We start from the raw sequence: 70,745 nt of genomic DNA on the forward strand, positions 1-70,745 counted from the left end.
CCTGCATGGCAGAGTAACTTCACTTTTGCCTTTTCCTGTCTATTACTCTGGGCAAGCAGTTTCTTCCAGCTAGACAGATAACAGTCCTTCCATCAAGAATCTTACCCCCAGGGTTAGCTTTAATTAAGAGCATCCATCATTTGAAACAAATGTCTGCACAAATCATTCACAGTGCACTTTGATATATATTGTTTTCTAAATTTCAGAACCATAAAAACCCCTCTAAGACAAATCCTCAAGTTGATCATGAAAAGTACCAGGGAAGGGACACTGAGAGGACAAGGTAGGTGGAAGGAGAGAATTTCCTCTTCCCAGTTTGTTCCTTTGTCTCCACATGAGCAGAATGACAGAATAGTATGGCATGTATTGTTTGTCACCTGTCTGTCTATCTATCTATCTATCTATCTATCTATCTATCTATCTATCTATCATCTTCCCCTTCTCTCTAAATAAATACATTGTTTTTAAAGTACCCATCAGTAGATTTCCATATATTCATCATATGAATGTTTATTTTTAAAATGACTGAATAAACAAATACTGTTTAAAATCATGGGAAAATCACCTTTGCTAGGAGATAATAGTTTTTAACCATAGCCAAAACAGAATCTGCCCCTTAACTTTGTGGATATGAAACTCTCAATCCTTCCCTCATAAAAGGTGTGAATTTCTACTTTATTTTAAAGGATCTATCATTTAATTTTCCCAGGTCCATCTGTTAGTTTGGTAGAACCATTGGCTTTGTGCTAGTGGTGGTTTGGATCTGCTGTGCCTGTGAGAAGAAGATAGCACTGTGGTGTGAGGCTAGTGTTTGTACTCATGTCATAAAGATGTTGACAGTTTGACTTAGATGGAAAATCACTCCAGGCTCAAAATTGTTGTAAATAGAGAGGGAGGAGGGAACTAATGGGAGAAAAGTGGCAAATTTTCATATCCCTTTCTCCTAGTTTGTTTGTCTTCTGTTTCTGGAGAAATAAAAGTGGTGTTGTCTTATTGGGTAGGACGGTTTCCCAATGCTTACACCAATCCTATCAATCTCGGTAGGCACACCTGCAAACCCAGAACTAAGAAGCAAGGGAAGAAGTATCTTGAGTTGATGGAACCCTTACCTGTCCCCCATTACTCCATTTTCTCAGCACAAGAGATGATTATATACACACTCTCATTGGTCAATGCCAAGACATGCTAAGCATGTGTCAGTTAATGGCATCAGCTAAAAGAAATGTTTTCATCACAGTGATTTAACTACTTAGTAAAGAAGTAGCATTCCCTCTTCATTATGCAATTTGTGTTTCCTATATCCTCACAGGTCTAAATTTGAAGTTTCCTATCTTGGATCATCCACCTGATGAGTACTGTAATGATGATTCTCTTTATTGGAAGGTAATGTACAGGATTCTAAAAAGTGGAGTAAATCATGGTTCTATGAAGGTTCAGATGGCCAAGGACCCATTTTCTATAACAGACCAAAACCATAGGTAGACAAGGAGAAACTCTTCAAATGCTGTTCTTTGGCAACTTCTGCTGTTTTACCTGTTGGGGAGCATCGGTAGGGACAGTGACTAGGCAAGGACAATGACAAGTGGTTTCTTCTAGTGTTATATTTCTCCTGAGGCCCATTGGATCAGGAATTTTATGGGATTTATCACACACATGTGCCCATACTCAGTGTTACTGATTTCATCCTGGGTTATAAGACTCTTGCTCTAGGAGACATGATCATGCATTTGAACTCTTATGATACCCAGAGTTTTAGGTCCCCTTCTCTGTCTGCTCATAGACTTCTTTTTCTTTAGTCTTACCCCTGTTTTCTGTTCATTTCTTTCCATTTCTGATGGCTGCCACCTTCTTTTTGCCCTTGCTGTTCTTGAAAGATTCAAGGGTTTTTGCAGCTGAGATCCTCTCTCAACCCTATTACTGCCATTGGGAGTAATACCCAGAATGCTCTCCTCAGTCATTTTATTTCTGGTATCAGCTTGGGACATTCAGTACACCAGGAACAAAGTAGGCCTCTTGGAAGTATTTCATATGTGGGGAACCAAGTGCTTGTTTTCCAAACACTGCACAGGAATGTCTCATTCCTTCATTAAAAACCCCCTTTTCATCATATTGAGAAGTAAAATACTACTGGGAAATGACATCGTTTGAATGGGAAGGAGGGAGGATCTCCTGCCTCAAATACAGGAGCATGGAAACACACCCGGGAAGATCCTGCAGGGCTGGTTACAATGTTGGAATTGGGTTGGGGGTACACTCAGAGAAGCCACATGCCTAGCTGTTGAAAACTTCCTCAGAGGTGCCTCAGCAGATAGACAATATACCTGTGAGGATGCTGTAATGAACTGCTGGCAGAGGTAACTTGAACAGTGCAACCCCCAGGAGAAAAATCCCTCAGGTTGAGTGTGGTTCCCCACATTCTGCACTTAAGAGACCAAAACGAGATAGATTGCATGCCTCTGTGAGATACACATTGAGATTAACTGTTGAAAAAAGAAAAAGCAGTCAGGCAGTGGTGGTGCATGCCATTAATCCCAGCATGTAGGAAGCAGAGGCAGGTGGATTTCTGTAAGTTCGAGGTTAGCTTGGTCTGCAAAGCAAGTTCCAGAACAGCCATAGCTGTTACACAGAGAAACTCTGTCTCAAAAAAAATCAAAAAAAAAAAAGAAAAGAAAAGGCAAAGGGGGAAAAGACAATAGCTGTGGACATGACTCAGTTGGCAGAATGATTCCTACCATGTAGGAAGCTCGGGGTTCAATCACCACCCACACTCGGCAAGTTCCCACTTCTTTAGTCCACACAGAAGGGACTGGAGAGTCCAGAGTTTGTTCACCCAGGATATTTCTTCTAATCATAGAGCAGTTTCTATGCCTAGAGAGGTGAGGAGGTTTGGGTGCATCCTCTGGTACACTGTGATTTTCAATAATTACTTGATGTCTCACAAAGCAAGTTTACATTTTTGTTGAGTTCCTGTCTCTGTCTATGAACAAGGAAGGATGTGGGGCTTTTCATTTCACCAGCATCCTGACAGTCTAGAGTTCAAGCCCAAGCTTTTGTTCCTCATTTGTTTTTGAATTCACTTCCTAAGTGTTTAAGGCTCTGTCATTTCAGTATTAGAGGAAGTTGAGGTTCCCAGCAGCAGCCATGCTCACAGAGTCCACACAGAAGTGTCTCTGTGAGAAACATGACCTCCTCCTGAATATCACTACTTCTTGAGTATACTGAACAAACTGCCTGATAGGGCTGAACACAATCAAAGCAGAAGAATATAAAATATACTTCTATTCTACCTGGTAAGATAGAAAACCAAGTCTGAACTTAGGTTAATGTACAGGAATCTCTGGGATACTTGTGGAAATGAGGGATTACTTCCCTGTCACTCTGAGAGTCTGAATTGGGAACTGGAATCTACATAACAGTTCATATGAAAATAGAAGGTTTAACTACATTAAGTCCATAGTACTGAAATTCTTTCCTATGAATGTATTCTTTCTCCTCCATATATTAAAAACACATCAAAAATCATGCCATACATGCTAATTTGTGCCTTAAATTCCAGGACTCAGAAAGCATAGACAGGTAGACCTCTGTGAGTTCAAAGTCATCCTAGTCTGCAGAGTGCAATTTAGGATAGTCTTGGCTGTAGAGTGAGATCCTGTCTCAAAAGACAAAACGAAAACAATAAAAAGAAGTTACCCAAAAAAAGGTGGGGCATAGTGATGTACACTTGTAATCCCAACAGAATGGATGCAGAGGCATTTGGATGTCTGTAGGCCAGCACAGGCTACATGATGAGTTTCAGGACTACATACAGAGACCCTGTCTCAAACATCATCAACAATAAGAATGTTACCAGAAACTGCATAACACATGAACCTACACATGAGAATAGTTTGTGAATGTTTCAGTAAGGATCTAAGATCCAGGACACTAAAAATCTCCCTTCATTTTCATTTTATGTGTATGGGTGTTTTGCCTGAATGTATGTCTCTGCAGCACATCATTGCACTGCCCAAAGAGGTTGGAAGAGGGCAAAATGTCTTCTGGAACTAGAGTTAGAGAGGGCTGTGAACTACCTTTAGTGATGGACTGCAACCTGGGTACTCTACAAGAGCAATCATACAGTGAAATTTGTATTAATGCATCTGAGTAGTAGGTCCCTGTAATTCATACTTTGAATTACAACTTGCAGAATATTCCAAGGTCAGTATTTGTTGCTTTGTACATCAGCAGAGGTTACCATTTCTTTTTATTTATTTATTTTTTATTTTTTTGGTCTTTCGAGACAGGGTTTCTCTGTGTAGCTTTGTGCCTTTCCTGGATGAGGTTACCATTTCTAATGGGAGCAGTGCATTCAGTAACTACTTGATAAATTAACATGTACATTTTGTGCACATGCACTTTCCAGGTATTTCTGGTTCCTACCTATGTGGAAAGATGCTGATGTCTATGTACCATCATTAATACAAGGCTAACATTTTTATTTTAAATATTGTGTTAATTTAGTTTTATATTCATATTTTTATTTTAAGTTCTTTGAGACAATTCTATTCCTGGAAGTGTGTCCTAAGTTCAGCCCAAGGCAAGGGCTGCAAGCATCAAGCATGAATAATTTGCACAGACTTAATGGTAAATAGTCATAGATCCCTTAAGGACCCATCTGTTAGAATATCTGTAAGTAAGATCTCTGAAATCTTTTTAGAATATAAATGTGAAGGTAACATAAAGGGCTGTAGTTGTTAGGGCACATCACTCAATAATGTTAAAGCAAAGGGATGATGGCTGCATTAGCCCATTCTCTGATGATTTAGCCAAATTCCCAATGGTGTGTACTATACAAAGAAGGGAAATGTTAAGCAATAGAAGACACAAGTTGCATTTTACTAAAGAGTACACACTTAGAAAAAAACTATGTTAGAGCCAGAGACATCAGAAGTCATTATGTTTTGGGTACATCAGTTTTCTTTTCTAGGAAAATGTCTAAGCAGAGATAATACATTTACATACCTCACAATATTAAGGGCTTTAAGAGGCAATGAACAAAAACAGAACCTGGGTCTTTCCTGCAAGCTTTGAATGTCCCGGGATGATATTAGAGAAGATGGCTTGCTTAGTATGGTGGCTATGTGCTGTCCCTGCATCTCACTTCCAGCATCAGCAAGGTTCTAGAGTGATCAGGCAGATGACCTGGGCATCTCCATCCACATGAGTGTTTGTGAACTGTGCCAATTTTCTCTTGGCTTCTGAGGTCAGACTTGAGGGTTGTGAAACTAAGCTGTATCCTGTGCCACTCTAAATGAGCTTGAGGAGGCTGTCCCCTGGTTACCTGAAGGATGTAAAAGGAAGAAAAAAAGCTAGCTGACCAATGAGACTCTCTTTTCTGTAGAGTGATGGGTTAGGGTTGTCATCCAGGGACTGATAGTCTCAAGACTACATTTTGAGAATCTGCGAGGCAAAGTCTTATCTCCCTAAAAGCAAGGCAGAAATAGTATGTTCAAGACTTTCCTGGGTAAGCTCAGAAGCAGCATTCCTGGGAGAAGGCATAAATGATTCATAAGGAATTTTCCATCAACCCAATATCCTCAAATTGTACAAATATTAAAAGTGCCCCAAGTATGTAACAGGTGGAGATGTAAACCAAAGGTGGCATGGCAGCCATGATGTGCCTCCGTTTTGCTGGATCTTTGTCAAGCAGCTGTGCTGGCTTTATAACTTCTGCCATTCCATTTAGATATGGTTGTGCCAGCTAATCACATCTTCACTCACAGCCTCATAGCTTGAGTGAGCTCTGTTTACTCTCAAGGGGAAATGTTTATTACTACCTATGTGACTTCTCTTTGTTTTGAACTCAGGAATCTCTAAAAGTCTGAGGATCTTCCCCCATGATGTTTACTTCAGAGGACTCATCGCTCCTACTCCCCATCATCCTGACCCAATTTCTTAGCATCATTTATTTCTCATCATACTGAGTATGGATCTGAAGCAGGGGAAGAGCCATTCCTGTACAGTGTTTTGAAAGTGAGCCTTCAACTCCCCATAGATAGTTTCTAATGAAGCAGAGAGCTAGATCTCTGACTTTGGAAGGAGCGTGTGCCACAGAAGTTTCTGTGTGACCTCCCAGGGAGGTTTCTGATCTGGCACCTTGGTTTCAGATTAGTTTGGAGTGAAGTAGTTATCAGGGAAATAAAAGCTGTACTATGGACATCAGCTGACTCCTCCCTGGACATTCTACTGTATCCTGGAGAGCCCTGGCATTCTATGTGATGTCACCAGTGTTGTGGTAACACCAACTGCCATTGGGGCATCTGTTCATTGCCTAAAGGTTTCACTTGCAGCCATGTTGGCAAGACTGAGCAGGCTCCTTGGGAGACGGAAGGGAGAACATAATGAGACTAGAGAGAGGCAGAAGGAAGCTGGCCTTCATTCTCAGTGCCACACATCAAGGAATAAATGGTTCCGGGGAAAGCACAGTGAGTCCTGAACAAGGGATGGGGAGCTTCCTGAAGGAGGAAGGCTTCAGCTGGGTTTTTCAGATGGGACTCAAGATCTTGGAGCATTTTGGAAGAAATGGACCTATTATGCTTCTCTGAGTTCCTAAAAAGCAGACCTGGAGTTGAGGATTTCTGGTGGATAGTTTGGCAGAGAGCCAGGAATGGTCATGCCTGCAGCTGCTCTGCTCAGGGCCCTCTGCTTTCACTCCGAGTGGGAAGGAAGCATAGAAGGGAGAATGAGGCTTCAGTTACAGCACTGAACTTCACCCTCAGTGGACATCGTTTGGTTGAGTAATACTTATAACAGGCAGAGTAAAGTCCCTTGGCCAAAGTTGGAGGTTCTCACATTTTACCTCATAGCCACTTGCACCAAGCATTGTTGCATTTCAGTGACCCCTAAGGTTCCTGAGTTCCTGCCCGCTCACTAGCCAGTCATCTTTTCTCTACCTTGGGCGCAGGAATGGGCCATCACTCGTCCTGCAAGTGTTTGTTCTTGGTGTCTGAGTGCTCACCTGAGGATGTGCAGTCCTTAGGTATCTCCAGCCTGTCCTGTCACTAGGTGGTCACACCTTTGCTAACATCATGATGGATGGACTGTATTCTGCTGAAGTTTTGGAGAAATTTTCATCATTACCTATGTGACTTATTTTTGGTCTGACAAGACACTCATAATCTCCCACCACTCACCCACAGTGTAACATCCCTGTTCATCTTTCCTGATATATTCATTCACTTCATGGAACTTATCTTCCTCCCCCATCATCCTGAGCTGATTTCTTAGTATCCTTTACTTCTCATCTTATTAATTAGAGATCTTAAGGAAGGGAAGAGCCCATTCCTGGAGAGTGTTTGGAAAGAGAGTCTTCACCTCCACAGGTTGAACTAGAGAAAAGTTTCTAATGAATCAGAGATCTCTTGATGCTGAAGGTGCTGAAGGCCTTCCCCTGTGTCTCAAGGAAGGTTATTGGAAAGGGAAGCTTGGCTTTTTAGTGAATTGAGGAAGAGATAGTTATCAAACAAGTGATGACAGTTGGCAGTGACTCTAACAGTCCCTCCTCTGAACATTCTATTGTCTCCTGGAGAGCCCTTGACAAGATCTGTGAATTCACCATGGTTGTGATAACACCAACTGTCCTAGGGGCATACATTAAGTGCTTATAGGGTTCACCAGAAGACATGTTGGCAAGATTGAGCACACTGATTGACAGAGAGACCTGGCTTTCTAAGGAGGAGGTGAGGCTTGGGGTGGAACTTCCAAAAATAGGGTTCAGTAGCTGGGGTCTTAAAAAGAGATAGGTCTATGCTGCTTCTCTGGATTCCTGAAAGGGTAGACTCAGAGTCAAGGATTTCTGATGGTTAGTTGGCAGAGAGCCAGGAGTTGTCAAGGCTGCAGCTGCTGTTCTGGGAGTTCCTTAATTTCATTTTGAGTGGCAAAGAAGGCCAGCAGGAGTCACAGACTAAGGAGGTGTCAGGGTAGGGTGTTCCTACAGTTCATTGTCAGTGGATTCCTTTAGGTTCCATGGATATTTGATGTTACTACCAAGGAGGGAAACTCCCCATCCGTGCACCAAGGTCTTAGACATTCAGTTACTTTTAGTCCTGGACACAGGTGAAGAGGGATTGGTGGTGCTAAGCACTAGGGACTTCAGGACTTTCCTGTCTCACATCAGATATGAGCTGATATTTCCAGAGCTGTATGGCTGGGTAACATATGCCTTCCAGGGACAGTGGAGCTGCAGTAGGGGCTGGTGCACATATCTAGCCATAGTGACTGGGGACAGATTCATGGCTTATGAGCCCCAACTTGAGGACAGCTGTCCTGCTCTTTGGGTCTTCACTGGGTTCCATGCATTCCCTCTTTCTCAGGCCTCTTCTTGGGACTCAACATGATCTCTCCTGGCCCTGTGCCATACAACCATACAAATTCACTTATGTTTATCTTTATACAGGGACTGCTGGAAAGGCATCAACTCCAACCTCCCTCACTGAGCAAGAACAGCAGATGAACAAGGTGGATAAACTGACCCTTCAGCTACAGATGATGACCAATGAAAGGAATGAACTCTCTATAATCCTGGCCAATTTCACCAACAATGATTTGAACAACAGGTAGTCATTATGTCCAGTTTTATGGTGACTATCTTGATCCTACTGAGTCAATCCCAGCAATCCTCAGGTCATTGGAGGCTGTGCCTTCAGGGTATCCTCATGCCCAAGCTAATTTTTCTGAGTGCATCTGAGAGGCAGAACAGAAGCCTAGTTGGGAGTGAGATAGGGATACAGGCTGCACTGCTTCCTCCAAATGAAAAGCAGAGCTTGTGGCCTGAATTACAGCCTGGGGATAAGGGCAGTAGTGTGTGAGCTCTCACATGCATTTCAAGAGTCTTTGACAGGTGTTGGCTTATGGGAGATGCTATGTGCTGTGAGTTTATGGTGATTCTTTGTTCTGACCAGCAGGTGCTTGGGTGCTGGTGGCTTTTGGAAGCAGCAGGAGGGGCCAGGTGCCACTTGGTCCATCTCAGTGTGTGCTTAAAGGCTGAACTTCATCACTGCTCCTCTCTGGTCTTGATCCTTATACTCTGAGACAATGCTACCTCCCTACATTTATTTGGCACCCTCAGTGTGTGTGTGTGTGTGTGTGTGTGTGTGTGTGTGTGTGTGTGTGTGTTTGTGTATGCACGTGCATGCTCGCCCGCATGAGCACACAGTCCTGGTAGTTGGAGGTTTCTGGCAGGGCATGTGGTTCTTCCTGTGTCAGGAAGTTTCCAGGCAATGTCAGGAACTCACGGTGAGCAACAGTGTTCTTGGCCAGTGTGCTCATGTTGGCAGCCCATTGGAATCCACTGGAGACTTATAAATGTATCCTTAAGTTGGGTCTACTCCCTGAAAATACTGATTATGTGATCTGAGCATCCATGTAGCAATAGGAACCTGGGATCAAAAATTCCCATTCTGAAGACACGAACAACATTATCATAGATTTCTGGTGGGCCCAGACTTGTGACACACACTCCTGAGGACTTCTTAGAGAGCTAATCAATTCCTCCAGTCCCAGTGGTGGCACTCATGCAGCCCTGGCTCACTCTCTTAGCACCACCTGACTGCTGGTCTGAGGCCAGGACAGTGAGTTTAATAAGCACCACATTGTCCTACTTCATAGGTACCATAATGTGACATCAACTGTGCTGGGGTAGTTGAGGGCACTGCCTGAATTCATATGGGTCCTGTGTTCATGGGGTTCTTTGTTCCTGGGCCATGCCCTACCACAGGCTGAATTTTGAGCTGGAGATGCTGAATATGGAGCATAAAAAAGTGATGTTGGACCTGGAGAAATTCCCTAAAGAGATTAGTGAGGCCTTGAACAAGTGCAAGGAGTTGACCGAGGAAACTCTCTCCTGCAGGTGAGTAACTGACTTCACTGCATCCCCATTACTTGGGAATGACTGCTTTTAGCATGTTTTTGTCTTTGAACCAAAGTGAGGCCTTTTGTTCTAGCCTGTGTGCCCCATAGCAAGCAGTCTGCCTTGTACTCTTGACTTGGGCCTCTTGGACCAGTTTTGCTAAGAGTGAAGTGTCTGTGAGCCACTCCCATCATTGTCTGGCCAGCCTCAGAGGCCTCTAGATAGAAAAACTATTAGCACCATGATGGGGTATCAGGCATTTGTGTGTCTCTGGGGCTCTGGCAGGGGCTTACAGAGCTGGTTCCCATGGGACCCATAGATGGAATATATTCCCATTGGATCTTCTGTCCTCCATCAAGAATGTTTACCCTCTACCTGCTGTTGTTTTCCCAATACCATGAACAGTTAAGCACATGTTGGGGGAGGCAAACCCTGCTCTCAGAAGTACATGGATCCCTTTCAGTTTCAGGGTTTTCAGAAACAGTCTGAGTCTTTCTGGAATTTGGCTCTTCTCTGGCTTTTGCCAGCTACTAGCTTATGCATGGCTACAGTGGTCTCTAGTCTGGGCATGGAACCTTGCATGGATGATGTGGGAGTGGGATATGGAGGCTGGATGGGGCTCACCTTTGTTCTTTGTGGTGCTTCAGCATCCTTCACAGCCAGCTCCTGAGTGAGTGGACTCATCTGAAGGAAAAAGTGAGCATCTTGAGAGAGGAGAACCGAAAGCTGAGGGGGGAGCAGATTTCACTACAAGAGTCCTGTGAGGAGCTGAGGAGGCTCTGTGGGGAGGCCCATGAGAAGATCTATGACCTCTGGGCCAAGGAAAAGCAGGTAGGCTGAGGTATTGTGTGCAGGCTGCCCACCATCTTTAATCATACAGATGTGCATTCACACACACACACACACACACACACACACACACACACACACACACACACGAGACCATCCACCCACTTATCCATCAGATTGCCAACATCTCATCCAATTGTTGGTTTCTGTGATCATTCCTAAGTCTTTCTGGAGAGTTAGCTTCTTGTGAGATCACAAGTTGGAAACAGCTTGAAGGAACAGTGCCCTGTGAAAATGCCAAAGGAGTGGTTCTCATTGTCACCCTTTCTGTCTTCTCTCATATGTTACATCTCAACATCAGTTCCCCCTCCACCCCTCCTCCCACTCCTTCACCCCCAGATCCCTCCTACCCCAGGTCCACTCCTCCTTAATTTCCCTTCAAAAAGTAGCAGGCCTCCCATGCTTTTATTTAATTATTAAAATAACATTGAACCCTGGGCTTTGCAAATGCTTGTTACATATTCTAACAATGGGCTATATCCCCAGTCTTTTAAAATCTTGATTAATGATCACACCAAGTTTCACAGATTAACTTTGAACTCACAGTATAGTTCAGACTAGCCTTTAACATTCAGTTCTTCTGTCTCAGCCTCTGAGTAGCTAAGATGACGGGTGTGCATCACAAGCTCAAACCTAGTCTAAATACTTTAATTAAAATTAATAGTTAAACCAAATATCAAAGGTCAATGGATTACAAATATGTATTTTTAAGACATAGGTGCTAAATTATTAGTGATCTCAAAAACATCAGTGAAAATATAATTTAGATGTGTCATCATTAGTAGACAGGTATCTTTAAAAGGAATAACATAATGGTTGCTTTTCAGGAATATTTCTTGGGAGTCACATAAATGCTAGAAAGTAAGCTTTGCCTGGAACAAACAGATAAGATGTCTGTCCTGAAGGAACTGAGGAAGTTATTACCTTTTATCCGTCTCGTACATTACAGCTGCTCTTTGCTCTGGGCAACCAACCCTCCAGCTCTTCTTGTGTCTGAGACCTCCAATAGAAGAGGATTTTCCTGCAGGAGGCAGCATCCAAACCCTCCTATTGATTTGTCCCCGAAATTCAGTCTCCACAGGAAAGGCAATCTTACCTCCTGCCCATTATTCACAGCCTGCAACTCACTGCTATATATGAAAATGATTATATGCCATCAAATCATAGGAATTTTGGCTCCTTGTTAATATTTTAGTGGAAGGAAATTTTAAGCTTTCCCTTGGGTAGATACTACATACTTAATATCTCTTTTAGAGTTTTATAACTATTAAACAATTTATTTTTATTTTTATTGAGTGAATATTTTATTTCTTTTTTACTGAAAATAGATCATTCTCTCATACAATAGTTCCCAACCATAGTTTCCTCACTCTCCACTCCTCCCAGTGCCCACAAACCTCCCCTCTTCCTCAGATCTGCTCCCCCTTGGCTTCTTTTCAGAAAAGAACAGGCCTTCAAGAGATAACAGCCAAACATGACAAAACAAGATAAGACCAAACAAAAATAAGACAAGACAAAAGCCATCATATAGAGACTGGACAAAGCAATCAAATAGGAGGAAAGATGTCAGAGAGGAGGCAAAAGAGTCAGAGACAAACCCATTCCTACTTTTAGGTGTCCCATCAAAACTCCAACATATACGCAGAGAAGCTGGTGCAGACACATGCATGCTCCATGTTTGCAGCATCAGTCTGGGTGAGTTCATGTGAGCTCTGCTTAGATGATTCACTGGGCCATGTGACCTGATAGAGAGTTTCAATTTAGACTCCCACTTCCACACAATTGGGTAATGTTCCTTCTATGTCTATTTTGTGAACTGATTTGAGGATATTAGCATTAACTCTTCCTTTTCTGAATGGGAGAGTTTTAATGGCTGCTTTTATTTCACTAGGTGCTATAGGTCTATTTAAATTGTTTATCTGATCTTGCTTTAACTTTGGTAAGTGGTACCTCTTGAGAAAATTATCCATTTCTTTTAGATTTTCCAATTTGATGAAGTACAGGATTTAAAGTATGTTCTTGTGATTCTCTGGGTTTCCTCAGTGTCTCTTGTTATGTTCCCATTTTTGTTTCTGGATATTCTCTGTCCATCTTTATTTAGTTTGGATGAGGATATATCTATCTTGTTGATTTTCTCAAAGAACCAGTTGTTTTGTTGATTTTCTTGTGTTGTTCTGTGTCTATTTTACTGATTTCAGCTATCAGTTTGATTATTTCTTGCAGTCTACTCTTCTTGGATGTACTTAAATTCTTTTTGTTCTATAGCTTTGAGGTGTGCTATTAAGTTGCTAGTAAGAGATCTCTCTATTTTTTTAATGGAGGCACTTAGTGCTATGAACTTTCCTCTTAGCACCACTTTTATTGTGTCCTGTAAGTTTGGGTATGTTATGTATTCATTTTCATTAAATTCTAGAAAGTGTTTAATTTCTTATTCATTTCTGTTTTGGCCCACTTTTCATTCAGTATAGAGTTCTTCAGTTTCCACGAGCTTATAAGCTTTCTGTTTTTTCTGTTGTTGTTGATATCCAGCTTTAATCATGGTGGTCTGCTGGGATACAGGGAGTTATTTCAATTTTCTTGTGTCTGATGAGACTTGCTTTATGTTTGAATATGTGGTCAGTTTTGGAAGAAGTTCCATGAGGTGCTGTTCAGAAGGTATACTCTTTTGTGTTTGGGTAGAATGTTCTGTAGATATCTGTTAGGATTATTTGGTTTATAACTTCAGTTACTCCAACATTTCTCTGTTAATTTTGTCTATATGACCTGCACACTGGTTACATGAACATTGGTGAGATTGGAGTATTTAAGTTCCTAATATCAGTGTGTGAGGGTCAGTGTGTGCTTTAAGCTATGGTAGTGTTTCTTTTACAAAAGTGGGTGCCCTTGTGCTTAGGGTAAGCCGTTAAGAATTAAAATGTCATCTTGGTGGTGTATCCTTCCCCATCTCTTTTGATTAATTTTGAATTGAAGTCCTTTTTGTTAAATATTAAAATGGCTACACCAGCTTGCCTTTTAGGTCCATATGCTTGAAATACCTTTTTCCAATCCTTTCCTCTGACATAATGTCTATACTTGATGTTGAAGTTTGTCTCTTGTATGCAGCAGAAAAATGATTCCTGTTTTTTTAATCCATTCTGTTAGTCTGTGTCTTTTTATTTGGGAAATGAGACCATTGATATAGAGAGATATCACATGATTAATTTCTGTTATGTTGTTGTTGTTGTTGGTGGTGGTGGTGGTGGTGGTGGTGGTGTGTGTGTGTGTGGTGTTTATATTCATGTTGAGTTTGTGTATACCTTTGTGCACTTTAGAATGTGTGTGAGCCTCTATGTGTATGTACACTTGTTCATGGAACATCTTTAAAACTGATAGAGACTAACTTTAATGAGAAAATTCTGTGCCAGCTTTTTTGGAAACCATGTAATCAAACATCACATGGAGCTGCCCATCTTTCTGCATGTCCACACAGCTCCCTAGAACAAAACACATAAAAACTGATGTAACTAAAAGTCCTTCAAGTGTTCTCAGAGTCACAAATATTTAAAAATATTAAAATCAAATAATTTGAAAAGTCAGAAAAGAAATCCTTTAGAGGAAACCAAAGGAATGGGGTACATTGTGGTGATTCCCTTGCAGGCTTTACAACAGGGAGGGAAAAAACGATCCATGAAAAGACAATAATGAAGCTTGGCTCAGCCCAATTTTATTGTGACCAGTGCTGGAACAGGACTCCAAGAGTCTGGACCACATCATTTAACTTTAGCCATATTTAAGCACTGCTTAATTTTTGAAAAAAGTATTCAGAGAACAATTAACTCAGTCCCAAGTTAAACAACAATTTAAGATATGTTTACATTGAGATTCCTTACAAAGTACATTGGACTTCTCTCACAAGAATGGTTACAGTTGACTCATAGATTGTGCCCACAATTTAGGCTGTAGGGAGCTTGACTGAGTAAACATAACACCTACGGGTGTCAGGATTAGCCACCAGTAAGATAACATAGAAGCCACTTAGGCTGCTGTAAAGCACAAGTGACTTCAGTCATAAGAGTAGGTTTATGGTCTAAAAGCATTGCTCAAGATTTAGGGGACTAGGTCTTGGATTAGTAATAACATTGATTCTGTGAGATATGGCAGAGTCTGTCTCAACAGACAGCAAAGGGTCACCAGGTTATAAAATGACATCATTCCTAGCATTCCAGGAAGAGCAGCTGTGCTCCTCATTCCACTGAAGATGTAAGCTGTGTGTTTAAGTTTCCTGGCTTCTCCAGTACTTACCTGTGTGCACAAGGCCTTTGCTCTCTACAGTAGATGATGGTGAGGAAAGGGCTGCTGAGGCTGCCTGAGAGGTAGGAAAGGCTGGATGAGGGTTTGTGTCCCTTCTCGGTTCTCAGTGAATGATGACTGCCCACTGGAGGGTCAGGTGTCGTCCCTCACCTGCTTTATTTTCGGTCTCATTGCCTGCTACCATTTTCTTTCCACCTTGGCCTCACCATTGCTGCATTGACCTTGGCCTTGAAGCTTCTCCTGAATTTTATTCCCTGAGAGATTCTGAATTGCAGGGGTACTTGTGGTTGCATCTCAGCAGAGCAGAAGTCCCATAGCCATGCTGAGGTTTGAAAATAGGGCTGTGGCTGTGCACCCCACTAACGCTCATTATAGTCTAAAGCACTCATCCTCTGCTGTGTCTGCAGCATTCAATAACTGATTTTATTCCAAAGTTGTTAAGTCTGAGTTAAAATGGGCCTTATGGAGGGTTAGGAGAAATAAAGAGTCTCAGAAATTGCTGGTGTTGTAAAATGGTGTAGCCCCATGAGAAGCTATGTACAATTTTTCAGAAAGTTGAACTGCAGTCCCCAAGTAACCCAGTGATTCTGGAATGGGAAATAAGTTGTTCACAGAGAAACTAGCTGACACCAGGGTTGTAGCAGTCATCTTCAGAGCAGCCCTGAAGTCAAAACTATTCAGATACCCATCATCTGTAAGTGTAAAAGTACAATGTGGTCTGGGCTTTCCATGGAATCTTGTTCAGTAAGAAATAATACATGCGATCATTTGTCTGTGACTTAATCAACCTTCTCTTATTCAAACAAATCCCTGGCACAATCATCTTACAGGGAGGAAAGGATTATATTGGCACCTGGTTGAGGATTTTCTAGTTTCCTGGGCTCATTGCTTTGTGTCTGAAGTGAGGCAGCCTGTGGTTTAGAGAGCTCCTTTTGGAGGAAGCTGTTTATCTTGGAGACACTGGGAAGCACTGAGTGAAGCTATTGGCTGCTTCACCACCATCCTGTTGTCCCGTGCTGGGGATCCAAGCCTTTAGTGCACGGATTGGAGAACTTGATGAACAGGCATGGCTTATAGGCCAACCACCCCATGAGCCCATTTGTTCGTGCACTGGGTTTACAAGGTTTGTGCACTTCATTGACTGATCTGTCCATCTGTCCTGCCCACTGTGCTCTTCCATCTAAGGAATGTTCAGTTTCTTCTTAAATGTCCTGGGTGATCTTTTCTTATATTAGCATTATTTGGGAAACTAAACATGTGAATGCAATGAAGTATGCTTGTATGCATACACATTTGTATGTGTGTGTTCAAGAGTGTGTGTGTTCAGGAGAGTGTGTGTCTGTGTGCATATGAGTGTTCAACCCTGCACTAAGAACATAATCTTCTACTAAACAGAAACAGGAAAGATTGGACGAGAGACTGCAATACCTGCTGAAGCAGAGAGATCTGGTCACCAAGCACAAGGTCTTGGCAGAAAAGCTGCAGCATTACTTCACTGTCTCCCAGATGAGGTAGGACCCCAGACCAGGAGGGAGTGGCACTCAGTAGTTCCCCTCTACCTGAATCTCTCTCCTATTTGGATTTCTGCCCATCTGCATTGCCTTTCAGTCACAGCCAGGGAAAGAACATCTGAGTGTATGAGCTGGTTCAGTCAACAGAAATGTCTGTCCAGGAAAAATACGTATTATTCTTAATCTTTCTAGAGATTGTGTCCCCTTCTTCATTTCTGAGCTCTCATATGTCCTGAGTTCATTGATCTTTATGTTTCCCCACACATGTTCCCATGGCAGCCCCAAACCTAACAGGGAGAGTGTTAGATGGAAGACAGTGTGCCCTCCTGCCTCTTCATTTTCCTTCAGGATGGCACCTTTAGAGGTAAGGTCCTTCCCTTGTGCAGATTTGCATGGAGCCCCTTCTTACTGATTACAGGTTTTCTGAAGTGAGCATCTGTTTGCTGTGAGAAAGTTTCTCTGGAAATAAGCAGGTTTAGAGTTTGACAGGTTGAAGCCAAGGAATGTTCTGTGCTGGAGTAAACAGAGCCTGCACACTGCAGTGTTGTGTAGACACCACTAGAGGGCCTCATACAGTTAGGTTCCAAGGTTGCTGAGTTGCCTGGTATCTGTTCAAGGCCACGCATATCTCCCCTTAACTGTGTGTGACTCTGACATTGGTATGCTGCTATTTTTTTTTTCAAAATAATGTATCTGAACTTTTGGAGAAATGTGCTGGGGTTTTGTTTGTTTTTTGGTTTTGTTTTTAGTTTAGGTGTATATTTCTCAGTTCAATCTCTAGCAATTTTTAAAGGCTGAGAAAAAAATCCAGAGCCAGCTGCTCTCTGGCCCTTCTCTCTTGAGAAAGAAAGGAATAAGCTCAGCTGAAAGGTAATGCTGATTGTCAAATGCTGGCATGGCAGGTCACCACCAGGCCTGTGTTTCAGCTGCCTTCCTCTCCTAGGTCTAAAACACTCCAGCATGATCTAGAACAGGCCACAGCCCAGGGTCAGAGCCTGCTGCAAACACACCTGCTTCAGCAGGGACACTAAGTGCACCAGGCAAAAGAGCCACCATTGACTCCTATCCCCTGCAACCATGGCATTCGTGGGGTGGTCTTTCTTCCTTCACATTGGTGTCCCGTGAGTAAATAGGCCCTGGTTTTGTCTAGGCCATGGCAGAGTTAGGATGCTTATGGGAATAATTGCCATTCTTTCTCTTGACAGCACCACTTAAGAGAACTCACTCTAGCATCAACACCTCCTCAACAAAAGACATCTTGTAGCTCTGAACTAACCAGTGAGGAAAATCCCAACCTACCAGCAACCTACTAAATAATGTTGATTCATTATTCCAGGAGAAAATAAATCATCAGAAAGAAGCTTGAGCTACAGAGGACCTGCCAAGACTACTCAGAACCCAGACATCTATTAACAAGTGGCCCTCAAATGGGACACAGCAGCATGAGGAGGGTATGTTGGTGAGCCAGAGTTACTCTGTCAGTTTACTCTCCATGTCTTTAGTAAGCTGTCTGAGTCCTCCACATGTGGTGAGAAATCTGACAAGAAAGCCTGCATGGCTGTCATGCTGTTATCTATACATACCACATGGAGAAGAATAGGATTCCCTCCCCAGGGCAATGCTGAAGCCAACTCCATGTCACGTGAAAGTGTTGCTGAAGATGACGCACTGCAGATGCTACAGCACTCCTTCACACCTATGTTAGTTAGTCATCGGATCTTCCATCAAGAAAATGACTAGGGATTCTCCAGTGTCACAGCCTGGACTGGCAGGACTGGGCCTGAGAAAGAACTTATAGAGGAGGTCTGAGTCATCTTTGGTGCTTTGGAAAGCCAAATGTACTCCATTGATTCGTTGGGTCTAGAGTAGAAGAATATTTGTAGCTTAAGTTTTTGGAGGGGTCTTTTCTTTTCTGGGGTTTTGTTTGCTTGGTGTTTTTAGTTTAGTTTAGTTAGAAATTTTGTTATTTTTTGTTAATTTTTTTATTCTTGTCAGTGTTTTAATAGTTGGCTAAGTATATACACTGCATTTACTGACTGCCTTTTAAAAGTCCCCATTGAAGACTTTTTGTGAATAAAAAAGCAATTTCCAACTCTTCACTTTTACAACTCTTCTTTATTCAGGCATGGTGTTGCACTCCTGTAACTTCAGAACTCAGAGGCAGAGATGAATCTCTGCAAGTTCCAGGAGCCTTGGCTACAAAGTGAATTCCCATCTAACCAGGGCTACATAGGGGGTTGACACATTGAATGTGGATGGCATGGTCTACTCCAGTTTTCATGACCTAGCCTTTATGTTAACAGCCAGATTTAGAGAATGTAACAATGATGAGCTTCTGGAAAGAAAGGAATCTCCCTTCTGCACTACATTAGTCCTTTCCCCATGCCATTTCACAATTGCCCTTTGTGGTTCTGGGATAGCAAAACAGTGAAAGTGGCCTTGAAATGCATGAACAAAGTTTACCACTACCCACAGCAGAGGGGAACTGCTGAGCTGCAAGTGTGAATACTGGAGATGACTTCTGACCTCTCACTCCTTTAGCATGACTGTTGCATTGGGGAGATGTAGAGTAATGACCTGCTCTGGCACTGTCATCTGCTTCCATTAGAAATATTGTGAACAAAGCCTGAAGGATTCATTCCAGTCTCTGAAATGGTGATTCCCGTTGGTTTATGACACAAAACATTTGATAAAATTCCATAAGGCTGTCTCAGATAGGTTACTCAGAATACCAATTCCATCTGCTAAATTTAAGAAGTATGAGTTTGGGGCTTGGGGAGATGGTTCAGTAGTTAAGAGCACTTGGGTTTGGTTCCCAGCACACATAAGGGGGCTCATATCCATCTGAAATTCTAATTCCAGAGGACCCAATGACTTCTGACCTCTGTACCAAGCATGCCTCTGGTACTCAGATATACATGCAAACAAAACATTCACACACAAGTATACATAAAAGTAAAATAGGTGAGTATTACCAACTAACTTAATGCTACGTGGCAGATGAAAAGCTTCATCTACATTTTTTTTCAAGACAGGGTATCTCAGAGTAGCTTTGAGCCTTTCCTGGAACTCACTTGGTAGCCCAGGCTTTCCTCGAACTCACAGAGATCTGCCTGGCTCTGCCTCCCAAGTGCTGGGATTAAAGGCACGTGCCACCACCACCCGGCTACTTCATCTGCTTTTACTTTTAAATATTATCTCTAGATTTTTCTCAGGCTACATCAGAATTCAGTATCCTACTTTGGCATCAAATATCAAGTTTGTTTATTTTATTTTTTTCTAATAAAACTAAATTTATTCAATATCCTACAGTAATGGTTTTGATAATAACTATCCAAGAGTATAAAAATTATAAGACATATTTGTAGAGTTAGTATATTAATACAAAGTGCATGCCTAAATACAGTAAGTTTACAGGCAGAGAGTTGAGTGGGAGAAGACTGCAGTTGAGGTCTAATAATAAATATATAAATGCAGAAATAGAGATGCTCAATCATTGGGCACTCTGTGCATATGGTGGCTTGTACTAGGTAGGTTTTTCTCAAAAGAAAGAAGCACACAAGGTAAAACTATAAAACTACAGGTTATCATAAACTGTGGCTCTCCTTGTTGTGAAACACTAACAGACTTTAAAAATCCAGTTTTCAAAAATAATCACGAGTGACAGAATACTAAGGCAGCATGTACCCTTCCCTCTAAGAGATGTCTGACATGGCAGTATTGTATTTTCCTGAATTTTGAGAAGAAGCCATTGGACAGCTTCAGGAGCGTTCTACGGAGAAACCCTCTCTGAGATCTTAATGTGAGGCATTTCATTCAGCTACCTGGATGTTCAGAAGCCCAACTCCAAGAAACCAACTCAACTAACCAACTTAATCTCAATATACAAGTCTTCTCTTTAGCCTACTTTAAATAGTGGGAGAAAAGCAACAAAAGCCCAAATCCTAATAAGGTCAAGACAAGGCAAAGGGCTACTCTATAGATATAACCTCCACAAAAATCAACTGAGGAAATCCAGAGATAGAACTGAATCATACAGATTTCAGTGAGTCCCATACAGTCATGTAGCAGCAATGTCAGTTATTTATGCACTGCAAGTTCTCTAAAAAATGTGCCTCAAGCAGCATCAGCTATGCCCAATGCATCCCCAGGACTTACACATTCTAATAAGTGGTTTCTAACCGCGTGTTCTCTACTGTATGGTGATATTTTGATACTATTCGTATAGGACCTTGCCCATCCTACAGGCTTACCTTCCCATGAGGGAGCTCTGGTTCTGTTTTAGAAGATTCACATAAAGTCTTCTTATCAAATATTAAGATGAAGGGAGGTGACACGATGCTACCTGTGTGTTCAGAAATTGCTTCCTCCTCCAAGCTATTTGGAGAAATCTCAGTCTCCCCTGCTTAATAGTCAGTACTAATGGTCTGAATCATCAGAAGTTTGGTAATGCTGAAGCACTCCAAAATTTTTAACTGTCTCTAGAGGCAGGTCATGCTTCTGAATTATGACAAATTATCATGAGGAAAAATAAGTGTAGCCAGACATTTTAAAATGCCTCAACTACAACCTTTCCACAGAAAGACTAAACTACATGTGGTTTATCATAGAACAATCGCACCTCTGTACCCTGAAATCCCCTAATTGTATTCATTTGGGGGTATTAAACAAGCAAAAAAAACTTAAAGAGTACTTTACAACAGCATTCCACTTTCCAATGAAATACTCAGCATCTTAAGTATCATGTACACTTTTTTTCTTGCAGTAAGCTAGACACTGGCTTCTGAGTTTGTTGGATGGGGAATGGGTAACACATTAAAACTGTTATATAAAATGTCTTTTGGCAGAATAATAGGTATCCAAGTTAAAAATAGGAGGTCAGTTTGTTGCTTTGTGGTCTTTTCAAAGTTGAAACCAATCTTTGTTCCCTTCTACTGAACCTCAGTCACTACTCCTGAGTGGAGATGGGCAGAGGTGCCTGCCCCTCCTCCTCAGGCTTCTCAGCAGCTGCTTTCTTTCTGCTGCAGCAAGGCTTAAAGAGATGGGTGTCAATGAGAACTTCGCCAAAACTGCCCTTAAAGATGATCCCACAATGTATTTTCTGTCTTTTCCAGTAGGTAATATCTAAAAAGGAAAAACTGGAGTCCTCTTAGAGCTGGAAGCCATCTCTGTATCTGAGCCTTGATCTGACTGGTTACTGAAGCAGAGACTGGGCTGGAGAGGCACTTGAGGTGCTGTGAGCATCAGGATTGTGGTGTTTAAATTCCTTCCACAGTTTACTCATGTGATTGCTTTTCATCCTGTTTCTAGTTAGAGTTCTCACTTTTTTTTGTTTTAAATGTTGTCTTTAGACTGGGTCCTGCCCTTGCATCTACCACATGATTCCAGTTTTGTTGGTTTTTTGTTGTTATTTTGTTTTTGTTTTTTGTTTTGCTTTGTTTTTCTGGATCAGCTGGCAACTTCTTCCATCTTTCCACAAACAACACACAGACACTGCAGATGTCATGTGCAACCCAAATAGCTCTGAAAATCCTTTTTGTAATGTTTACTGTCCATGAACCAAGAGCTGGAAGACTTAGCTCTGCAGATACAGCAGTCCTCTGTTCTTCAGTGCACCTTTGGCTTGTGAAAACCAAACATATTTCCTTCTGGGAAATAGCTTCCACGTGCAGCAGCATCCACACAGGGCAGGCTGCACCGAGAAAACCCCTGCAAGCACTCACTGTGCCCACAGTGAATCCAGCAAGTTTGCTGATTTTATATGCTGCCTAAGTTAAAAAAATTCTAAAACCTACCCAAATGTTATAGCCTAGAGCAGTAATGAAACAAAAATGCTAAAGCCGATTAATGATAAAAAAAATGTGAATGTGTATATACTTGTCAAAATTCTTAAAGTGGTAGTGTGGAGCTATTTTAATGGTTGTAGCAAAAGAAATGGAGTCAAACCACAGGGGAAAAAATGAGTTTGATGGGATATACTTCATAGTTCTCATTCATTGTTTGCTCATTACAAAAACAACCCTCCCCCATATTTATAACACTTTTATTATCTCCCTCTATTTTGTAATCAGAAGGTCCTATGGTATATACCTATGGTTACTTTACCATGATATGGACCATGCGGAAAATAGAAACAATGAAGATGATTGAGGAACAAAGATATGAAAATGTTTTCATCAGCTCCTATTTAGACATAAAAAACAATCCATATTATGAGGTGTGGTGGTGCATGTCTTTAGTCCTAGCATTAGGGAGGCAGAGGCAGGAGGCAGTGTTTGACGCACACCCCAATTGTTAGTTTCTGCCATGCCACAGCAGCCTGCATCTGCTGCTGCCACCACAGCAGTTACGTCATCACTTTTCATCGGGTTCTTTCCACCCTCAGCTCTGCCACACGTGCAGCCTTAAAAATGCCCGCCAGGCACAGCTCACTCCCTTTCCATCTCTGCCTTTTTCACATCTCTTTGCTTCTCCTCTCTTGCCTCTTCTTTTCTCTCTTGCGTCTCTTCTTCCTCTTGTCATTCTGTCTCTCTCAAGTCCCCACTCCCACACAGCCCTTCACACTTCCACTCACCATTCCCCAATGAACCTCTTTGCACTAACTGTTGCTGGTGCTGTGTGTTGCTTAGTGGCATACCTTGGCAGGACCTGCTGAAAGGTACTCAGTATCACCTCGCTTTCTTTTTTATTTATCATTTCACCAATTACTTAATTTAATTTAGTTTATGTGCTTTGGGGTGTGGGATAGGGAGAGGTGTGCATGTGGAGTTAAGAGGACAGCTCTTTGGAAGTCTTTTTGAGAGGATGCCAGGGTTGCAGCCATCTTAGAGAAGGGTCAGACAGGGGACAACAGGCCCTTGGATAAATTGTTCTTAAAAAATCCACCAGATGATCTGCTGCCCCTTCACCCCTAGACAATTAGGAGCTGCACACCAGGCATTTCCTGCCATAACCTAAAGGATATGCTATAACATGACTGGCATAATAAACAAAGCACCAGATATGTCCTCTGAGATATTTTCTGCTGTTATAGATTGTATACCATAGCTGTCATAGGGAATGAGTTTCCTGCAGATAAAAAGTGGGATGTCTAACTGTCAGAGGAAATGGATCTGCTGGTCAAATGGATACAATAACGTAGATTGCTAGAGGATAGGGCAATTTCCTTTGAGTTGCAACTCTCCAATCAGTTCAAACCAAGCATCTCTAACCTGACGTAAGCACCAGTCTTGAGCTTGTAATGATATAGAGTTGGAATTCCCCTAGATCTCCTACCCTAACCATTAGAAAAACCCTGCTTGAGTGCTACTCAGGGTCTCTCCTGCTCTGCTGCATCAGATGGATGGAGAGACCCAAGTTAACTGGCAGCAATAAAAAGACTCTTTGCTGGATTTTGGTCTCATGGGGGTCTTTGGGGTACTCAGGGTACAACATGTTCCATCCCGCTACCTTGTAAGATTTCAGGGTTGAACATAAATTCTCTGGTCTGCTTGGAAATGCCTCTCCCCAATGAGCATTGCTAGTCCTTGTAGCAGGAATCTTAGAGAGTCTTATTAATAAAATCAAACCCGAGGCCAGTTATTGGGGTGAATGCTGGTAGATCAGAGAGACAGAACAAGCCACAGCATTCTCACCTCGCCGGATCCTCAGCTGGTCTCTTCTCCACAGAATGGAGGCCTCTGTGTCCTCATCCCAATGGCTCTCAGCTGAACTGCTGCTAGAAGCCTGAATGCTTAACCAGCCAAATGCTCAACCAGGCAAATGCTTAACCAGGCAAATGCTTCTAGTTTCTGGTCCTCACAGCTTATAAACCTTTCTGCTTTCTACCACCACTCCCTGGGATTAAAGGCTGCTTTCTGGGATTAAAGGCGTGAGTCACCATGCCTGGCTGTTTCCAATGTGGCCTTGAACTCACAGAGATCCAGAGGGATTTCTGTCTCTGGAATGCTAGGATTAAAGGTGTGTGCTAACATTTTCTAGCCTCTGTATCTAGTGGCTGTCTGTCCTCTGACCCCAGATAAGTTTATTAAGGTACACAATATTTTGGGGAACACAATACCACCACAAGTCCTCAAACAGTTTCTTGAAGAAGAGCTTTTATTTTTTTTTCTTTTGCAATTTTATTTCACTTCCAGCACAGCGTGATTGATGGCACAGAACTCAGAGCCTGGAGGCAAGGCGGGGTGTCCAGAGCCAGTTTTTCTGCCTTATTGTTGAATTTCAGACTTGATAGAGGAGCTGACAGTTTGGTTCAGCTGGTAAATTAGGCACTAGTCACCAAGCCTGATGACCTGAATTCAGTCCCTGGGACCCACATTTTTTGGGGGCAGAGTACCAATCCCTTACATTGATTTCTGACCTCTATACATGTACTGCGGCATGCATGTCACACAAGTGCACAGAAATAATAATAGCAATAATAAATCTAATTTAAAATTGATGGAGAATATTGTTATGTCTATCTCACAGAATTTTAAGCTTTACTGGAGCTGTATGCCAATAAAAATTATGTTGATTTCTATATTTTATAAACTCAAAATCTGTGTTAACTTTGTGTTAAGATTAAAAAATAACAAATATGCTTCTAAATTTATTTAACTCAGTTGTGCTCTGTTATTAGCTACCTATGTCTAAACACGAAAAAGAGCACCAGACTCTAGTTACAGAGATTATAATGCAGGACTAACACTTGCCTCTAAAACAAACATGTTTTTGTCAGATGGCTTGCAGGGTGCAGTCAGAAACTGAGGCCAAACAAAAATCCAGCATCTTTCCAAAGAATCCATTAAGGCCCAGGAGCTAACTAGAGCAAGTATACAAAAATGCTTTGAACTCAAGGTGAGGTCAAGGTCACTGGGTCTTATGAAGGCAGCACAGTGTGATTGATGGCACAGAACTCAGAACCTGGAGGTAAGGCAGGGTGTCCAGAGCCAGGGCTTTGCTAGCCTTGTTCTCAGGCATTCACTCAACCTCCCAGCTTTCATTTCAGATGGTGAGATGAGAACTGTTACAGTTGGCCACCTTCCTTCTTTGTGATTGTGAAGAGCATTAAGAGTTCTAACAGCAAATGACCGCCATTGTTCATTGTTAATTACATGCTAATTGCAGGTTGAATGTCCCTTATATAAAATGCTTGGGATCAACAGTTTAAGATTTCATAGCATTTTTGTATTTCAGATGTTTTTAGATGTGAGATGCCCAATCAACCAGTGCAAGGTAAGCATGGGGTGCACGGGGGGGGTGGGGGGGGGTGATGGTAAATTCAGTTATATATAGAGAGAGTGAATTGAATTATGTCAGTACTCACTTTTGACGAGATTTATTTAACAGGTTTCAAACACACTTCAGGTTATGGAATATTCTGTGCCAAGCACTGTAGCACACATAAAGAAATACTCAAGTTTGAAATCAGCCTGGGTAGCTAGACTTAAAACAAAAAGAGGATGAGATAGACAGACAGACAGACAGACAGACAGATAGATAGATAGATAGATAGATAGATAGATAGATAAAATGAAAGATTAAAACCTTCTCATCTTGGCCACTTCTACTCCTGATAATTATTTACCAATGGGGTCCTTGCTGTTCTCTGGAGCTTATGTTTCCAGATAATTCCAGTATTTGCCCTTTGGCAATGAAAATCTTGGAGAGTCCTAAGATCCATCCAATAGATTCTTATGAAATCCTTAGGTTTTATAAGATGCCCTTCCTGAGGAGAAGAACAACTCAAATGTCCAGAAGAAGCCAGGATCTTCTTATGACTACTTCCATTCCTGGTTCTTAACGACATTACTGTGTTGATGAACTTTAACTTATGTGTAACAACAGCTCTAGTTTTCCTGGAACTCGCCCTGTAGCCCAGGCTGGCCTTGAACTCACAGAGATCTGCCTGTCCGCCCAAATGTTGAGATTAGAGGCATGCTCTCCAACCACCTGGCATTAAATTGTATTTCTTTTTTTTTCCATTCACAGGCAGGTTTATTAGGTCACAGCTCAGGCTTGCATCACTGGCCGAGACAGCTCTGCCTGTAGCTTCACTCCTGAGCCTGCGAAGCGGGTACCGCCGCGCTGCAGCACGATGATATCACGTTCTGTCAGCGGATCCCCGTTCACCGGGTCCACCATGTCCTTCTGGATCAGTTTCTCTACACACTCCAGGGTGACCACAGCCCCAGAGGGCCACAGCACTGCACATGGTGTGGCATTGCTCAGGCTGTCTCGGGTCACAGCACACACGTAGCGCTCACTGTGTGTGATGAGTCCCACGCGGTCTCCAGAGTCGTCCAGCTGCGTGAAGTGCACTGGCATCAGGTCCGACATGCGTAGAGGCTTCCCAGACATCGGGCAGGTCACAGTGCGAGATGGTTTTTCCAGCTTGGTGGCCTTTGCCTCAGGTGTCAGTGAGGGAATCCAGAAGCTGGGCAGCGCTTTGTTCTTGTCCTTGCCTGGGGGACCCACCCTGGGCCCTGGCTGCTCACCATCTGTGTTGGGTAAGGTGGCAGCTTTGGGCATGAAGGGGTTGAGGGGCCGGCTCACGATGGCTGCCTCCTTCTCCAGGAAGCCTCGAACTTGGTCCTGGGCTGCAGCTTGCTGAAGCTGTTTCTGCTCTTCCCTCCGGGCTGCTCGCTGCTTCTCATCGGCCTTCATCTGCCGGGCAATCTCTTTCTTCTGGTGTAGGATGTACTCCAGGATCGCCTCCCGTTCGTACAGGTAGCCATCTGGGGTGACCACAGGATCATGGCAGGGCTGCAGTGAGAGACAGCAGCAGTCAAAGTCCTTCACGGCGTCCCGGCTCAGTCGGATGTTCTGGGTCCCATAGCCTGAGGCCGCTGCGTCCCTCTTCTTCTCATGGTAGGTGTAGACAGCCCCTGCAGTACAGTTCTTACCATGCCGTGTCATCCTCACAAACGGTTATCCGACCCGTCGCTGCTTCTACTGTGTTATGATGACACATAAAGTTCCATTTAATAACACACTAGGAAATAAACGTAGATATTGTAAATTTTCTTTCTACTGTGATTTCTTACAAAGAGTAATTGTTTCCTCGACAACTCCTGATCAGATCCTGTTTCCACGAATCTGCAGACTGAAGCTTGTGAGTCCTCGCTGGAATGGATCTCAGCCGAACTGCTGCTAAAGGCCTAAAAGCTGAAAAGGCACTAGTTCCTGGTCCTCACACCTTATATACCTTTCTGTTTCCTGCCATCACTTCCTGGGATTAAAGGCGTGTGTCTTTCCCAAGCAAGACATGATATCTCAAGTGCTGGGATTAAAGGTGTGTGTCACCATGCCTGGCTGTTTCCAGTGTGGCCTTGAACTCACAGAGATCCACATGGATCTCTGCCTCCCAAGTGATAGGATTAAAGGTGTGTGTGCCATCATTTTCTGGCCTCTATATCTAATGTGTTGGCTGTTCTATTCTCTGACCCCAGATAAGTTTATTAAGGTACAAATATATCAACCACAGAACTCCCTCTCCCAAGTGGAGGCAGTGTGGCTTATGGGTGGAGTCCCTGCCTAAAACCTCACAGTGAGTGGCTGGGTACCAGTATGGTTCACCAGTGGAGCCCTTGCCTAGAATCTCCCAGAAGGGATCTACAGGCCTGGCTTAGTGCTACTGCACTTGGCTACTTGCAGAAGGCCCTGGCTTCCATTCCCAGCACTGAAAATAATAAAGAAAATAACAACAGTGTAGGTGGCCCCAGGAATGCATCATGGGTTGACTGGACTCCAGCCAAAGTCTAACATGGAACACCAGGAGAACTGTGGGTGTCTAGAAGCCCAGACACTGCTGAAGGGCTACATTCCAGGCTACATACATTGCACTAGAGTTTTGGGGTTTTGGTTTTGTTTTCTTTTCAGCACTGGGAATGGAACGCAGGTACTCAGCATTGGGCAGACACTTATTACAGAGTTACAGCCCCAAGCACTCAGGAGGCAGAGGCAGGCAGATCTCTGAGTTCAAAGCCAGCCTGGACTACAGATTGAGTTCCAGGAATGTAGCTAGGAGCAAAGCAGGAGTCTGAAACTTCTAGCCATAACTCTCAATGTGAGCCCGCATAAAGGGCACCATTGGCCAGGCAAGAAGTTGTCTGGGCTGCTTGCTGGTATCCACACCCACTGAGAGCCTTGGTTACTTGGGATGAGGATCTTGACAGAAACTGAGAGTAGAGCACATATCGTAGGAAATTAGAACAAGCCCTAAATGCAATGTCTGCCACTCTTAGAAGACACAAGGCTGGCATGGTGGCACACTCCTGTGTACATAGCACTAGAGTTTTGGGGTTTTGGTTTTGTTTTCTTTTCAGCACTGGGAATGGAACGCAGGAACTCAGCATTGGGCAGACACTTATTACGGAGTTACAGCCCCAAGCACTCAGGAGGCAGAGGCAGGCAGATCTCTGAGTTCAAAGCCAGCCTGGACTACAGATTGAGTTCCAGGACAGCCAGGCTGTTACACAGAGAAACCCTGTCTCAGAAAAACAAAAACAAAAATCCCTTATGTTGTATACTGAGGACAGTAATAGATTTGACTATGGCTTTGGACCTGTACCCTTCCAACTCTGTACACTTAGGGACAACCATGCTGAGGGTGTAATCGTGAGGTGCAGATTGCTTTGGGAACCTTGGCCTACTGTGTCTACCAGTTCATGCCCTATGGAGCTAAGTGATATGGTAGAAGCCATTAGGGCTGAATTGTCAGGAAGGCAGGTCTTGAGAGAGAAGTGATAACCAAAGCCACTGAGACAGAAATTCCTGAATTATAGATCTGTTAGCCTCATATTTTTATTTACTTAATTTATATGTCCAAGTGTTTTACCTAATGTGTGTCTGTGCGCCATGTGCATGCTTGGTGCCTATGAAGTCCAGAACAATGCCCCTGGAACTGGAGTTACAGGCTGCCATGAGCCATCAGGAACTGAACCTGGGTCTTCTGCAAGAGCAGCCAGTGCTTTTAGCCACTGAGCCATCTCTTCAGCCCCCCATTAGCTCTATTATAATTGAGATTTAATTATTTTTGTCTTCTGCATTTGATATAACCCTGATCTAACTAATGTTAGTGTGATGGTGTGTAGACACACATGCAGGCAACACTTTGTACACATAAAATAAATCTTCTTTTTCCTTCTTTTTTTTTTAAAGAAATACACAATCCAACATGGTGGCATGACTTTAGTCCCAGACCTCAGGGAGCTCTATGGTTGCTTGGGTGGTTTCTGCAAGGAGTAGGTTTTAGTTTTCCTCTTCCACCCTTATGGTGATATTTTATTTGTGCTGAAATGTGATTTTATTTGTATGTTAATAAATAAAGTTGCCTGGGGGTCAGAGCTAATAGCAAGCCATAGCAAAAGTCTGGCAGTGGTAGCACACGCCCTTAATCCCGATCACATGACAGGCAGATCTCTGTGTGTTCAAGGACACCACCAGCACGGAGACACACGCCTTTAATCTCCATACCAACCATAGAAGACCTGGAGTTCTGTATAGACAGGTAGTAACGAGAAGGTCATGTGGTTGGGTTTACAACCAATTAAAAGGCAGAACAGAAAGTCAATAAAAAGACAGACACACAGGAAGTAGGTCTCTTTCTCAGGGGAAGGATGGCAGCGGCAGTGAGGGGTAAGAAGACGGTTTTAGTCTCAGTTCTTGGCTACTGCTCTGACCTCTTAGGCTTTTAACTCTGCATTTGGCTCTGTGTTTCTTATTTAATAATAAGACTGTTACATCTACACACCCTGCTGTCTGTTTATTTCCTAGGGAGGGTCTCATTCAGTGGTGAATGAGAAGGGCATGAACCACAACACTACGCCCACCGTGCTCCTTCTTGCTTTACCTGGGGTAACTGGCAGCCTGGCATCCACTGTTGCTTGTTGTGCTGTTGCTGTTTGTAAGCTTTGAAGACTTATGCCAGTGTAGAAATTTGGTGTCCTCTTAAGTCCAAAGCAATATGTACAGAAAACAAGTATATCTTGAGAATGCCATAGGAAGTCAGTTGCCAGCACCTCCACAGCACACAGGAGCACAGGCCCATCGAGATGGCTGGGTGTTGAAGGTAGTCCAGCAGATGTGCCATTAATTTCCCATGTCTGATGAATGTGACTGTCCCCTATTAAACAAATCCTTCTTGTCCTGTATACACAGTTTCAAGACTCCTGCATCTCTCTCTGACCTCTAAGCAAATACATCAAAGGTCAACTGGCTTGATCTCTGACTGTTCCCATAACAGGTTTCTGTACTGGCTGCTGGAAAGCCACCTGAAGGAAGGACCAGCATATTGCCAAGGACCAAAGGCAGGGCCTGGCTGGGGCTTGGGGGTTGGCATTCTGGCATCAGAGAAGGAGCTGCCAGGCTTCCCTCAGAGCAATCAAGACAACCTCTCACAGACATGCCCACAGTCCAGCCTGATCCAGACAACCCCTCACTTCCCAGGTGATCCTAGATTGTGTCAGGTGGACAATGAAAACTGACCATCCAGGGGTCTCTGTCAGAAAGGATATGATTCAAGTGTTTGTGATGGGAGCATGGGGCAGTGTGAATGAGGGCACAGCCATATGTCCAAGGAACTACTTGCAGAACCAGGGACCAGGTGAGGATTGGCTACTGCATTCTGTTGGTTTAGGGGCTCTGCAGAAATTAGAGCCCACTGGGTACCTGACATCTGGGCACTTAGGAGTTGGAGATAGAAAGATCAGGAGCTCAAAGTCATCCTTGGCCACACTGGGGAGATTTAATCCAGTCTGGACTACATGAGACCCTACCTCAAAAAAAAAAAGCAACAAAAAATTCTCCAGGTGGGGATGAGAGCAGCGCACGAGTCTGGCTAGGATTTTCTCATGTCACTGAGTGAGGGCTGTGATTGAAGCTGGGCCAGTCAGGGGCCAGGACCTGCCTGGATTAAACAGAGTGCTCATCTAACAGTGACGATGACTGGTTAGGGATGTGTGCAGACATTTTATTTGGATTTTCATCATTGGTGGTTTATGGGTTATGATCATCCCAAGATTTGCTCAGCAGCTGCTGGTTGAGTCCTTGGTGCACACAGCAACCCTGGACAGGCCCTGACTAGCCCAGAGGTCAGCAGTACCAAAGCTGAGGAACTGCTTTTATTTTATTTTATTTTGTCATCACTGGCACCTTGGCACATGTGGCATCAGAGGACAGCTCTGTGGGTTCTCTCCTTCTAGCTTCCTTTGCATTCCCCAGATTGAGTCCATCATCAGGCTTACCAGGCAAGGAAGGGCCCTTATGGGCTGAGCCAGCCAACCAATCCCAGTGTTTTTTGTTTTTTTTTTGGTTTTTTGATTTGTTTATTTGTTTTGTTTTTGTTTTTTGTTTGGGGGTTTTGGGGGTTTGTTTGTTTGTTTGTTTTTGGGTTTTTGTTGTTTTTGTTTTGTTTTGTTTTGTTTTTTGATACAGGGTCTCATGTAGCCCAGACTGGCCCAGAAGTTGCCTTGCATCTGAGGGCAGCTCTGAATTCCTGAGTGCTGGGTTGGGACTTGAGCACAGGAACTACTAACTTCATAGCTCCAGAAGTCAGTAGCTCCTGTGGTACTGTGAAGTTTCTTAACTGTTTCCTTGCATAGCATGGTTGTAAAAGCAGTAAAATAGAGCCCCTCCCTACCTCTTTATAGGTCACCACTTTGAACAGATTTATGTTTATCTCTAGGAATTACTTATTGTGGTTTACGGGTTATGATCATCCCAAGACTTGCCCAGAAGGGCTCCATCTTCAGCACCACAAAGAAGAAACACTTAGCCTAATGGCAGCCATGGTCCCTTTAGTCTGTTTAGAATGCCTGTGCCTGGGGAGTTGACAGGGTTTGTTGTTTGTTTTTGAGACAAGGTCTCACTGTGTGGCCCTGGCTGTCCTGTAACCCATGGAGATCCAACTGCCTTTGCCTCCTGAGTCCTCTAAAAGTAAAGGTGTGGGCCACTAAATTATGCTTGGCAGTAATTTGCTCTTCTGAGAAAGAATTTGTTGAGGCTAGAGAGAAGGCTCAGCAGATCTTAGAAGGCTGGAGAGATGGCTCAGAGATTAAGAGCACTGGCTGCTCTTCCAGAGGACCTGAGTTCAACTTGTAGAACCCACATGGCAGCTCACAACCATCTATAATGAGATCTGGTGCCGTTTTTGGCCTGTAGTGATACATGCAGGCAGAACTCTGTATATCTAATAAATAAAATCTTAGAAAAAACGGAAGGGTAAGTCTCTGTTTGTTTGCTTGCTTGCTTGTTTTTCACAACACCTGGCTGTTCTGAAACTAGCTCCATAGACCAGAATGGCCTTGAACTCATAGAGATCTGCCTGCCTCTGGCTCCCAAGAGCTAGGATTAAAGGTGTGTGCCACCACCTGGCAAAAAAAAAATAGATCTTAAAGAAATGAAAAGGTTTCCTCCACCCACCCAACTCCCACCCCGTGAGATGGCTCAGCCAGTAAAGGCACTGGCTGCATGCCTGGTGCCCTGAGTTCAGTCCCTAGGACCAGCCTAGAAGGACCTCAGCCCACAACAGTCTCACTCACCACAGTAAATAACTTCCTAAAAACAAGACACTTAAAGAGGCTTATTGAGCTCATGCTTCTGTAAGTCTGTGCACAAGGACAAGAGAATTGAGGAGCTGCCCCTCACCTCAGCCACGAGGCTCACAGGCACAAGAGTCCAGCACCCACACACGGGGGCCCCAAGCAGTACTGTACCAAGAGGTGCAGGCCCAATGGCACTGACAGTGGCATTCTTTGGGCAGAAGAGAGCCGAGTGATGATAGGAAGAGGAAACCTGCAGTCCACCATGCTGGATGGGCACGGCACAGCTCCACCTGACCTAGACCTTTCAGCCATCAATGGTAAGTGGTTTCTTTTAGCCCCTCAGCAGCTGAGCTTGTAAGGATGGTCCACAGCCTTAGAAAGCCCTTGTTGCCAGTTTGACTCCCTGCTGTGAGAAGAATCTGTGCCTTTCATGCACACCAGGCCTAGGACTGTGGGTCCCAGTGTGTCCTCAACTGGCAGTGTGGGTCAGTTCCCTCCTGCCTGGTGGGGTGGCAAGTCCCAGGCTGGGTGACTGTACCAAGTACAGGTCACAGGCTGGGTGGTGGTAACAGGTGTGGGTCCCAGGTGGGATGACAGCAGCAGGTGTGGGTCTCAGATGAGGTGGCATCAGCAGGTGCAGGTCCCAGGCAGAGTGACAGCAGCAGGTACAGGTCCCAGGCAGTGCTTCTGTCATAAAGGGCATGAGGGCCTGGGTGCTGGGGTTGAGGGTGACATCTTCCGCTTGTGACAGTCTGAGTCGTGAGTCAAGAGGCACCTGTTATGTTCTTGGTCACTTATGGTAGCACAAGCCTGAAGCCCCAAGCTGGGGCAAGAGGATTATTAAGTCTTAGGCCAACATGGACTACATCTCCAAAATCTAAGTGAGAGACTTTTTTAAATAAATGAAATGGTCTATTTTAGACAAAAGCATATTCAGGGAGGCTCCCCAGCTAGACAGGACAATGTCAAAGAAAGCCAGCTCCAAGTCCTTTACCACCTCTCAGAGAAAGAGACCCCTTCACAAGAAGAGACAGGTAAGTACAGAGATATTGGGCAGTGGGTAGTTCTGACTCCCAGCGCCTAAGGCTTCAAGTCAGAGGCCAGGACTGTGCCCCCATGAGACCTGCTCAGGTGAGTGTGTTCATATACTGAGTGGGGTAGGGGATACCCATACAATTTCAGACAAGTATAGACCTGGCTGCACCCCCAACCCCTCTGACACTATTTCCATTTGAACCTATAAAGTACACAGAGGTTGGGGGTTCTACCATACCCGGAAGAACCAGGTGAACTTGGCTTACTGAGAACTGAACAGCTGGGCCCTGCAGGATCTGCAGCAGACCATGGACATGATGGAGTCACAGATGCTGCTGACCCTGCTGTCTGTGTAGGTAGCTTAGCTGGACCTCATGAGCACCAGTGTGTCTTCTGCCATCTTCCCTACCCCACCTGAGTTGGCCTTGCACCCACAGATGGAAGAGAACATGATTCTTCTGGAGAAGGATGAGAAGGACTTGGCAGCCATGTGCTGTGAGGAGAGGCTACAGGACAGGTGCTGGAGATGCAGCACCAGCTGCTGCTCTAGCAGAAAGACCAGGAGCAGAATGCCATCCTGGATGCCCAGGTGGGTCTGAGAATGCTCCTGAAGCCAGGGGTGCATGAGGGAGCAAGGGTCAGGGTGTCACCACTGCATTCTGCCCACTCTGCATAGACTGTGTATGGACACGTGTCTGCCACAAGATGTGCAGAATCCTTGGCACCTGCCAGCTGATGGCAGCTCCATCCCACCCTGGTGCCTAACACAGCAACAGTATCCCATCAAGGGCAGATCAGAGGGGTTCCTGTTTCCCGGAGGAGATGGCTAAGTCAGCCTCCAACCTTGTGACTTCCTGTGGCCAGGAAACCTGAGGCTGGAGGCTGCCAACACCCTGTTGGCTGCATTCTCAATCTGCTAGGGAATCCTGGGGCAATTTTCTAAAGCTAAGCACATGGTTTCCATGATTGTACCCTTAACACAAAGCTGGTGTAACCATCCCCATCTTCCAAGTGCCAGGATTAAGGACATGTGTCACTACCACCTGGCAATAGCCTCCCTCCAAAACATGCATTAACCTGTATTTAGATTGTTAGCACAGCCTACAGAACAATTTTAGAGTGTTTGATGATTGGGTGACTTTCAGGGATTTGAAGCCTGTGGGTCTCAAACTGAGTATTTCCAATCCATAAGTGCTTGTATGTATGACTATCTGACAATTTTCTCTCATGTTTTATAAAAATCTAGTGAAATTATACATAAACTTGCTGGAGTTGAGTGACTTCAGTGTAGAAGCTTAGTTCTGAAGAAGTTTTCTTTGTATTTCATAATCATTTCCTGAGACTTTTTTTGTTTTTTTGAGAAAGGGTTTCTCTGTAGTCTTGGCTGTCATGGAACTCACTCTATAGACCAGGCTGGCCTCAAACCCACAGAAATACACCTGCCTCTGCTTCCTAAGTACTGGTATTAAAGGGGTGTGCCACAACCTGACTGGGAAAGTAATCCTGTTGGTAGGGTTCTTGCCTAGTATAAATGATGCCCTTGGTTTATTCCCAGCACTGCACTGAACCTCCCATGGTGGTGCATGTCTGTACTTTAGAGCATGAGGAGCAGAGGCAGGAGGATCAGAAAGTTCTGCTTTGTCCTTTGTACTTCCCCACATTCTTAACCTTAGATAAACACTGACACTGTGTCCTACCTAGCTCATTAGGTCAGAACAGATGAGAACCAGCACCTTTTTTTCTGTGTAGCTTGAACTCAGGATCCTCCTGCCTCACCTTCCTGAGTGCCACAATTACAGGCTACCTATTCAGTCACAATCATGTGAAGCATAGTGAAGGTTAAAAAGTCATTTTCTAAACCCGACATGATGCTTGTAACCCTGACCCTCAGGAAGTGGGAAGTGGAGAATTCAAGGCCGACCTACACTAGGGAGTAAGACCCCATGTCAATAAAATCCTTTTCTAAGTCGTAGTTTCTCAACCTGGGTGGTACTGATTCAGAAGAGAAAACTGTCAGGGAAAGGGTGGTTGGTGCCCTGTATCCTGTGCCATGTTACACTGTGGCATACTTAGCAGCATCCCTGGCCTCAAAGTTTGACAGAGGTACTTTCTTCCCAAGGCAGGCCAGCCAAAATGCCTCCAGACATTGTCTAATGTCCTCTCAGCTGCAGATCAGCCCCTGATGGAGAGTGCCATGGGGAAGAGGGAGGTGATTATCCCCTGGGAAAAGATGAGTAGGCTTGGAGGGGCCTCTTCCTGAGAGGAAGGAACCCAGTGGGTTATCCCCACAGCCCATTTTTCTGCCCACATCTCTGAAAAGGTTCCAGTCCTAAAAGGGGATATCAGTGCAAGACCTGCTCCATGCCATGAATAAATTGTGTTTGAGAACCTGGGTGGGACATGGATCAGGGATGGCCTGTCATAACTGAGTCAGTGTCCTTGTCCTGTCCATCCCCAGAAGCACCACTACAGGGAGCTCCCAACTGAAGTACACCAGGCTCTGGGCCAAGTCCCTGCTGGCTACATCCATTACTTCACACACCCATTCCAGAGGCTGCTGCTACACACTCACCATGCCCTGAGAACCTGTGCTCCTGAGAGTTTCTTCCTGCCCTACTAGTCACCAGCTTTGGATTCTGAGAGGTCCTGCCAGATGTTAAAGAGCTGAGACAACCAGGTGCCCCAAAGGTGGACCAAGGAGTTAAGCCTGTGGATCAACCTTGTCTAGGGAGCATCAAAATATTGGACAGCAGTTTAGCAGCCTGAGGATCTTGGAACAGAGGAATACTCTGGGTTCCATGTACTCACAAAAACACAGGATAAGAAAAGATATGCACATATATTGAATAAATATAAAACGAAGAAAAGAACAGTCTCAAATTCAATAGAAATATATCTATACAAGTTATATCTATACAAGTTATACAGTAGGCTGAGGGCAGGGGAAGAGGTTATAAATTCAGATCCAAACATATACAAAAATAACTTACACAGCAACCCCTTCCCCACCCAGCCCCAGGGACATGGGCACTGAGCAGCCGTCCCAGAAGTCCAGCAATGCAGCCCCAGGCAGAGTGAAGGGGCACCAGCCTAAAGGACAGAGGCTTAGGGGTTGTCCTCGAGTCTGCTGCTGGTAGACTTTGAGCTCAGCAGCCTGTCTACCATGGTGTGGGCATAGCACAGCTGTCTACCCAGTTCCTCGCAGCAGCCATATTCCTCCAGAAGGCTCAGGCAGTATGTGTGGAAGTCCTGGTTCTTGCTGATGCAGGTCACAGCTGCCATCATGGGGCACAGAATAAGTTTGGTGTGGTCCTTGGAGGGAAGAAGGGAGTGAGTGAAAAGCTCAGCCGGTGCCTGAGGTTGAGGCAAAGGGGAGGAAGGCCCCCCACCTGGTGAAAGGGACAGCACTTCCACCCACCCAGCCACCTCAAGTACAGGCCCCTGCACACCTGGAAGAAATTAATCTGTATAGTGCCATTGCTGAGGTGCAAGATGATGGCGCGGCTTGTGCGGAGCCATTTTTTCAGGTAGGGCAGCCGGGCCAGCTCATCACCTTCCCGGGGTGTGGTGTTGGCCCCTGCCTTCATGTTGGCCCCTGCCTTCTGCAGGTGTTCATTCATGTAACTTTGGAAATGCTGGAGGAGAGTGACCTGGTTGGAAAGTTGAGGCAGGGATTCCAGAATGAGAGCCTGACCCTGAGGCAGACCCCATACCCTGCCACACCATCTTACAGCAGCCAGTTCCCACCTTCTTCATCAAGGAGTCAGGGTGGGAGCTCATGGTGGGGTAAGACTCCATTCCATCATGGTCTATATACTGGAGGCTGTCGCCATCATTGTAGAGGACGAGGCATGTTGAGTCATTAAAGAGTGCCCCTGTACTGTTGTCACAGAGCCGATACCCTAATTGCAGGGGGAGGGCTATCTTAGAAAGGCAGGAGGAGGTCGACAAAGGCTGGGAATAGCTCAGTAGTAGAGTGCTTGCATGCATTAGGCCCTAACAATTCTTGGTAACACAGCCACACAATTACGGACATCACTCACTTGTTCACTCAAAGGCTACTATGGCAAAACCATCCCCTGCCCATCGTACATTCTGGAGACACCTACCAAGTCCATACTTCATTGATTGGTCTACCCACTGGCTGACCCAGAAGATGGGGATGCATGCAGGATCCTCAGCCTCCTCTGGGATAGAAACAGAGCACTGCTTAGGCCAGTCCCTTCTTCTGTCTTCTCAGATAATCCTCCTCAGAGCTGGAGGGTCACCACATGAAGCCTGTGGAGGGCTCTGATGGCACAAACCCAGACACCCAAATTGCAGCCCAGGATGTCAAGTCCCAATTCGTTAAGTGGGCCCCTTTACTGTGTCTCAGGAACTGTGGTAGGTGTGGATAGGAAAAGAAAACCCTAGGCTTCTAGAAGGACCCACATACCAACCAGAGGGACGAAGAGTAACCAAAGTCCTTAACATCAGGGCTGGTGGAAAGCCTAGAGCCCCAGATTAAAGTACTGAAGAAACTGAGCAGACCCAACAATTCCTGCAATGCTAGAACCACCTCAGTGCACACGAGTCCCAACTGCAGATACATGAATGTGTTGGAAAGAAATGTTAAGGAGAATTACATCAGGTTAGGAAGTGCTGGCAGTGGGGGTCAGGGTGGTGACAGTGGGCACAAAAGCCCTGAGGCTGGAGCTGACCTGAGTCTCTTGAGGACCAAGGGATTAATTCCCTGGGCAGAAAGGAAACAACAGACACAGCTGTGCAGAGGTGACCTATCAGTCACCTACAGAGTGAGACGGGGCAGAAACAGGCAGAAGGCACACCAGGAGGGCCTTGGGTGTCAGGCTAACTCATCTGGATTTTGATCTCCAGGAAATGGGGGCTCTGCTTACTGACTGAGATACCCTGCCTTCTCCAGATGGGAAGCCCCCTGCAGGACTCACCTTGCCGCACCTGCCTTCGCTCTGAGGGCTTGGAGGCATTGACCCTGGTCAGCTGCTGCAGCATGTCACTGAGGTGGCACTCGATGGCCTCACTTGTCCCCCAAACCACTGGCTCCTCCTTTTCCCAGGGACGGTCAGGCAAGGGTCTCTCTACACCTAAGAAGGTGACATGGTCATTAGCCAGGCAAAAAAAACCACTGGAGGAAGCACAGGCCTGCCTGGCACAGCCAGCAATCTTCCCACAGTCCCATCAGCTCTCACTGCTGTTGGGAACTGAGTCAGGACCAGGTTGGTGTGTCAGGTATATGGTGCTCACTGAGAGGCCACAAAGCTTCAGGAGCTCAGGCCTCTGCTCCAACAGCCTGCCCTTCCAGGACCCCTGCTGTTGCTGTCACTCAGGGAGGGAGCCTGGAGGCACCAATTCAAGCAAAGAACGAAGGGTACCTTGTGCATCCAGGAAGGTGGAAGGATGGGTGAAGCGCAGTGTAAGCCTTTTGCTCTGTGTGCTTACAGATAACTGAGTCTAATGAAATCCACACTGAAGCATTAGTTGGCCTGTGGTGACTGGGGCTGCGCTGGTCACTGTTGCTGTCTTTATCCTTGAACAATTCACTTCCCCAAACCAGCATGTGTCATTTCTCCCGTGAAACAGGACATTCCCTAAATTTTCAATTAAAAACAACAACAATCCCACCATGCTGTATTAAGAACTTAAGTGTGAAATAAAATATCCAAGCTCTGATTTTAAAACTAGCCAGAAAAGGGCTGGAGAGATGGCTCAGCCACTAAGAGCACTGGCTATTCTTGTCAAGAACCTGGCATTGGTTCCCAGCATTCTCATGGAGGCTCACAACCACCTGTAACTCCAGTTCCAGGGGATCCAAGACCATCTTCTGGCCTCTGTGGTCACTAGGCATTCATGTGCTACACATTCATATATGCATGTAAAACACCCATTCATAGGAAAAACAAAATGAGACTGTTTGCAGAATATGTAAAATCAAACTTGTCCAACTAAAACTATTGAAAATGGAGGACGACTACTCCAGGATCATATAACACATGATACAATTCCCTACCTTTGGATAATCTGGAAAATGTCTATAAAACATTTTCATTTATTGCTACTTTACTAAGAAAAAAAGAATCCTAAAGGAGCAGTATTTTAATACCTCCCCATAAGATAGGATCCACAAGTCCAGCACTACAGGAAAGGGAACAGAAAAGGGGGCTCAGCAATAGCTCAATTAACAGAGTGCTTGTCTAGTGTGAAGCCCTGAATTAACATCCTCAGCTCCTTATAAACTGGCTGTGGTGGTGTCTCCTAGCACTCAGGAGACAGAGGCAGAAGGAACAGAAGCTCAAGGTCATCCTTGGCTACTGAGAATTCTAAGCAGACTGGGCCACATGAGACACTGTCTCAAAAATTTAAAGGGAAAAATAAAAATTACAGCAATAATTACTACACCAAGACCCACATGTGGGTGCCAAAATTGATGGGCAGCAGTTTTTCAAACAACTTCCTGCAAGATACTTATCAATGACTGAAAAAACAGCATCTGTAGCAGAGACAGCCTTGTCTCCCCAACACACTAAAAAGAGCACATCCCCCTCTGCAGCATTCCTGCTCAGAATGTAGAATCTTCCCTAAATCATGAGGAAGCAACAAACCCAACAGGAAAGACACTCATCAGCACCCTCTGAAAGTGTCAAGGTCACAAGACACAAGGAAAAACCCAGAGACTGTCACAGGCTAGAGGAAACTAAGAAGCTGAGGTCTCTAAATGCCTTGTGTGGTATTGACTTACACCCTGGTACAGAACAAGGTGATGTTAATGGGGAATCTGTTTGATTGACATGAAGACTGGAGTTTGTTGACAAGATTATCTTGTGGTTAACGTTTTAGTTTTGGTAATTATTCTGTGGTAGAGAGATGCTGATAGCGGAGGAAGCTGGGGGAAGGGCACATAGGAAGTCAGCTCTATTTTGTTTATAACACTTTGTATAGCCCTAAGATTATTCCAAAAAATCCAAGTCATTGAGTCAGGGGTGAGGCACACATTGGTAACCCCAGCATTTGGCAGTTTAAGGCTAGTCTGAAAACATGAGACTCTGTCTCAAAGCACCAAATCCCAAACTAAATCATCGCAAGTCATTTGCCTAAAAATGTAAATCTAATTGAACAGACAAACTGAGAACTTTATATTAAATTGGTGGTATAGCCAAACAGAGAAACAATGTCCTTCAAGTTACTTCTCAAAGTCTACAACCCTTAATGAAATATATTAAGGTCAAATAAAGCTGCAAAAAAAAAATAGTAATTCTAAATACAGTGGCCCACTCCTATAAGCCCAGCATCTGGGGGGAGAGGGGGGAGTGAGGCCAGGGATTTCAAACCTGAGGCCAGTCTTGGCTTCATAGTCTGTTTCAATAAGTAAGTAAGTAAATAAATAAATAAATAAATGGAAGGAGGGAGGGAGAGAGGGAGGGAGTCAAAAAAAAGAATGCTACCAGGTGAGGTGGCTCACGCCTTTGATCCTAGCACTTAGAAGGCAGAAACAGGTGGATCTCTGTGAGCTGGAGGCCAGCTTGAGCTACATAGTGAGATCTTGTCTCAAAAAAAAAGAAAGGAAGGAAGGAAGGAAAAAAGAAAGAAAGAAAGAAAGGAAGGAAGGAAGGAAGGAAGGAAGGAAGGAAGGAAGGAAGGAAGGAAGGAAGAAAACAGAAAAGAAAAAGAAATCGTGAAGACAATACAGGGTTGGATTAATGCTCACAGTCCTGAAGGTTGTGCTGATGTCCGTCATGTCTGTTTTCAAGAAGTATACACAGAAGCGTTAACAGAAGAAAGTTTGCTCTTGGGGCAGCAGAGATGGCTCAGCGGTTAAGAGCATTGACTGCTCTTCCAGAGGTTCTGAGTTCAATTCCCAGCAACCACATGGTGGCTCACAACCATCTGTAATGAGATCTGGTGTCCTCATAATAAATAAATAAATTTAAAAAAAAACAAAGTTTGTTCTCAATCAGTTAAGAGAAACACAGAGGATTGATGATGAAAACATCAAAAGAAATAAAAACAGACTGGGAAAAGAGTCAGATGCTTCCTGTTCATTCTTCTACCTATTTAATCCTTCGTTTTCTTTTTCAGACAGAGTTTCTCTAACAGCTCTGGCTGTCCTGGTACTCGCTCTGTAGACCAGGCGGGCCTTGAACTCACAGATGTACTTTAGTTTAAGTGTAAAATGGCAGACTGCTGAAGTTGGCTGTAGTGACATTTCAAAAGTGAGATGTGCTGACAAACTTGTAATCCAGAGCCCTAGGCAGGAGGACTGACTCCAGAGCAGCCTAGTGACAGTGAGAGACCTGCTCCTGACAGACAAAACGCAAGCACTCAAAGGGGTGAAAGGTGCAGAGTGAACCATGGCTGAGAATGAGAACTGAGGATGGATGCTGTGTTATACTCCATGTCTATACCTGACAAGTTCCAGCATTCAACAAAACATGCAAAAGAGATGATAGAGACTTTTAAACAAAATCAAAAAGAATTTCCTGGGCTTGGTGTGCAGTCCATTTTTTCCTTATCAGATCAAATGGGTTGATTCAGTCTGTTCTTCCTGCCAAGCCCAAGGGTCAGAAGAACCCAGGGACCAGACCTCAAGGATAGGACCCACCTCTGGGGGCAGAGTAAGGTGCATGCACCCTGAAATGCACCCTGGAAATATGGGCTCTCTGCAGTCTACCCTACCAAGACCAAGCTTCACCTTTCTCGAGGACCATGAGAGGCTTCCTGCTGCTGGGGTCCAGGCCGCTGGGAGCCACTGACAACCTTGGTGGGATGGTGAGGCAGGTGATGGGCAGACGGGCAGGGATATAGCCAGAAGTGAAGAACTCATCTTTGAGCAACTCCTCAATGGTGGGGCGGGCAGCAGGTTTTGCCTGGAGCATCTTCTGGATGAGGGAAGCAGCAACGGGATTGATGTGCTGGAGGGGAGAAGCAGAGCCTAAGTGAGATGAGACAGGGACCCCACCTGACATGTGGCTGCTCCTATCTCAAATATACCATAGCTCAGTGGCCGTAAGCTCCACCAGGTCCTCCACCCCAGCTTTAGCAAGGACCAACGTCACCCTGCTGGTGAGAAGGATCATTTCCTGCCACTTGGCACTCAATATTAACTTGGGATGATTTCCCCAGCTTGCCCTTGCAAAACACATTTAGTTATTTACCACCAGAGGGGCCTCCAGGTCCCCACACCTGTGTTTAAATCCCAGTTCCGCCCCCATGATTCCAGCTCTGACAAATAGCCTGGGTTTTCTGGGCCCACCAAGGCATATCTGTAGAATGGGGGAGCGGTATCATACCTGGGACCCCACCACGTGAGACACCTGGTATATGGGATAAAACCTACAACAGGCCTGTCAGTCAGAGCATTAACTCTAGGCTTCTTATGTATCAGGAATGCAGTCTTGTATATTAATTCATTTGGGCCTCACAAAAACTCCTATAAGACTCCCTCCCCCTATATAGTTTGAGACAGGATTTCACTGTGTAGCTCAGGCTAACCTGGAACTTGAGATTCCCCTGCCTCAGCCTCACAAAAGTGAAGACTCACTCCACTACTATGCCTCACTTTAGGTGAAGAAGCAGGCTCAGAACTGAGAAAGTGCCCCGTCTGAGAATACACACAGCCTAGGTGATAAAGCCAGGACTTATACCACAGCAGTCCAGCTGGGTCAAGCCAGTCCATGCTGTCTGCAGTGAGCCAATTCTCTGTGACATAGCAACTCTACATACAAGTCAAGGACACCAATTTGAAAGTGGCCATATGTCCCAGGTAGACCTAGTCCCCAGAAATGGGTTATCCCTTCAAACAGATATCTGCCATTGGTTGTGAAAAAAGATGTCATTTTGTCACTGGAAGCCCTTGGGGAAACTTCCACTTTGTAGATGGGAAGCCTGGTTCACAAGAGTCAAGCTATCATCTGCTAAACACAGCTCAGCTGGGTGGAGATGGTCCATGTCCCAAGCTTAAGTACGTCTGCCTCTTCTCCCCCATTGTCTCCCTGCACTTTACATCCATTCAGGCAGCTGGGCATGGGACTCAGTTGGCAGAGTGCTTGCCTATAAGCACAAAAGCCAGTTCAGCTCCCAGTATACCCCATAAAGCCAGCCTAGTGCTGCATGCCTATAATCTCAACACTTGGGAGGGAGAGGCAGGAGAATCTGACATTCAAACTCAACATGTAGCGAGTTCAAGGCCAGGCTTCAGACATACATTCTCTGTGGCTATACTAGAGTCAAGGCTCTGTCCTCAGGATATAGCTGGGCACAGTGAATAGCTTTTCAGTGAAACATAAAATAAAATTGTGTTGCTGTCACCTTGGGAACACTGTATTCATTTGGTTTCATCCGGAGGTAGGTTTCTTTTTCGAATGAGGTCTCAAAAGGTGGCTTGCCCACTAGCAAGGTGTACCTGGAGGTACAAGGAAGAATTTTGCTCAAACTCCCAGGAAAGTCCAAATGCATAAGTCATTGTCTAGAGGAAGGGGGCTGTGCTGGATTCACTGACTAGGAAGAGATGGGGATGGTCTCCAAGTCTGCCTAGTGCCACAGTAACCTTGGCTAGGACAAGCCCTCAGAAGAATGTAGCTGATAACACCTGGATACTAAGGGGCCAGGAATTCCCCAGCTCTGGGCTGCAGTAATAGAGGACCCCAGAGGCCACTGCTATCCACCACAGGCCACCATGATGGGACTTCTGCCTACCATCAGCCTTTCTGATGATCTGATTCTCCCATCAGTGCTCATCAGTGCTTCCAGAGCTTTCTTGAAAGTCAGCCAGGGACACAATTAAACCCAGGTTCAGAACTGAGATTCCATAGTCCTAACAAGCCCTCAGGTGTTGATGGTTTGGGTCTGTGCACACTTTTAGTAAACAGCAAAGAGCTGGAGGAAGAATTGTAGAGACTTTCTCATCCCTTCTCTGGACCATAAGTCCAAGCTACAGGAAATCCTACATCCTACACCAGATTGATAAGGAAATAGGGCTTCATGTGGGCAACCTGCTCCCTGAAATAGCCTTTCTATAAGGAAGAATGATCCAGAGGGTAAGGTCAACTGGGTGCCTCAGAAAGCCCCATTGAGACCCATAGCTCCTGAGTCCATTCCCAACTTACATGATGCACCCGATGGACCATACATCCTCCTCAAAACTTCCCAGTCTCACCGCTTCGGGAGCTATGAAGTTCTGGGGGCTACAAAAGGTCTTCATTTGTTCCTCTTCATATTCCACTTTGGTTGCCAGCCCGAAACCCCCTGGGACAGAGGAAAGAAGAGAGGGCGCTCAGCTGCTAGGTCTGGGTCACCTGTGGTTGCAGACAGCTGCCTCAGGTCTGACCATTGAGAATCAGACTCCAAAGTCTCTGTTCCGGGAACCTTCCTACTTTGCTGGCTCTGGCAGGCCTCCCACTGCCCTTTACACTGCTCTTTTAGATAGCAGGGCTAGGGTGGTAAGATGGCTCTGTAGGTAAAGGTGCATGCTTCTAAGACAGATGGCTTGAGTTGACCCTGGGACCCACACAGTGCAAGGAGACAACTGACTCCTGAAAGTTACCTTCTATCCCCACCCCTCACATAAATAAATGAAATTTAAAACACATGACAACAGAATGGGATGCACTAGGGAACCAAGTAAATACTCTTCGTGACTGCTGATGGACAAGGTAAGAAAGGTGACGTGGGAATAGGGACTGAGGCGAATCAGAGTCTCAAGGGAACAGAACTTTTCAGCTCAGTAAAAAGACAGCTAAGGGAATGCTGCCAGCCTTGCTGCATGGCATACGTCTAGACCTCCAGTTTAAAAAGGAAACTGACTGAGGAGCACCTGGCTCAGTGCTATGAGATAGGGTAGTAATTGGGGGAGGCACCCCCAAGTAAACTATTTTCAGAACTACTGTATTGAGGTACACAAAACAACAACAGCAAATACAAAAACAAAAAGAGCAAATGCATCTAAAGGCAAGACACTGGCGTGTGGGCCCCTCACCTTCCATTTCTAGACTAGAGGGCGTTCTGGAGGGCAGCACCTCCATGTCCCACCGGCCCTCCATTTCTCTGGCTCCCATTCTCCCAGATTTCCTCTTCTTGCCTCCTCTTGTAGTGGCACCGGCCACCTGCAGGTCCAGCACCTTACCTATTTTCACCTCCAGATCCTCGTTCAGGAAGACGTTGCTCAACCTAAGGTTCCTGTGAATGACTTGATTGTGGTGCAGGTACTGACAGCCTAGAATTATCTGCCTTAGGTAGTAGCGTGCCTCCAGCTGGGTCAGGGCTTTCCTCCTCTTGTGCAGCTCCAGGAGGGACTGAGGAAGAAGGAAGAAGTTACTGAAGCCCACCGAAAAGGGTGGCCCGCTGGATGGGACCAGGACTAAGCTCTCGGGATTAAAGGGAGGTCTTGGCAGACTCCTGATTATTCTGCCCATACACTGGTCATTATCATTCATAGGACCCTCTCCTGTTAATGCGTGCCCTTACCCAGAGTCTTTTCTCAACCGCACTCAGCACCCTCACTAGAAGCCTTTCCATAATTGCTTCATACACAAGCACTCCTCTAGGCTACTCCAAGGCATCAGTGCCCCAGTCCCACAACAGAAACACTCACCCTCTCCCGACAAAGCTCCAAAATCACAAACACAAATTCACTGTCTTCGAAAATGCTGTGGAAGCCTACGACGTGTTGATGTGAGAGGCTGCGGTGAATGGAAATCTCTTTGGACAGCTTCTCCTTCTGGGAGGGTGTGAGCAAAGACTTAGGCACCATCTTGGCTGCGAACACCTCCTTTGTGTCTGGGTCTGAGATCTCAAAGCATTTGACAAAGCCTGCTTTACTCAGAAAGCGTCCCCTTACATAAAGGCGCCTGCTGCCTTTGTCCACTAAGACCTCTGGAATCTTTTTCAACAGTGGGGCGGCCATTGGGGCACTGGGACCTGCATCTCCCTGGACCCTGGCTTTCAGGAGGTCTGCTGGTGCTCGAGCCAGCTTTTCAGCATTGTCTGATGTCTTCATGCTCCTAAACTTGCTCTGCTCCCCCTCGAATTCAAACAAGGCACTGGGAATCTTTCAAAGGCCTGCACGTTGCTGATTGGCCACGGGGATTTAAAACAGAAGCCACCCAGCACTCTGCATCATGTGAGTGCTCTAATGGTGCAGCTCCTTTTAAAACCTGTATCTTGTGAGCAAGAAACTTGATGGGCAAGGACTTGAGGACTGAATGCACGTGGGATAGCCAAGGAAACTAAGAACTAATCGGATACAGGTTAGTTGATTCTATGAGTCTTCTTGTGGTGTCCTTGACCCCTCTGGCTCCTATAATCCTTTCTCCTCCTGTTCTCTAGGATTCACTGAACTCCTTCTAGTATTTGGCTGTGAGTTTGCATCAGTTTCCATCCTTTGGTGAACGGTGCCTCTCTGTTAACTTTTTTAAAAAGATCATTTGCAGATTGCCCTGTGCCCTGTGGCCACTAGATCTATGGTCAAGTCCACAGTGGTCTTCAATCTTGGTATAGACAGCCACCCTTCAGCTGAGTCTTCCTCTAGCTATTTGCAAAGTTCCCAAGGTAGAAGAAAACTTTGCTGCTCTGAACATTTGAAAGGAAGTATTTGGTTACGAGTGTTTCTCCTTTCACTGAATTATTCCAGGATTCATGTCTGGGTGGTGACATTATGTGCCATAGTCACTCATATGAAGTCCATCCATCCATGGGGTGAAATTTAAGGATGGGAATGTCATCCTGAACGTTCAGGTCCTGGTATTTTGTCCATGGCAAATGATGAACCAAGACAAACAATTTCCAGTTTTCATCTGCACTGCAGAGACTCAGTGTTTTCATGGCAAACACATGGTCCTTGGGAATGCTAAAGAAGACACGAGCATTGTTGAAGCCATGAGCACCTTGGGTCCAAGAAGAGCAAGTTCAGCAAGAAGCTCACCACTGCCAACTATGGGACAGCTGTGACAGTTCTGACTGACATACACCTTAAACACCAGACCCTCCCATCCGCAGCTCTGAGGGCACCCATCCAACTGTGGCACCCATCCTTCTGCTATGAATATCTTATAGTCCTTGAGTCCTGCTGCTCTTCTTTGGGTTTGTAATTTCCTCATTCCCCTGAAGTTGAGCTGGATTGTGTAGTTAAGATTATTATTATGAGTAGAAACTAAATAAGGGAAAGAAAGACACCATGTTATAACAAATCAATACCTTCAATCTAAAAAGTGTTTTATTTTGCCAAGTAGAGGGGAGGCTGGGGAGGAGCTGGTAGTTCAATCATGGGGTAGCAAGCTGAAGAGCCAGACAAACACTAGAGCTGCTAATTTCCTTCCAACGCTCCTTTGATGCTAAAGCATCTGTATTCTGATTCCTAAATGCCTTCCTAAACACCTCCTGACAGCTTCCCCTGTAAACACATGCAACTCCTCCAGACCTTGGCTGCTGCTTTGAAAGTCTGTTAGTGCTGCTAGGCAAGGGAACCTCTGAATGTTACTTTCTTTATAGAGAAGCAAAGGAGCCTAACTTAACATTAGGGCAGCCATGACAGGCTGCAAACTAACAATATTAGAACTAGGTCTCACCATTACAATAACCAGGAAAAGCCACAAATGTACCCTGCAGGAGACCAATCAGAATTGAGACAAACAAGTACTAAGTGCTCATTAAGGATAACTTACTTAATTAGTATACAGACTGCCAATTTCCTTGCAGCCAGTACCAACCACTGTTTGACAAAACTTCTGTTACCTTGCTCCTGCCCAATCAGGAGTTCAACCCCCATCTGAATCCAGAATTCCCCTAACCCCCATCCTTTACTCCTTAAAAGCTCTGCCTCAACTGAGCTCGGTGCTGTCCCTGATCCAACCACTGTGTCGGAATGGATGAAGAGCCCAAGCTGGATCTTGCATGAAAGGTTCTTTGCTTTTGCATATGAACTCGGACTCCTGGTGGTCTCTGAGAGGCTCATGATGTGGGAGTAACAGGAAGTAGGTTGTGAAAGGAGAACTTGGCATCTGTTCATTTCTGAAACTGTATCATGGATTAAATGTGGTATGAAGAGATTGTGCTGGGAGTTAAGATCAAGACTGTGATTTTTTTCCATCTTAGCATCAGACTGCTTAGTTATAAAGTAGGCATATTATTAGATCTGTTTACCATTATATTGTGAATTGACTCAGGTATCAGGAAGATAACCTCTAGCCTTAGCCTGTCATGACTAGTTGAAACTGGGAACTAAAATCTTTAGGAACTCCCTTTTCTCTCATAGTTTCAAGAGACAGTAAATTATTGTCTGTCATGTAAAGGATTAAGTGACCACAGTGAGGCAGACAGTGGAAGGATGTGATGAAATGTGCCATCTAGAGGTTGCCCCCCTCTCTCTCTCTCTCTCTCTCTCTCTCTCTCTCTCTCTCTCTCTCTCTCACACACACACACACACACACACACACACACACACACACACACATACACACACACACACACACACACACGTGCACATCTAGAAAGGGGACCTAATCGGAGGAGGGAGGCAAAGAGGATAATGGTGTATATGAGATGAATGCAGAAAGTCAATCTGTTTGGGGTGGAGAGAGGGAAGGTCTAGTTGACAGAGTGGAAAAGGTAGTGAGAGCATAAATGAAAACATAACATATGAAAAATGTCAGAGCAGCTCAGTTCTATGCTAAATATAAAAAACCCACAAAACAAAAATGAAGCCGAAGTGTGCATGGAACAGCACAGCACCAAGGGTCAAACATCGTCAGCTCCTGGAGGCAGTTTCAGGTTAAATGAAGGGTCTAGATTGGGTTCATAGGTCAGTGGGAAGTTGTTGCCACCTTTCCAGCAGGGCCCCATTCATCCAGTCTTTTCTATACACAGAAGCATTTTCCATGAATGCTCACTGAGATGGATGTGCAGAGGAGCCATGCCAAGAATCTGCTCAAGAAACATATTTCATGTTGAGGTGCATACCCACAGTGTCATTTACTCAGGAGGCCCAGGCAGGTGTAACACTTGAACTCGGGGCTTTAAGATCATCCTGGGCATCATAGTAAAGACCAGCCTCAAAAAATACACATGATAAACTTAGTGTTCACATAATTTTTTTCTTCCTATTGTATGTTTCTTCCCTAGTCTAGGGATGTAGGTCAATTGGTCCTGGGCTCCATCCTCAACACTCACACAAATAGGGCATGGTGTTGCCTGCCTGTAATTGAAGGACATCTTTGCTACACAGTGAGTAAAAGGCCAGCCAGGAGTACACGAGACCCTGCCTCATTAAGACAAATGTACTGTCTCTCACACAGGTATCCTTGCTTTGAAATTTTTCATTTCTGTGTTTTTGGAGTACATGTGGAAGCCAGGTAATTAGAGACAGGCCATTGGGGATGGATTCATGAGGGCAGGTGGATTTAGTAAAATATAGTTAAAAAGTCAAGGTAGAGAGCGGGAATGCTCAAAGTGGGAAGGTTCAAACATGGATGGGGGAGTGACACACTGGAAAAGACTTAACTAGAATGAAGGGCATATGAAAAAGCTATAAGAAAACCTACATCTTGCAGCCAAAGTAAAAAATATAATCAGAAGGGATAGTAAACACAGGTTGCATGAAAGAATGAGGGAGAATACTCCAGGTTAAAGGCGTAAGTGGGGCTGGCAGCAGGCTGGTAGGGGATAGTGGGGTGGGGAGGGTAAACTGTGCAAGGGTGAGTTAACAAAAACTAAAGATGTCCGAAGAAGCCTTTTGACCATCCAGTCTTTGTAAGCTAATTATAAATGAAACAAAGATAAAAGGATGTTGGTAAGGATACTGTCCCCATGTCATTTCCACGCCAGTGCATTGAGAGGCTTAGCTGTGAATGAAGCAGACCCTGAAAGAGTCAATGAGGAGGTTTTGTAAGGCTGGTCCTTTAAAAGCTGCAGATCCAAAGATTAACAAAGCTACATTTTTCACTAGGTGCTGATGTTCATTTCTTAATCTGCAGAACCTGTGATTTCAGTGCCGATAATGGAGCCGAATGAATGAATTGATTAACTGAATAAAGCGTGCAAGCTGGGAGACACCATGAGCAGAAGAAAATGAGACAGAATGGGTTTTCCCAGTCGGTGGTCATTAGGGACTTGCTGGATCAATAATTACAGTGGAAGAAATGTCCATGTGTGATCTCGCTACAACTTAACAGCCAGGTGAATCATGTATAAAACAAGTTACATACGCCAGAAAAGCAGGAGTCACAGTTCCCTGAGTCTGATGCCTCACACCTGTTTATCAGGGTTTGGGAGACTGAGGTAGGAGATTACAGGCATGTAGAAGGTACCAAGTTTATGTGGGTGCTGAGGATTGAACCCAGGGCCTCATGCATGCTACACTTCTAGTCCCTGGGAGGAATATGAAATTTAAATAAAACCCTTTAAATTTTAATATGGATTTTTGTGAAAATTTGAGGTCAGCATGGGCTACATGGTGAGATTGTGTCTAAAGAGTAATGGTTCAACGACATAATGGAAACAGGTCAGAAAAGGACCAGAAAATATCCTTTGAATTCAGCAAAGGGTTTAGATACCAATTTTAGGTGATAGATTTGCTCATTACTTTGACATAGCTATTCTTACTTCTAACACTGTGCATAGCACAAGGTATTTCCTAAAGTACCTTATTTGATATTGTTCTTGTTTAGCAAAAGTCAATTTAACTTACATTTATATTTCAGTGGCAATAACAAGACCAATTTCAACATATTAATGTTACCCACTACATGCAGATTCTGGGAGGAAAGACAACAGAAAGAACTCACACTAACCACAGTCTATGCTGGAATAAGGCAGTGGGTGAAGCTCAGGGCCACAGTACTTTGCTGGAATTCAAGAAGCAGTTCTCAACCTTTGGGCCTTGACCGCTTTATGAACCTCTAGTTCCAAAAATATTTACATTACAATTCAAAACAGTACCAAAATTACAGTTATGAAGTAGCAATGCAAATAATTTTATGGTCGGGGATCACCACAATATGAGGAACTTGGGGTGTTTAAGGAGGCACTGAAAATGCCTGATCTGGAAGGACACTGAATGACAGAGGCTAACACATGCGTCCAGGAAACAAATGTAAATCACGTGTGGACAGTAACTGGGAAAGAGCATCATAGATTTGATGGTGAAGCTCAACTTAAAATGTTACATCATCTCTATAAACAAAATGTGATATCCTCTGTTAAGGGGAGATGTTTAACCAGCCATGATGGATCATGTCTATAAATCCAGTCCCCAAGAGATTAAGTCAGGAGGATTGCCTCAAGTATTGAGGCCACGCCCCATCTGAGGGCACACCACAGATGCCTCCTGTGGTTGGTGCTTTCCCATTTCCCAGCTCCATAGAGCTGAGAGAGGCGGGACGCTAAGGTAGCCCTGCCCCCCCTCCTACTAGTATTTAGTGCTTTCCAAGTGGGGCTGGGAGCCTGAGCCTCTGAGAGAAGTCTCGAAGGCACGCCTCCTTACACCACCCTTTGCTGGAAGATACCAAATGCGAGCTTGGTACTCACCTGGCATGCTGCCTGCAGAAACACCCTCCAGTTGTGATGATACACGGGCCTCTCCGCCTCCAGGGCCTGAGAAGCTTGCGGAACACTGGCACACTCCTCCGAGTGGGGCGTGGGGTGAATTGTGGGTGCAGCAGGGCAGAATTTAGGGGCGTCCCCGAGGGCTGGTTAAGGCTGGAGCCTGGGCCGACAGGCATCCGAGCCAGAGAACGGGGGTCCTTAGAGCAACTCCCTGAATCCCTCCCAGACTGGAGGCCCAGACTCTCTCTCAGGTCCTCTGTGCATGCTCCGGAGCTTGGCAAGTATTGGAGCATTGATCCTTTCTTCTCAGAAGTCAGGTTTTCTTCTTTCCTGAAAGGAGTTTTGTATCACTGATAAGGGAAGAGTTGGGGAGTTAGGAAATAATTGCTTGAGAGTAATGTCTGGAAATTGATAAAAAGTCTACACCTGGGTGATGCTGGGGGATTCTAGGCAGAGGCTCTACCCCTGAGCCACACCACCAGCCCCTCACTGGGGGATTCTAGGTGGGGGCTCTACCCCTTAGCCACGCCCCGTCTCTCACTGAGGGACCCTAGGCAGGTGCTCCAACCCTGACCCATGCCCTAACCCTAAAAAGAATTGTTTTTAATAAAATACATTTACTTCTGAAGGCTGCAAGAACAAGGAATGGGTTGATGCTGCTAATAGCCTGCTAACAGCACCTCACCTATTTTCATCTCCAGATCCTCCTTCAAGAAGAATAATAATCCTGGCAGCCCAGGATTATCTGCCTTAGGTAGTAGCACGCCTCCAGCTGGGTCAGGGCTTTCCTCCTCTTGTGCAGCTCCAGGAGGGACTGAGGAAGAAGGAAGAAGTTAGTGAAGCCCACCGAAAAGGGTGGGCAGCTGGATGGGACCAGGTCTAAGCTCTCAGGATTAAACAGAGGTCTTGACAGACTCCTGATGATTCTGCCTATACACTGGTCATTATCATTCATAGGACCCTCTCCTGTTAATGCGTGCCCTTACCGAGAGTCCTGAAACCCAAGCACTCCTCTAGGCTACTCCAAGGCATCAGAAGCCCTTTGCCAGCAAATTCACGGTATGGGCACCCCAGTCCCACAACAGAAACACCCTCTCCCGACAAAGCTCCAAAAGCACAAACACAAATTCACTGTCTTCGAAAACGCTGTGGAAGCCTACGACGTGTTGATGTGAGAGGCTGCGGTGAATGGAAATCTCTTTGGACAGCTTCTCCTTCTGGGAGGATGTGAGCAAAGACTTAGGCACCATCTTGGCTGCGAACACCTCCTTTGTGTCTGGGTCTGAGATCTCAAAGCATTTGACAAAGCCTGCTTTACTCAGAAAGCGTCCCCTTACATACTGGTGCCTGCTGCCTTTGTCCACTAAGACCTCTGGAATCTCTTCCAACAGTGGGGCGGCCACTGGGGCACTGGGACCTGCGTCTCCCTGGACCCTGACTTTCCAGAGGTCTGCTGGTGCTCGAGCCAGCTTTTCAGCATTGTCTGATGTCTTCATGCTCCTAAACTTGCTCTGCTCCCCCTCGAATTCAAACAAGGCACTGGGAATCTTTCAAAGGCCTGCGCGTTGCTGATTGGCCACGGGGATTTAAGATGGAAGCCACCCAGCACTCTGCATCATGTGAATGCTCTAATGGTGCAGCTCCTTTTAAAACCTGTATCTTGTGAGCAAGAAACTTGATGGGCAAGGACTTGAGGATTGAATGCTCGTGGGAAAGCCTGGGAAACCAAGAACTAACTGGATACGCAGAGATCGTCAGCCTGACCAGATTTGGTCCTGGTTGTTTCTTCTCAGCCACATTATGCTCATGTGGTTCACCTGTGCCTCATTGTTCTGTGAGGCTCTAACACCTTCCTCTGGCTCTGAAGTGGCTTCTGGGGATTTCAACTCATAGCAGGTGCCCTGTCTGCTGAGCCGTCTTTCCAGCAATCTCCACTCTTTAAATTTGTAATTAATTTATTTTTTAATGATTTAATAATAATAAACGGTCTTTCTAAGCTGGCTAGATAGGCTTTGGACTTAGCAGTCCTGCTTCAGCCTCTATATGCTGATATTACAGGAGTCTGTCACCACTCTTGGTTTATTTAAACTTTTCATTGAAATATGATGTGTTTATAGAAAAATGGTCTGGTTATAACTGCACATGTTGAGTTTCCTCTGGACACATACTGTCTAAAGAGTATCCAGACTGATAAAGAAGGCACTACCAACATCCAGAAGTCCCCCGTGACTGCTGCTGGGTCCTGGGAACCACCTCTAGCAATCCTACTATTCTTTTTTTTTTAAATAAAGATTTATTTATTATGTATACAGCATGTATGACTGTAGGTCAGAAGAGGGCACCAGATCTCATTACAAATGGTTGTGAGCCACCATGAGGTTGCTGGGAATTGAACTCAGGACCTCTGGAAGAGCAGTCAGTACTCTTAACCTCTGAGCCATCTCTTCGCAATCCTACTATTCTAGTCACAGGACTGGACAGGTATTAGGTCTGACTGCTGTGGTTTGTTAAAAGGTTGCAAAGCAAAAGCAACACAGACAAGGGCAGCATGGGGCAAGCTCCGGAAAAGGCAGGCACCGCAGCTCTGGCCTGTAACATGAGTGCTCTACCACCTGACTACTTCCCCACCCTGTGCGCACAGGCCTTCAGTCAGCAACTTGGCTTGAAGCTCTTATAGCAAAAGCTACTATCAGTGGGATCCACTCAGCTAGTCCAACTTTTCATTTTAAAAAAATGAGCAATTAGCCTTTAAAGGGGGTTATATGCAAAAGACACAAAACCATTTTTTTTTGCCATTAGTATTTTTATGCAACTTGACCAGAGAACTGTGCTGAGGAACTGGTGACAATATCTTATGGACTGAGGTGTGTGTCCCCTCCCCCAATTTCTAAGACTATATTTGGAGAGAGGTCTTGAAACCGTGACTTAAGAAGTTGTTGTCCTGTGAGATGGCTCAGTATGTAAAGGCACTTGCCACTCAGCCTGATGCCTGAGTTAGAGCCTCAGAGCCCACTCCCCAAAGTTGTCCTCTGCTTCCACACTTGTGTTCACACACACACACACACACACACACACACACACACACACACACACACACGGGGGGGAGGGAGAGACTCACACAATAATAGTAAAATACCTTTTTAAAAAAGGTTAAGTCAGGAGGATTACCTTGAGTTTTGAGGCTAGCTTGATCTACAGCAAGATCCTGTCCCAAAAGAAGGGGGTGAGGAAAAGGGAGAAGGGAAGAAGGGGCCCCCTTTTCAGAAGAAAACCACAGCATTTTCCAGACTCAACCCATGGCTTGGCATGACACCTAGTAGGCTCAGGTGTTTGCAGTTTTGTGTATCTCTGCTCTAAATCCCCTCAGAAAGACCCTGGCACCAGACTTTCACTATGATCAACACCACACCTGCCTCTCTAAGTCTCTGAACCAAACTTTATCATGGACCTAGGTTCCAGCAGATGAAAAGCTGCTGTAAGTCTTAGGAGGAGTCATTGGGGAGGTCTCCTCCAAGTCCACTACAACCTTTGCACAGAGAAGTTCTGAGGGTTGGGGATGTGGTTTAGTGCTTGCCTAGAATGCACAAACTACTGTGTAAATTGAGTACAGGTCCAAGCCTGTAATCTCAGAACTCTAGAGGCAGGCGGTCAATTCAAAGACATCCTTAGCTATAGGGCAAGTTGAAGACCAACCTGGACTACACAAGACCCAGTTTCAAAGAATTAAATTTGAGTGCAAATCCACACCTCATAATTCTTGCTGTCAAGACATCCAAATCCTCAAAGAAATGAATGAGAGAACTACAGAGACACCCACAAGAGTGAGTAGCCAGACTGCTGCTCATCTCTCCAAGGCCAGCATCTACTTAGGCTCATAGTGCTACAGGTGTGGGAAAGTGCTCTTAAAAGTGGTTGCCTTCCCACCCAAGCTCTGAGATTGGCCACTGGGAATCAATCACACCACTGAGAAATTTCTATCGAGGAAAGGGATAGTTGGAGTCTGACCCCCACCCCAGCTCCATGCTATTCCTAGCTACACCAGTGGTTTGCAATTTTGATTGCAGTTAGACTTCTCCATTCCAGGGTGGGGAGTTGAATGGGTGTTATTTCACAGTGCTAATGTCCCAAGTGTCTGTTTTTAGGTCAGGTTGCTCTCAAACATTAAAGAGCAATGAACGTCAAAGAGGACTTAAGAGAGGGAAAGACAAGAGACAGTAATGAAGGAAAAGAATGACAAGCGTTTTCTCTCTTATAGGAATCTAAATTAAATTTTATGACATTTATGTGTTTGTATGTGTGAGTAAGAGAGAGAGAGAGACAGAGACAGTGAGAGAGATTGCACACAGGTGGAAGTCAGACATCAACCTGTGGGAGTAGCTATCTTCATTATGTGGGTCCAGGGGATAGGGAATTGAACTCAGGTTATCAGGTTTGGTGGAAAGCATCTTTACTTGCTGGCCCATCTTACTGGTCCAGGAAGCTACATTTAAATGAACACACACACCAGTGAACACAAACATTTAAGATGAACTTCTGATTGAGTGTGGCAACACACACCTGTAATTGTAGCATTATGAAGCTGATCTAAAGTTTAGGTCAGAGGGGATACAAAATGAGACCATCTAAAAATATCAGTCTTGGCTTTCTGATGTGTGCATGTGTGCTCACGCGCGTGCACGAGAGAGAGAGAGGGGGGGGGGAGAGACAGACAGACACGGATGGACAGACAAAGGGATGGAACCTAGGGCTTCACACATGCTAAGCAAGTGTCCTATTACTGTCATACTAGCCTTCAAGTCATTTATCAAGCTATTAAATTTCATCTGGGAAATCCTGAGGAATCCCTTATAGCACATGATCCAGTCCATCATTAGGGATTTGGTTTAAAAAAAAACAAAAAACAAAAAAACTTTAATCTCTATGTTCCAGATTTTGCTTATTCTGACAGTTCTTAAAACTTTTTTTTGAGACATCACATTATGCATTCCTCACTGTCCTGGAACTCACTATCACGACCAGGCTGACCTTACACACACACAGATCGACCTGCCTCTGTTGCCTGAGTGCTGAGACCAAATACATCCAAACCTTAGATATGCTTTTGCTATGGTCTCATTTTGTAGTCTATGTTCATTGCCTGATCTCACCCTATAGCTCAGGCTCACATCCAATTCATAACAATCTTCTAGCCTCAGCCTCCTGAATGCAAGGCATGACTGCTTGTACCAGCTTGGTTCTGAGACTTTTGTCCAGTTCTGCAATGCTTTTGAACGTAAACTTCTCAATGAATTAGTTGAAACACTATCAATTTTCCAGTTACATTTAGGGAACTTCGTACTTTTTGCTGTTGTGTTAGCAATTAGTCGTATGGCCTTATGCAGGGCAAGCAGATGTGCTGGTTTTTGTCAAATCCCAGTCCTTGGGTGATTTCTTTTGTGGCAGAATTAAGATAAAGGGAAACTTACTATTACTCAAATCAATTTGCCCCCCTTCAGAAATTTCTTCTCAACACTGATTTCTTAAAAAGTCTGATGAACAATTTGGTGTCATCATGTCCATTTAAATCTTATCATGCATGACTCTGTTTTGGTTTTAGCTTGGCTTACTGGAATCCATGATGAGTATTACGATTTTTATTTAACAGTTTATCATTGTTGTACAGGGCTACATAAAGTCACTTTTATGCAAGTATACAAATGCTCATGGTGCATAGCATGTTCGACATGTCTCCAGACAGCTCTACTTCTCACTTCATGGCACTAGTATGTACACAAGTTTATGTAGCTATAAAGATCCAAAGTAGGAGAAAACTCATTATTTTCCTTTCTGAGAATGACTTGCTTATGTTAACCTGGCTGCATCCATTTTCCTACAAGCAACTTCATTTTTGCCAACATTTTATTTTTAAAGGATATGCAAGAAACTTTGGGAAAACAGAGAATCTGTGCAATCTCGCCCACTTCCAGCATCAATCACACGTCCAAGCTGCAATCTCCATTTCTAACTAGCTAGCTGCCTGCAATTTGGAAGCTTCTGCAATGCCCTCCTGTACTCAAAAGTTTTCTAGATGGCTCACAGAACTCAGACAAACCCATTAGTGTGCATTCACCAACTGGTTATGGTGTACTCAAGGACACATGATGGCCAGAGGAAGGCCAGTATAAGAGGCATGCTAAAATTCACAAGGGTCCCCCAGCCAGAGTCTCTTATTTTCAAGGAGTTGAGGTACTCTACTCCCTTGGCATATGGTAGTATTCTAGTTCACAGACAAGAAAATCCTAAGCTTCATACTTGGGGTGGAGGTTCTATGAAGGCTTCTTTAGGTGGGCATGGGTGATTACACCACTGGTCACCAGTGATCCACTTGAGGGACAGCTCTTCTCTCCGTGGAGGTCAACTGGAAGTGGGACTGAAAAGTTCAACACATGGCTGGTTCCTGTGGTAATGAGCCCTTCAGTATTGTGGTCACCCTAAGTCAAGCTGAAGTGTAGCTGGACTTGCCTGCTTATCTTTGTCTTATACTTCAAAAAGGTTTCAGAAACCAAGGTCAAGTATTTTAACAGAAGATACTCCTGTTGTTCCACTGTGGATGTTACAGAGAGTCAGAGACCATTCACAAACCCCTCAATTTTACATGGGTGGGAGTTAGCCTAGTTTACAAAGTGCTTGCCTAGTAATGTGGTTCAACACCCCAGAAACACATAAATCAGGCATGGTGGTACATGGCTGTAATCCCAGCACTTCAGAGGTTCAAAGTCATCTTTGAACATAGTTGCTTCAAGGCCACATAGTTTTGTGCTACATGAGACTTTGTTTAAGAAAATAAAATCTATATATTTTTAATGTCCTACAATTGCATCCTCCTTCACCCAACTCAGGTGGTCTGGGAAGGGGTTTGCAGCTTAGAGTCACCTGGGGTGCTGACTAAAGATCCTGACTCATCAAAACCCACCCTCAGCCAGTTAAGTTATAATCTTGGAGGATGGAGCATAGGTGCTTGACCTCCAAGGGGTCACACCCTCCAAAGAAAGCTTTGACTCCCTTCCCTGGGAACCATTAACAGTCAGAACCTCCTCAGTTAGGGGTGGGAAGTCATGAGCCCCCTTTCTCCGTGTTACAATACTGACTGGCTTGATTATGTCCATTAGTGCCGTGATCCAGGCCTGTGGTGTCCAGAAGACAATCTCACTGCAGTCTTCCAGACCCCCGAGTTTTACAATGTTTTCACCCCATTTCCATGTTAGTTCCTGAGTCTTGAGGTGGTGTATGTGTGTGTGTGTGTGTGTGTGTGTGTGTGTGTGTGTGTGTGTGTGCAGTTGTATGCTTTTAAAAAGTTTTACTGCTTGTAGTCTAAAACTCACTCCTGTTAAGTATGGATTTGCAGCAGGATGCCGGTATCACCATGGCTCAACGTTAGAACATTTGCATCACACAAGAAGCCCCCCATCCATCAGCAGTGAGCACACACTCCTGCTGTATATGGAAACAGGGCAAGACAGTCTCCAACCCTTGCTCTTCTATCGTTTGGGAGTCCAGACCTGCACTTCAACAGGTGGCATGGTCATGGAGGCAGAGGGAGAGTAGCCTGTGCTTATGGTGGGGATTCATGGGTCTGTATTTCCCCTGTAAACACCCATGATGACTGCATAGCAAGGGGAGCTGTGAAGCCAGCTGTGGTGGCTCCCTCAAAGCAGGCTCAACCCATTCTAAGGCATCAGACTGTTAACATGTTGTTTCCTGGTAGGAGATGCTGTGCTTTACTCCGTGAGGAAAACATCTCTCAAGACTTATTCTGACTCAGCTCCTACTCTCATCAGGGCTGACTGGCCATCATTAGTTACTCACACCTACCCAGTTCCAGAGTGACTCTGGCCCCTAAAGTTACATACAAAGAACAAAGTGTGGTTATGAGTTATGAGGGCTTGGGATAACGGTCAGAGCTTGTGTCCAAATGTAGAATGGTAGTTACTGTTGATAAAGGAGCATGTGTGTCCTTAAGAGTTTGAGATTCCTCTACTCTGACCATACGCCAACCCCTGTCCATTCCTGATCAACATCGAGGATCATGTCCCTCTCTCTTCTCCAGACCAGGTCCCTCACCACTTTCCCCTAAATGGCAGGGCCCCTTCAAGGTAATTACTGTAACCCCCACAGCTGCTAAGCTTGAGGGGTGATAAGTCTCTGTACACTGAAGGCCTCTTCACCGACGCAGCAATCCAAATTAAACCGCATCAGACTGAATTGGAAAAGCCCAGGTTTAATGGGTGAAGCATTCCTGGGTGATTCCCCAGCCCACAGAGAGGAGACCAGGACAAGAGACCAGAAGAACCACATGTTTGTTTTCTAAAATGCAGCACAGTATATACCTGTGGGAGTGGTCTTGAGCCTCTCTGGGGGAGGAGCTGTGTTTGGTGGGCTTAGAAGGAGTGGGTTTGGGCAAAGAGATGGGGGAGGGGAGTTGAGTTAGATCTTCCACCAGAACAAGCTGTGTTTGGTGGGCTTAGGAGTGGGTTTAGGGAAAGAGATAGGGAAGGGGAGTTGAGGTGGATCTTCCACCAGAACATTCCAGACTCTTTGGGTATAGGGACACTGGTTCAAGTCTGACTACTTCCTGCGGGCATGGGCCGACATGGGGAAGAGTCAGGAATTAGTGAGTTCACATTCAGCAGAAGGTATGAGTGGAGGAGCATCTGGTTAACTGTCATCCTGGAGACCTCAAGCATCTGTTTCTTGAGGAATCAAAGGCGGCAAGTTTCTAGGGGAAAAAATAGATCATTAACATCTGCCCTAGTTGTACTGTAAAGATGAATGTGCAAAGCAGAAGAGCAGATAGGCCCTTTGTTGGAACATCTTAGAAAAATGGAAGGTGGAGGGTCCCAGCTGCTGGACAGACCATGTATCCTGAATAGGTGCCCACTTGAGCCTGAGAGATGGTATCAGCATGGATGTCCCAGGAGCTTGGCAGCCGAGTGGGTGGTGAGGATCACAGTATGATTGGGAAAGGGACCTCAGAAAAGAGAGGTAGGGGAAATACCCGGCCAGTGGGGGAGTTTGGGCTGGGAGGTGGTGATTGAGGAGGAAGAGCCTTCCATAAAGGAGCTCAAAAGGGCTAAAAACTGTAGGAGAGTGTGGGGTGGTCTGGAGGCGAGTAAGGGAAATGGGGAGAAGGGAGGGCCAAGACAACCTGAGTTCAGTGGAGAGCTTGGTGAACTGTCATTTGATGAGTCCATTGGCCTTCTCAGCCTTTCCTGAGGATAAAGGTGCCAATCATTGGAGGTAATAGAATTCCTTAGGTGTGCGCACGTGAGTGAAGTCCACCTGCCAATCCTCGTCTGGTTGGTGTCCTTGAAGCTGGTGCACAGGCTGACATTTATCTGGAGCGACCCGTTTATGGACCTGTGAAATACTCAGGAGAGTGTGGGGGCCAAGGTGAGAGTGGCCCCCAAAAAGCTGAGAACATTGCGACCAAGCAGAGGCGCAGAGCAAGCAGGTACGACCAGAAAGAGTGAGAGAAGATTCGCCCTGCAAGAATGCAGGGAAGTGTCAGGGTCTTAGTGGGAAGGAAGGGATCCTGTCCACCCCTGTGATAAAAATTCGTGAGGGAACTGAGATGTCAAAACAGAATGGGTAGCTCCCATGTCCAAAAGACAATCATTGGACTTAACCCGCTACCTGCAGCGTCACCCCAGGCTCAGAGAAGGCAATGGGAGTCAGCAGGTCTAGGCCATGTCAGTTCTCCACCAGGCTTAGGAGTTCTCAGTTGCCAGTGTTGGTGAGTCTCAACCTCCATGGCATGGCATAGAGGACGAGCCTGTATGAGCGCATTCCGATTTCCAGTGCCCAGTCTGTCGGCAGATAGGGCATGGCCTCCTGGGCAGCTAGGGGTCAGGGCAATACTGTGACCAGTGGCCCTGCTTGCCACATTTGAAGCAATTTTTGGCAGAGTTGACTTGGACTGAGCTCCAGTGGGATGGAGCCTTGTGGTCGACTTCCCTTGTACCCCTTGTGGGGGCTGTGGGGGCCTCAGAGCAGTGGCCAAGGCTTGGGCTTGGGGCGTATTCTGTTGCAGCCTTGTCTGTCAGGTTGACTCGGCTGTCATTCTCGAGCATTAAAAACTTTAAAAGCCATTTCTACCAATTCCTGTAGATGAATTTGGGGATATTCCTCAGCCTTTTTAATTTTTTTCTAATATCTGGTGCTAAGAAATGAAATGGGTGGGAAGGCAGGAGTCTGGTGAGACCACCTATAAGAAGAAAACAGAGAAGATTTGGGGGTGTTAGGCTTGTGTGCATGGGTTGAGACATTGGGAGATATGGGAAAGCAGTGGGAGGAGGGGAGGACAGGAAGAAGAGTAAGGGGGAGGATTTTGGTCTTATATTTGTGGCCCACATGGGCCACAAAAAAGGAGCCTTTGTTTACACTGAGATTAGACTGGATACAAAAATCAGACAAAGGAATGAGTATGATGTCAGTACATAAACAGCTCATAGGAAAAAAATGAGTATAGGGTGACCTTTAAAACGAGTGGTTGGTTCCTTCCACCGCCCCGCCCCACCCCACCCGCTGTGTTCTGCAGTTTCCAGCTTTAAAAGATGCTTACTGCCTAATAAATGATTTCCTGCTTGACATGACTACCTGCTGCATCCGATTGTCTACAGACAAGAGGAAGGCTGGGAAACAGGAAAGCAGCACACTTAAGTTTCCTTGGTACCAGAGCACCTCCTCAGAGGCGATCTAAGTTCCCGGTGAGGTTAGACCCCACAGCTGGCGGCCAATGTGGGGCTCGAAAGTATGTTTGGCTGAGGCCAAGCAATCTTCCAGGGTGAATGAAACCCTAAGTATGGGTAATGAAATCTCTCCAAAAAATCCCAAGAGCCAGGGGAGGCCAAAGAAGGCAAAGAGGACCAGGAAGGTAAATAGAACAAGTTACACTCACCCGCTCCATGCCTTGTGAGCCATGCTCCCCAAAGGAGCATGGCCCCCCACCTTACATCCTAGAAATAGGGGAACGCTCGCCATACACTACCCTTAGAAGGAACCTACGTGACTGGGGTACCTGTGACTGGACATCAGCCAGGAATCTGAGAGCCAATGAACCGAATTATACGGAGGCCTACATTACTCAGATAGGGCCCCAAGGGAGGCAAAGCACAGAGCCCCAAGAGCAATCCCCCAGTCATTTCCCGTTAATCTGGCCCCCAGCCCTAATAGGCCACAAGAATGGTACCCATGGGAGGCCAAAGACCTTAAGGAACTCCACAAGGCAGTGGCAGAGAATAGTTCAAATGCCCCTTGGTCCCAGACCCTACAGCAGGATATTGCATATAATCCCTGTGTCCCCAACGATTGGCTGGACCTGGCTAAGGCTGTCCTTTCAAGCACTCAATACATCAAACAGTGCACCCACTATAAGGAAGAATGTAGAGTCTGAGCAGAGGCCAATAGAGCTGCTTAGTACACAATCCTGATTACTTATGGGATGTTGGTGGGAACTGCTGATGGGTACCCTACGGGGGTCCAGCAGGCCGCAGTCCCAACACCATACTAAGACCAGGTGCGACAGGTGGGGCTAGCGGCCCTGGGTGAGCTAGATGAGGAACCTACAGAATCCCCCATAGCCAGAGTCAGGCAGAAGCCCAGTGAAACCCTAGCAGAGTTTATAGACTGGGTTCAACAGAGCATTAATCACAAACTTCCGACTGGACCCCTCCGGAACCAACTTAAAAAGATTCTGGCTGGGCTGGAATGAATTCAGAACACCGTGCTGCCTGCGCGGGCATGAAAGAGGCCACCCAGGATCTTGGCACCCAACATCACCAGACCCAAACACTGGCCTTAGCATTTCAATCTAAGATGGCTGCCCTGACTGAGGATTTCTCACAGGCCCTGGCAACCCAGAGTCAGGGAACAGCAAAGCCTGTGACCCAGGGGGCCTGGTTCAGATGTGGACAGGAGGGACATTTTAAAGGAGTGTGTCCTCTGTAACAGCCTCCTGCTGGCCAACAAAAGGCTTTAGGTTGGCCAGGGTAAATAAAGCCACCTACCACTCCCTTTCCTAGGTGCAGAAAGGGTATCATTGGGAAAAACACTGCTGGTCAAAATTCAACGTAGATGGGAAACCTTTAAACTAAATAAGGGGCATGCTCCAGCCCCATTAGCCAAAGGAGGAATTCCCCCTGGGGAGGCAGGTGTGGCCCCCCAGAATGGCCCATGCCAACTGGACGTTCCTTTGGTCCCAGTGACACCGCCCAAAGATGAGTATTGTCATAGGTGGGAGAAGGTTCTACTTCCTGGTGGATACAGATCTGTGCTCTGGAGGGAGGACTCCGGGACACGGAGTATTGGGTGTAGGTAATGCTCAATCTCTTGAAATGGTTGCTCTCCTCAAATGGACCAGCCTGGAGGGGGAACAGGACAAGTTACGTCCCCTGGTGGCTGGGAATCTTAGTGACAACTTACTGGGGTAAGACATGTTGTCCCAAATGGATGCAGTACTCACCACTGACCACCAAGCTTTCTATGATATTATGGAGGAAGAAGAGGCCCAAGGAAGGGGATGGGGAACAGAGGAGATAAAAGGAGAGGACTTCTTCACCTACTATAGAAATGACCCCAAAAATCCACTCAGGTTTACCCCCAATCCTAGAGGCCACTGCCCCCCGCCAGGTACCTCTTTAGGTGGAGGCTGGGTGACCAAGTATGGGTAGAGCAGTAACCACTTGCTAAACCTAAATTAGAGGCAACCATGCTCTGGTTAAGAAACAATCAGACCTTGGACTTGAGCATTCTTCCCCCGAGTCCCTGGAATAACCTGTCTTTGTTATTAAAAAAAAAAAAACTCAGGAGCCTGGTGCATGTCACAGGACCTATGGAAAGTAAATGAGAGGATAGAGCCAGTAGGCACCCCCTTGAGGGGACTGCCTGGGTGCCAGTAATACCCTCAGAATATACCCTGGTGGTGATTGATGTTAAGGACTGTTTCTGTTCTATCCCCCTCCATCTGGATGATTGTTGTGAGGGGAAGGTCCTAGGAGCCAGATGCCAGTAAAGCTGGCCCCGAGGGAAAATGTGGAGGGTGGAACCCAAGTTGTTTACAAAAGGTATGACTGGAGCTTCAGGTCAAGAAAATGATGTTGCCGGGCAGTGGTGGCGCACGCCTTTAATCCCAATCTTGTTTTCTTTATGCTTTAAAAAGAGCTTGTTTTTAAATAAATGAATCCTTGCCTGACTTGGCTCTCTGCTGCGTCTGTCTCCTGGGAAAAAGGGAGGCTGGGGAAACATGGTTCCAGGTCTCCCTTCTCAGGGGATCCAAGTTCCTGGTGGGGCAGGACCTCATAGCTGGCGTTCCTAACGTGGGGCCTGTAGTACTTCAGCCAAAACCAAGTGGTCTTCCAGGGTAAGTGAGACCCTCAGTATCGATAATGCAATCTCATCAAAGGAAAAGCCAGCTCTCAAGACCCTGCACTAAAGGTTCAGGTCCAGGTGGCTTGAAATATATGAACTCAATTCCATTGCTACTTGGGAGACTATCATTCTCCCAGCCCGCCCCCGTTGGGTGCCCAGTGCTAATCTCTTTTCTTGGAGCACTGGGACAGAGTGGAAAGATTGGCCAGAGAAAGGAAAAAACATTTTGATACAGTACCATCATTGGGGTTCTATCCCACCATTACTGTCCTTAAGGCTGCGTAACATCCAGACTCCCTGTACCCTCCTCCGAGTACTCATAAAAGGAAGGACGACTCTCACTTGATGGGTAAGACTGGGGAGGATAAAGAAAACGAGAGAGAGGGAGAGGGAGAATGAGCCAAGTTTGAGGACAAGCATGCAGATGATATGGAGGTGTGCATGATACCAGTTAAAGCAAAAGTACAAGTTTCTCCCTCTGCGCCTGCTGAGCCATGCACCCCGACAGGGCAAAGCCCTCCACCGTATGCCCCTGATGTAGAGGAATGGTCCAGTCCTCACCATATATGGTCCTTAGAAGGGACCTACATGATTATGACCCCCACGGCAAGCCATCGCCTAGGGAACAAGAGGCCAGTGGTCCTGTACTTGTGGAGGCATATGTCATCCACATGGGACCCAAGGGAGGACTGGGCGCAGAGTCACGGGAACAAACTCAACCCCTCCAGGCATTTCCTGTCAACTTGGCTCCTGGCCCTAATAGACCACAGGAATGGTACCCGTGGGAGGCCAAGAACCTTAAGGAGCTCCGCAAGCCAGTTGCTGAGGACGGTCTAAATTCCCCTTGGTCCCAGACCTTGTTGCAAGATATTGCCTACAACCCGTGTGCCCAAGAACTGGCTAGATTGGCTAAGCCTGTCCTTTCAAGCACCCAATACATTAAATGGTGTGCCCATTACAAGGAGGAATATAGGGTGCAGGCAGAAGCCAATCGGGCAGCTAGGGCTGCCGTCACAATTACCTGTTGTTGGCAGCAGACGCTGAACAGGCCTTGTGCATAGCCTGTTTGCTTGCCCTAAGTTGCTCTAAGGTGCCCCTTTGTTCTTCCTCTTTTCCTGTGGTCAGTCACAGGATGTTTACGATATAGCTATTGCTGGAACATTGTTTCAAGAATCGACTCTCTGCTGATTCGCTTGTGGTCTTCCTGTTTGGCTGAGCTGCTGGGACGGGGATGGGAACCTGAGGACCATACCCTGACCCCATGGAGAGTAGGAAGTAGCAGGGTATATAAGACTGATGGATAGTCAATAAAGGAATCACGGTGTGTCCTGAGTGCTGCTTAACCTCGACATCCCTTGCCAGTTCTCGGTTCCAGGCCGTGCGGGTCGCGGCAAGTGGAGGTTCCATTGAGACTTGTAAAGAAGAGGTAAGCGTACAAGGCTCACCTTCACAAAGGATGGTGGAGGATTGGATGTAACAGAGTAAAATAGGGTATGTACCATGGGGAATTCCACAGCTAAGGCTCAGTTGGCCACTTGAGTTGAGAGAGGTGTTGCAGAAACAAGGAACAGGTATTAAGTCTAGTACTGCAATCACATTTGTGGACACTATAGCCAAAGCTAGCCCGTGGTTTCTGACAGGAGGACAGTTGAATATCCCTGATTGGGAACAGGTGAAACGTGATCTACAGAAGGTGTTGCAGGATTTGGGACCAGGGAAGTTTCCTATTGCAGCCTTTTCTCTTTGGAGGCTGGTAAAGGATGTGCTATTAACTGACAAGGTGAAAGTGAAGGAACAATTAGCAGAACGTGAGCAGGTTTTCGCCACTGCCTAGGAAGCTGAAACTAATGAATCTTTAAAAGGGGAAAAGGAGGAAGAGAAGGCTATGAAACCCCGCAAGAAACTTGCAGTTCGGGATGATGAGAGTGACCTGGAGTCTATGTATGAGTTGTTGGATGAGGAGGAGCAGTTAGAGAAAGAGATCGAAGAATTACAACGGCGGCTGCAGAAAATGAAAGTAAAACACAAAGAGGCTTCGGCTCCGATCTGCTGTCGTCCACTCCTCGTAATCCATACTGGTTGGATGGGGACAATCAGGGTGATAAGGAGGGAGGGAAACAGAGGGGAGTTATCTGGCAGGATACTGTGCAGGCTTATCCCGTTTCCGAAACTGTTAATGCTGCCAGACAAGCCATCAGGAGTCATGTACCTTTGACATTTAAAGAAATGAAACAATTAAAAGAAGCAGTGAGCAGTTATGGTCCGCAGGCTCCATTTACTGTGATACTTTTTGAGTCCTTTTCAGCTAGTTATTTAACACCTAGCGATTGGCAGCAACTATGCCGTGCTGCCCTGTCTGGAGATTATGTCTTGTGGAAAAGTGAGAATCATGAAAGATGCTTAGAGCTGGTGCACATTAATGCGTGGGCAGATCAACCCCAGAGGAATTATGACATGCTGGCAGGCACAGGGCAATACACTGGCTGATATTCAACAGCAAATATTATATGACCCTGGCACTTACGCTCAAATAGCTAATGCAGCGGTCCAAGCCTGGAAATCTCTGCCAAACCTTGCTGCAGGAGAACAAATTTCAAAGGTCTTGCAAGGTCCTTCAGAACCCTATGCAGAATTTGTGTCACAGCTTTTGCAATTGGCAGGAAAGATCTTTGGAGATTCTGATCAGGCTATGCCGGCAGTTAAACAGTTGGCATAAGTATTGCAAAGAAGCATTAAGAGGAAGCAAAGGAAAGAGATTGAATGACATGCTTTGTGTCTGCAAAGACATAGATGGTAATCGTATTACTGGACAAGTTTTATCTGCTGCCATAAGATATGGCTTACAAGGCATGAATGGACGAAGTGCTCGACCTAAAGGATGTTTCCAGTGCAGGCAGGAAGGCCATTTGAAATGCAATTGCCCACAAAACAATTCAAACCAGTCACCTGGAATATGTCCCAAATGTAATAAGGGTCGGCACTGGAGTAGTGAATGTAGATCTAAGTTTGACGCACAGGGTAACCCACTACCTTCGGGAAACCCCTTTTAATTGGCCAACTCAGACAAAGAACACCATGAAGTGCAGGACTGGACCTCAGTTCCACCACCAGCGGAATCTTATCCCCTCAAATGGGACCTCGAGCACTACCCACTGGAGTTTATGGCCCCTCACCAAAAGGATCTGTGGGACTGCTTTTGGGTAGAAGTAGTGTGTATATGAAGGGCATAAGGATTTTGCCTGGAGTGATAGATAATGACTATGAAGGAGAGATAAAAATCATGGCAGAGGCAACACAGGGGGTCTTATGATCCCGCAAGGGGAGTATATAGCTCAGCTACTTTTGCTTCCTATTGTTTCTACAAAAGATAGAAGTTTATGTGTACCTCGGGGAAAGGGAGGTTTCAGGTCCACTGGTACTCCTCAAGCGTTCTGGGTAGCCCATCTAGACTCTAGGCCTAAATTAGAATTAAAAATTCAAGGTAAATCATTTGTAAGGATACTTAATACTGGGGCAGATGTATCCATTATATCCAAAGAATATTGGCCTGCACGATGGCCTCTGGAAGATTCTACAGCAGTGTTACAGGGCATAGGACACACCAGACCAGAGAAAAGTGCCTGCATATTGAAGTGGAGTGATCAGGAGGGGCATGAAGGACATTCTCAACCTTATGTTGTATTAGGTTTGCCTACTAACCTGTGGGTAAGAGATGTGTTAGAAACCATGGCAGCGGTTCTCACTACTCAAGCTCTAAAGGGAGAAAATCCATTCGTTAACATAACGATGGATATGGGATGGACACCAGGAAAAGGGCTGAGAAAGGAAGAGCAGGGTTGTGTTGCTGCTCTTACTGCCGCCGCCGATGAGGTCACCAGACTACCTGGATATCGGAGAGGCTTAGGGCATTTTTAGTATGGGTCACTGGTGTGCGGCCTTCTCCCACACCTATCACTTGGTTATCTGATGAGTCTGTGTGTGTAGATTGGTGGCCCTTACCACCAGAAAAATTGAGGGCCACCCATGAGTTAGTGCAGGAACAATTGTTGGCAGGGCATATTGTCCCTTCCACATCCCCCTGGAATACTCCTGTTTTTGTTATCAAAAAAAGGACTGGAAAATGGAGACTTTTACAAGATTTACGTGCAGTAAATGCCACTATGCAGTTAATGGGCTCTTCAGCCAGGCCTTCCCAGCCCAGTTGCTATTGCCAAAGATTGGCATTTGATAGTGCTAGATTTGAAAGATTGCTCTTTTACTATTCCTTTGGCTCAGCAAGATTGCCAGCGTTTTGCATTTTCTGTTTCTTCTATTAATTATAAAGAACCATATAAGCGGTATCATTGGGTTGTTTTACCTCAAGAAATGGCTAATAGCCCTACTATGTGTCAAATGTATGTTGCAGAAGCCATACAACCCATTAGACCAAAGTTTCCCTATGTACATATTATACATTATATGGATGATATATTATTGGCAGCATCCACCCAAGACTGTGAATTACAAGTTTATGCAGATTTGCAACAAGCACTTGCAGCTGCAGGATTAGTGACTGCCCAAGAAAAGGTACAAAATATGGCTCCTTATCAATATTTGGGATATACTATAAATTCTGTAGGGATATTTCCACAGAAATTACAATTTCATATTGCAGAATTAAAGACAATGCATCATTGGCAGAGGTTTTTAGGGGAA

The 70,745-nt window shown here is 45.3% G+C and overlaps 3 protein-coding genes and 1 pseudogene across 5 annotated transcripts; 1 reads left to right on the forward strand and 3 right to left on the reverse strand.

The window, feature by feature from the left end:
• Positions 1 to 1,318: 1,318 nt before the first annotated feature.
• LOC131901213 (disks large homolog 5-like) lies at positions 1,319 to 18,638 on the forward strand. Of its 3 annotated transcripts, none has more exons than XM_059252449.1 (6): positions 1,319 to 1,383; positions 8,438 to 8,597; positions 9,758 to 9,889; positions 10,537 to 10,720; positions 16,424 to 16,539; positions 17,745 to 18,638. In XM_059252449.1, the coding sequence occupies exons 2-6, from the start codon at positions 8,491 to 8,493 to the stop codon at positions 17,752 to 17,754; spliced, it is 549 nt and encodes a 182-aa protein (XP_059108432.1). In that variant the 5' UTR covers positions 1,319 to 1,383; positions 8,438 to 8,490; the 3' UTR covers positions 17,755 to 18,638. The 3 variants fall into 3 exon arrangements, with proteins under 3 accessions (XP_059108432.1, XP_059108430.1, XP_059108431.1); XM_059252447.1 differs by lacking the exon at positions 1,319 to 1,383 and adding an exon at positions 6,254 to 6,467; XM_059252448.1 differs by lacking the exon at positions 1,319 to 1,383 and adding an exon at positions 7,531 to 7,721.
• A 2,849-nt stretch (positions 18,639 to 21,487) lies between these two features.
• On the reverse strand, positions 21,488 to 22,374 carry LOC131901215 (SIN3-HDAC complex-associated factor-like; annotated as a pseudogene).
• Positions 22,375 to 25,981: 3,607 nt separating this feature from the next.
• Positions 25,982 to 28,344, reverse strand: LOC131901211 (nitric oxide synthase-interacting protein-like). The gene has a single exon (XM_059252440.1). It carries the CDS (start codon positions 27,436 to 27,438, stop codon positions 26,533 to 26,535), a length of 906 nt encoding a protein of 301 aa, XP_059108423.1. The 5' UTR covers positions 27,439 to 28,344; the 3' UTR covers positions 25,982 to 26,532.
• Positions 28,345 to 37,205: 8,861 nt separating this feature from the next.
• On the reverse strand, positions 37,206 to 47,137 carry LOC131901206 (serine/threonine-protein kinase PLK1-like). Its single transcript, XM_059252437.1, has 10 exons — positions 46,702 to 47,137; positions 46,234 to 46,402; positions 45,218 to 45,356; positions 44,421 to 44,514; positions 42,805 to 43,024; positions 39,047 to 39,202; positions 38,210 to 38,287; positions 37,848 to 38,002; positions 37,550 to 37,750; positions 37,206 to 37,412 (listed from the first exon to the last, which is right to left on the reverse strand). Exons 1-10 carry the CDS (start codon positions 47,104 to 47,106, stop codon positions 37,206 to 37,208), a joined length of 1,824 nt encoding a protein of 607 aa, XP_059108420.1. The 5' UTR covers positions 47,107 to 47,137.
• Between the last annotated feature and the right edge of the window lie 23,608 nt (positions 47,138 to 70,745).

The sequence above is a fragment of the Peromyscus eremicus genome, unplaced genomic scaffold (genome assembly GCF_949786415.1).
Source record: "Peromyscus eremicus unplaced genomic scaffold, PerEre_H2_v1 PerEre#2#unplaced_57, whole genome shotgun sequence".
Taxonomy (NCBI): domain Eukaryota; kingdom Metazoa; phylum Chordata; class Mammalia; order Rodentia; family Cricetidae; genus Peromyscus; species Peromyscus eremicus.

What these genes read in the sequence shown, in the direction of transcription:
- LOC131901211 (XM_059252440.1), bottom strand. Translation starts at nt 27,438, where the DNA reads ATGACACGGCATGGTAAGAACTGTACTGCAGGGGCTGTCTACACCTAC.
- LOC131901213 (XM_059252447.1), top strand. Translation starts at nt 6,335, where the DNA reads ATGTTGGCAAGACTGAGCAGGCTCCTTGGGAGACGGAAGGGAGAACAT. An exon ending in ATGGTTCCGGGGAAAGCACA is followed by an intron (nt 6,468 to 8,437) that starts GTGAGTCCTGAA and finishes ATCTTTATACAG; the next exon opens with GGACTGCTGGAAAGGCATCA. An exon ending in TCTGGGCCAAGGAAAAGCAG is followed by an intron (nt 10,721 to 16,423) that starts GTAGGCTGAGGT and finishes TCTACTAAACAG; the next exon opens with AAACAGGAAAGATTGGACGA.
- LOC131901206 (XM_059252437.1), bottom strand. Translation starts at nt 47,106, where the DNA reads ATGAAGACATCAGACAATGCTGAAAAGCTGGCTCGAGCACCAGCAGAC. An exon ending in ATGAATACAGTGTTCCCAAG is followed by an intron (nt 43,025 to 44,420) that starts GTGACAGCAACA and finishes TCTCCCCTCCAG; the next exon opens with CACATCAATCCCGTTGCTGC. An exon ending in GCGAAGGCAGGTGCGGCAAG is followed by an intron (nt 38,288 to 39,046) that starts GTGAGTCCTGCA and finishes TTTCTATCCCAG; the next exon opens with AGGAGGCTGAGGATCCTGCA.